The following is a 50,545-nucleotide window of genomic DNA, read 5'->3' on the forward strand; positions in this document are numbered from 1 at the left end:
CAGAACATTGCAGATTGGTTTATGGATCAGATGGCATCATTTCATGGGCCTCATGCACGCCCATGCAACCATGCAAAGAAGATTTTCAATTTTTTGCCAAAATTGGAAGTGTGCAAATATCATTATCTATGGCTATAAATAGAACCTCTCTTGCTCAGAATTGAGGACCTCATGCCCAAGCTTTGATTCAGAAACCTCAAACCCTCACCATTGAAGGATAAGCTTGAAGATTTTTTTTGAAAATCAAGTTTCAAATCTCCAACTGTTTTGAGATTGAAACTCCAAGAGTCCATCCCTTTATTTGATCTATTTCTCTTCCACAAGCATCTGAAGCAAGGCCAAGCATAATTGGAAGCAAGATCGTATCAATCTGAAGCTCCATTGAAGGTGAATTTTCAGATTTTTCATCTCTTCAATTCTCACTCAATTCTCCACTATTGTTGATTTTTGGTTGTCTGAAGTCCTACCAATGTAGTCAAGAAGATTGAGTTACTTTGAGGTCAAATCAAAGCAACTCAGTTCATGATCCTCAAAATTCAACTCCGTGTATCTTCTTATATACTTGGAGTTAGATAAAATTGAGGCCAGATTCGAGCTCCTGAGCATTTTTGCTTCAAATTAGTATACTCATTTTCCATTTTTCTTTGAGTTGAACTTGGACCAGTCCGGTGGTCCTCACCGGAGAAGATGACCGGAGCCAGGGCTCCGGTGGTGTGCTGGCTTATCCAGAACCCTTTGATCGGAGTCATATGTTCTAATCTCAACCATTCAAAGTGATTAACACGTGCGTGGGACATTTGACTAGGAAACATGTGGAAAGCGCGCTCTGATCCATCTGATCTGCCACCTCAATTAATGAGGGAGATCAGATGGTCCAAGTATTTTTGAAATTTTGAATTTTCATTTTAATTGCTTTATTTTCATTAGTTCATATTAATTTCATTATTGATCCAAAAAATATGGGACTTTCACCAAAAAATTTCAAATATTTTCCTCTTTCATTTTCTGAATTAAAATTATTTTTTGGATGAATATTGATATTTTTCATGATTTAATTGTTTTTGTGCATATTTTTAATTGTTTAAAAATACTTCTGACTTTTCAAAAATAGTGACATTTTTTCTCCGAGGTCCTTTGACCTTGTTTGACCTATGATAAATATCTTGGCCATTTATTTGGTGTTTTTGAAGAGGTTTTAGGTTTTTGATAAAACATAATTTAATTTAATGCATTTTTAATTGATTTTTAATTTGTTTAATTGAAAATAAATTGTGTTGAGCCATTTTTATTGACTTGTGAGGTTTGACTATTGTGTTTGGGCCTTTGTCAAGGTTGATTTGACTTTTGTTGGATTAAAATCATTGGATTTAGGGGATTGGTGAAATGTACATTACATCTCCCAAAATGAATGAATGATTTTAATTTGATGAAATTCCTCCCATGACCAATTTGTGTTTGTCTCATTTCCCCTCCCTCTTCATCTTCAATCTCTTTCTATCCCATTCCTCTCATTGGCCAATGACATCTCAATATCCTAAGGCTAATTGGTTCATGAACCAACACAAAAATGGATGAGATTAGGTCCACCCTTTGATTATTTTCTTTTTGTGTGTGGTATTTTTTAGGAGTATGGTTCATTATACCATATCTCTAACATGCATTAACACCAAAATTTTCATTGCCCCGCCTCAGATAATTGTGACTTCTACATAAGTCCAATTACAATTGCTTAACATGGCTCTAAATTTTGACACAAAGGCATAGCATTCTAGTAAGTGGAATTATAAGTCTCCCCCCTTTCATTGTATTGTATGGAAACTTGGCCTTTTTTCCTTCCTTTGGGAGATGTCTTGGTTCAAGGATCTATACTTGTGAATAGAGGGTTGAGTGTTCTCCAAAGAATGACTTAAACAATTGAAAAGCAAAACTTCACTAACTTCTAATCAACTAACATTTGACTAACTTTTCATTTCAAGTCATTTACTTTTGTGCACTTTAAATTCAAGACATTTATCATTTTTCATTATACATATCATTTAACTTGTTTATTTTAATGTCATTTTCACTTTGCTCACTTGAGTCATATCTTGTGATTATATTGTGATTGTATATACTTGTTTTGTATTTTGTTTGTGTTTGTGGTCTTAGGACTTTAAAGTACATAATAAACAACAAAAACCCTAAAAATATTTGTGTGGACTGTTGGATTTGATCTGAGACTTGGACTTAGAATTAGGCAACATTCCCTATGCAAAAGGACTTGGCAAATGCCAACTTTTCTGAAACCAAGTCATTGTGAATTGAACTTTCATCTGATGCAAGTATTGAGATCCCTCTGGGTTCATCTGCTACATGGTCTTGATGCAAATATGACTTTGAACCTGTGTCTAATGCCTTATTCTGAGTCATTCAAGGAGTATGTCATCTGATACATGAGAGCTTAAGAAGAAGACTATGAAGTTGCTTGCTTGGATGTGGCTATCTTTATTTAATTTCTTGCTCTTCATCTTGAATGATTATTGATATTGCTCGACTTTAAAGTCCAAGGGAAAAATGGGTTTCCATATGACATTCTTGTCTATTGGGTTGCATCCCATTGGTAAGATCTTTTCAACTCTTAACTTTTAAATTTTTGCTTAGGATTAGTCTCTTCATCTCCTTCCATTTCTTAAATTTCAAATCTCTTCCCCCTTTCAAAATCTTCTTTGCTTGTGATTTTCAAACTTAGACTTTATTGCAAACTAGAAACTTTGGCCTTATGCCATTGCATTTTTAAACTCTTTTCTTAAACTAAACTTGTAAATGAATCTAATCATATTGACTTAAAAGTTCAAAAAGACAAAAAGAACTAACACTCATTCAAACTCTTTTAGGCCTTTTGTGCCTCTTTTAAACTTAAAATTTTGTTAAAAGAAATTCACTCACTTTGAAATTGATACCACAAACTACGAGGTTTGGATCCCTCATTTTTATATTGGTACGTAGGCACAAGTCCGAAGGTCTTGTCAAACACAAAAATATAATTAATGAATTCTTTTCTCATCCCCACACTCTCTTTATTGAAAACATCTTTTATACCAAAAAACACATAAGCACATAAAAAAGGGCTCCCTAGGAGTACCTAGGACACTTTGGGTGCTAACACCTTCCCTCTGTGTAACCAACCCCCTTACCTGTAATCTCTGGCATTTTATTAGTTTTGATTTGAAAACTTCTTATCTTTAGGTTTTGTTCGTACTTTTCCCTTTTCCTTTGGAAACAATATAAGTGTAGTGGAGACTCTGGTTTTATTGACGTTAAGTTTATCGATAGATTAATGGTCATGAATTTACCGCTACAAAAATTAAGTGGAGACTTTGTTAGGGAGTTGTCCTCAGTGGGTTTAGCCTACTTTTTATGTGTACATAATTGTATATTTGATGTTTGTATATTTGTTTGTGTGATATAATATGCTTATTGTGCTTGGTGATCTCTGAATGGTGAGATAAGTTCTAACCCAAACTTGAGTGCAATTAAGATAGGAAGATGGTATAGTCATGTTCGACTTGTGTGGAGTAGTCCTTAACAAGTTGGCTTGAGACCCATCTACTCAGCGGAAACCCTTTTGGAGTTATGAATGTCACACAAGTTATTTGTGGTTTGGTGTTACTTTCTCTGATTTGGGGTCCGAGAAGCTGAGAACCGTAGAACATTTAACCCAACTTGGCCTATTTAGGATGTAGTGCGGAGACTGTTCAAGTGTAGACTTGATAACAGTTGTTACGCGATACTACACTCAGACGAGTTTCTCTTAAGAATATTATGGGTTGATGAGTCATTCATCCTAACCTGTAATATCCAATAGATGGAATTAAGACTATGGGAACTTTTTTAGAACATGATCTACATGTTTTTATCCTTAGTACGCTCCTTTGGGATGGTTCTTAACCCGACTCCATGCTCATGACTCACAACAAACCTTTGATTCTTGGTTGATCCAATCAAGTCTTGTAAATATCAATGGAACTTGGGTGTTGATAACGTGAAAACCATAATCCACCAAAATGGATGATTGATCTTGACAATGATTTGATTCATCCCTTGACCTTTATTTGTTTTCTTTGTGTGTGATCCCTTACTTGTGATTGTTGCATTCATGCATTCATGCGCATCATAACATTCATCACACAAAAAGTAACTTCAAGGAACTGAGGTTTTATTTGCAAATATTTTCAGACCATGGATTGTGGACGAAGGAACACTAAGAAGTACAGTTTCAAATGTCCTGGCCTGAAAGAGCTAAGGAAGCTATCATCTTTTGTATTAGATCCCTTGGACTTCAAGCAACGTCATGGGAAGCTTCTATATGTGTTATTTGCTGATGTAGTGGAAGGACTCTTGAGTGTATTGGTTCAGTTTTATGATCCTCTCTACTGTTGCTTCACTTTTCCCGATTATCAGCTTATGCCTACGTTAGAGGAGTATGCCCATCTCTTTGGAATACTTGTTTCTAACAAAGTGCCTTTTAATGGATTGGAGGAGACTCCAAGATCTCATATTATAGTTAAAGCTCTTCATCTGAAGAAGTCTGAGGTTGAGGCTCATTGGGTGAAGAAAGGAGGAACGTTGGGGTTGACCTCTGAGTTCCTTATTGGAAAAGTTACTGCCTTTTCTCAATCCGGTAGTGTGGATGCTTTCGAAGCCATCTTTGTGTTGCTCATCTATGGTTTGGCTTTGTTCCCTAACATTGATGATTTTGTTGATGTTAACGCCATTAGAATCTGCTTGATTGGGAATCCTGTGCCTACTTTGTTGGGTGATATGTACTTATCTTTGCATTTAAGAAATTCTAAAGGTGGTGGAACTATTGTGTGTTGTGTTCCTCTTCTATACACATGGTTTATTTCACACTTGCCTCAGACGCCTACCTTTAAGGAGAATAGTAATGTCTACGGTGGTCTCAGAGACTTATGTCTCTCACTAATGATGATATAATTTGGTATGACTCTGCATTGAGTAGTTTGGATATTATTGATAGTTATGGTGAGTTCTCTAATGTGCCTCTCATTGGTACACAAGGAGGAATCAACTACAACACTACTTTGGCTCGTCGTCAACTTGGGTTCCCCTTGAGAGACAAACCTAATAACATTCAGTTAGAAGGTCTTTTCTATCAATAGGGTAAAGATCCCTAACATTTGAAGCAGAGGATGATACATGCTTGGCATAATATGCATAGGAAAGGAATATCCGAGCTTGGTCCGTGCAACTGTGTAGCTTTGGAAGCTTACACTTCTTGGGTGAAGAAGAGAGCTTTGGAGTTGAAGATGTCGTATGCTTGTGAAAGACCTATGTCTATGGTTGTGGTTGAGCCATTAACTCTTCCTAACCAAGGTGTAGAGGAGTTGGAAGACGCACTCTCCAAGATGAAGCAAGAGAAGGATATGTGGAAAGAGTGGTTCCATGCTTTGAGCAGAAAGCATGAGGAGTTGCAGCTTGAGTCTAAGGACAAAGATGGGCTTATTGAACTTCTTGAAGACCGAGTAGTGAAGAGACAGAGAGATCCAGAGGGTATATCTTCCTCTAGTATGCCTCAACCTTCCGGTGCTTGGAAGAAGATTGTTGATCAACTTTTCCTCGAGAAGGCTCAGATGAAGACCTCTTTTGAGTCTGAGATCCGACGCATCCGAAGGAAGTACGCGTCTGCAGCCAGATCATATGACACTGTTATTAGGGGATCCTTAGGATGATTAGTTTCCTTTTCTCTTGTATTTGTATTTTGGTTTCTGAAATTGTACTCAGTGTAATCCTTCCAACTTATATGAATAAAAGAGATTTTTATGGTCAATCAAATTGTTACAATTTTTTGCAAATAAAATAGTATGTTCTTTGAAAATAAAAACAATCAGAGCATTGTATTTCATGCATCATTTGCATAACAGGTTTTTTTTCCGCCTGATGTCTTATTGGTTATTCTTCTATGCTTCAGCTAAGCTGACTCACCGATACAACACTCACGCCAATCAACCTAGAATCATGGAACATTTGGAACAAGAGAACTGAGAACTGAAGGACGAGATTGCTCGTTTAACTGCCATGATGGAGTCTGTGCTAGCTGCTCAAAGTCAATCTTCTCCAACGCCCGCGACTCCTCCTCCTCAGAGAGCTGCCATTTCAGAAGTTGTTACTTCAATTGTGCCTGCCACTCAGTTTGCTCCTACTATGCCTGTCGAATTCCCATGGGGGATGCCGTCAAACTTTATGCCCGAAGGGTTTGCACCTACTTTTGCTTCCATGTCGGCATCTAGCCCGGTCATGTCCATTCCACCTCCAGTTGTTCACACTCGACCCCGTGTTGAGGACACCATCTACCATTCCGAGCCGTCTGAGGGTCCGGATGTTTATGAGAAGATGGATGAGATGAAAGACCAATTCCTTGAGCTGCGAAAGAAGTTAAAGACCTTGAGGGGAAAAGATCTATTTGGTAAAAATGATGTTGAACTATGCTTGGTTCCCAACGTTAAAATCCAGATGAAGTTCAAAGTCCCTGACTTTGAAAAGTATAAGGGAAATACCTGTCCACTTAGCCATCTCGTCATATATGCCAGGAAAATGTCGATGCAAACTCATAATGATCAGTTATTGATTCACTACTTTCAAGACAGCCTGACTGGTGCCTCTCTGAGGTGGTACATGGGATTTGATAGTGCAAGTGTTCACACATTCAATGATTTGGGTAGGGCTTTTGTGAAGCAGTATAACTATAATGTGGACATGGCGCTGGATAGGGACCAGCTGAGGTCGATGTCTCAGAAGGATAAAGAGACATTCAAAGAGTACGCCCAGAGGTGGAGAGAGCTTGCCGCCCAGATTAATCCTTCGTTGGAAGAAAAAGAGATGACCAAGATTTTCCTTAAGACCCTGATTTCGTTTTATTACGAACGCATGATTGCTAGTGCCCCCAATGACTTTACCAAAATGATAAACATGGGAATGAGGTTGGAAGAAGGTGTCCGAGAGGGACGTTTGTATAAAGAAGAGGTATCATCGAGTAAGAAGTATGGTAGCGGGTTCGCTAGAAAAAAGGAAGGCGAAACCAATGCAGTATCAGTTAGGAGGTAGAGGAGGCCTCATGTTAGAAGAAGTCAGCAACCACGTCAACAAAGGCATACCATTCTAGTAAGTGAGATTGTAAGTCTCCCCCCTTTCTTGGTATTGTGTGGAAACTTGGCATTTTTTCCTTCCTTTGGGAGATGTATTGGTTCAAGGATCCATTCTTGTGAATAGAGGGTTGAGTGTTATCCAAAGAATGACTTAAACAATTGAAAAGCAAAACTCCACTAACTTCTAATCAACTAACATTTGACTAACTTTTAATTTCAAGTCATTTACTTTTATGCACTTTAAATTCAAGATATTTATCATTTGTCATTATACATATCATTTTAATGCCATTTTCACTTTGCTCACTTGAGCCGTATCTTGTGATCATATTGTGATTGTATATACTTGCTTTGTATTTTGTTTGTGTATGTGGTCTTAGGACCTTAAAGTACATAGTAAACAACAAAAACCCTAAAAAATATTTGTGTGGATTGTTGGATTTGATCTGAGACTTGGACTTAGAATTAGGCAACATTCCCCATGCAAAAGGACTTGGCCAATGCCAACTTTTCTGAAACCAAGTCATTATGAATTGAACTTTCAAATTATACAAGTATTGAGATCCCTCTGAGTTTATCTTCTACATGGTCTTGATGCAAATGTAACTTTGAACCTGTGTCTAATGCCTTATTCTAAGCCATTCAAGGAGTATGTCATATGATACATGGGAGCTTAAGAAGAAGACTATGAAGTTGCTTGCTTGGATGTGGCTATCTTTATTTGATGTCTTGCTCTTCATCTTGCTTGCTTATTGATATTGCTTGATTTTAAAGTCCAAGGGAAAAGTGGGTTTCTATATGACATTCTTGTCTATTGGATTGCATCCCATTGATCGGATCTTTTCAACTCTTAACTTCTAAATTTTTGCTTAGGATTAGTCTCTTCATCTCCTCCCATTTCTTAAATTTCAAATCTCCCCCCCCCCCCCCCCCCTTTCAAAATCTTCTTTGCTTGTGATTTTCAAACTTAGACTTTATTGCAAACTTGAAACTTTAGCCTTATGTCATTGCATTTTTAAACTCTTTTCTTAAACTAAACTTGTAAATGAATCTAATCATATTGACTTAAAATTTCAAAAAGACAAAAAGAACTAACACTCATTCAAACTCTTTTAGGCCTTTTGTGCCTCTTTTAAACTTAAAATTTTGTTAAAAGCAATTCACTCACTTTGAAATTGATACCACAAACTACGAGGTTTTGATCCCTCATTTTTATGTTGGTATGTAGGCACAAGTTCGAAGGTCTTGTCAAACATAAAAATATAATTAATGAATTCTTTTCTCATCCCCACACTCTCTTTATTGCAAACATCTTTCATACCAAAAAAACACCTACACACATAAAAAAGGGCTCCCTAGGAGTACCTAGGACACTTTGGGTGCTAACATCTTCCTCTGTATAACCAACCCCCTTACCTGTAATCTCTGGCTTTTTATTAGTTTTGATTTGAAAACTTCTTATCTTTGGGTTTTGTTCGTTCTTTTCCCTTTTCCTTTGGAAACAATAAAAGCGCGATGGCGACTCTGGTTTTATTGACGTTAAGTTTATCCATAGCTTAATGGTCATGAATTTATCGCTACACATAGTTTTGGATCGACTTGTGATTTGGTCGATATTTGACCATTATTAAAGGTTATCTCATACATAGCATATGGTTTTCGCTATAAAATCTTTTGATAAGACGAGAATATAAACCTGTAACATTTGAATTCATATTATCCATGGTTAACCTTCTCTACTTTAGGGCGGTTGGGACTCAATAGAGTGAATTAGTCAAGTTTTGGATTTGTTCAATAAAGTAAAAAATACAGAACATCTCAGGTAGCCATAGAAGGGGGTTGACCACCTTATTTCAGGCATAACTTGAGTTTTGTAAGTCGGTTTCAGATGTCGTCAGTTGCGTTGAAAAGCTAACTTGATAGTATTTCTTTTGAAGTAGAGAAATTTGGTTTAGGGGCGCTACAACAACAGCAATTTTCTGGGTTTTATACTAGAGACGTTGTCAATTTCAGTCCTGTGTTGATCATCATGTTTCACACGTAACTTGAGTTTCGTAAGTCCTTTTGGGATGTCATGAGTTATGTTAGAAATAAAGTTCCATGATCTTTCAAAATAAAGTGTGTTAAGATTTTATCATGAGTATATAATATTTCGTGCTATTTTGAATTTAGGCATTTAATTTTAGAGTTTATGTAGGAATTGTAGCAATTAGGCTGAACTGAAACAAATAGAACTGAAGTTTCATAACTCGGCTTGAGGTGCGGTTAAGTGTATTTGAAAGAGGGTTTAAATAATTTTCGAATTGGATAACTTCATAATTTTATCATAAAGTATAAAATGTTTGGCACCATTTTGAAGTCAGGAGAAACATTTTGCCGGATGCGAGTACTCATTCTTATTGTTTGATTAAACTGAGTCGATTGATGTGTTAAATCCTGAAATAAAAATGAAATTCTTAAAATAGACTCTCTAAAATTTCCGGAACATATTCATTTGCTTGATTATGACTCTGTTTGATATTTTAAATAATTATTCGAATATGATATGTGACTAGTAGGAAGCATGATTTTGGGGTTGTTTGATAGTTTAGAGTTGTTATTGTGTAGTCTTGAGTTGTTTAGAGTTGTGAGAGTGTAATTAGTAGTTTTATAGATTTTATAGTTTCCTCTGAGCAACTTTGATAATATTTAGAGTTATGCTGATAAGTTTAAGAGAGGAATTTGTTACCTTAGAGTTGTCAGAGTTACTATTTGAGTAACTTTGATAGGTTTTAGAGTTTTGTTGGTATGCATTGGTGTTAAGGATTATTACCATATTGATAGTCTGAACAAATAATAATAATAGTGAGATACTCTATTTATGAGTATTTGAGACATTTTAAGAATTTTGAGTTTTTGAGACATTTTGAGAATTATGAGTTTTTGAGCCATTTTGAGAATTATAAATTTTTGAGACATTTTGAGCTCCCTGAGTAATTTGAGAAATTGAGAATTTTGGGTGATAACCTAACTTTACCTTTTTGAGGATAAATAATTGAAATTGTTTTAAAAACATATTTTTGAGCATATTAATCTAGAGAGAGATTACAGTGAGGTCTTTATTGGCGATTTGAGCATAGTAATCCAATGAGGGATTATAGTGAGGTTTTTATTGGTGATTTTGAGTATATTAATCCAAATGGATTATAATGATGACATGAGTATGGTGAATTATATGTTCAAGAGTTGAACCTTTTTTATTATGTTTTGAGACTTGTGATTTTGTGATTTTGTGGTGTTGACGATGTTGCATGTTTGTATTGTGTATAATTATGCATTCATTTATTTAGGAGATAGGTGGGACTTAGGTCCAGTGATTACATGGTTCAGATAGGAGCTATGGAAGTCTCACATTCATAGAGGCACACAGTTTAGAGAGGAACCAGAGATATGGGAATATCAGTAGCATACCTCTGATCCCAGTGATTTTGGTACCACATGCATTTAAGAAGGAGTTGGTGGAATTAGCATTATCGCACTGTTACTTATTTTGATTGTGTTTGAGTGTGATTGAGATGATTTATAATTCATTATTACTATCCTGCTTTGCTAAATTTCTCCGTTAACATTTGTTAGATGTATTATCACCTCTTATTTGTTGTTATGGCGTATGTGTTCTTCTGGAGTGCAGATAATCGGGTATAGGAGTAGCCACTTGAGTTAGAGGATGGCGTTGATGCCTCTTTAGCTTTTTCCCTTGGGTCTTAGAGGAGTCGCTCTGATATGTAGCACTGGAGATGGGATGTCATTCACTATTTGTGTTATGCTTTATTTATGTTGGAGTCTTGGTTGTTGATACTTTTATGTCTAACTTGTTTATTTCCAATGCTTGTTTTCACATGAATATTTCGTATTTGATGTTTTAATGCCATTGTGAAGCATGTGTGACACTCGATCATTGATTTTCATTTGAATTATTTTATTAAATTTCGATTCGGGGATTAGGGTGTTACAAGCTAAACCAGCTTTCGACGGCCAATTTCCAGTTGCCGGCGACTTCCTTTGGCGAGGTAAATTTGGTTTCAGACTCTTTTCCACTTGACTTTGCCTCTATTTCACTCTTCTAAATTGAATTTGTGTTTGGCTTGTTTGGATGATATTTGGAGTGAAATTGGTGCATATGTATACTACTCTGAAGGTGATGATGGAATATGCATTAAGGGTGATGAAAATCAAGCAAGGTGAGATGATGGATGATGATGTTGGTGCAAAGGTAGAATAAAAGATGAATATTCTATTAAGAGAATGACGGCTACAAAACATGATTAAAAGTTACAATGATTGACACCCTATTTATAAGCTAAAACTAGGGTTACTACAATAGGATAAAATACTAAAATACCCTCTAACAAACTTAGGGGCTAAGAAAATAATACAATTTAAATATGAATTAAATCTAATAAAATCTAATATCATCCCTTAATTCATATTCCATCAAAACTTGTAACACCAATTCCATCCCTTAATATGAGAAATTGGTCAGTCTTGATAGCTTTCGTCAGAACATCTGCCAACTGCTTCTGAGTGCTGCAGTGTACAACTTCTAACACTCCCCTCTGAACTTGATGTCTCAGAAAATGATACTTGGTCTCAATGTGCTTGCTTCTCCCATGCAACACTGGGTTTCTGGCAAGATTGATTGCAGACTTGTTGTCAATCATCAGCTTCAGAGGTTTGTTTACTTTAATCTTCAGATCCTGCAATAGATTCAGAATCCACACAGCTTGGCATGCAGTAACAGCACCTGCAATGTATTCAGCTTCACAAGTTGACAACGCCACAACAGGTTGCTTCTTGGAACACCAAGAAATGGGACCTCCCAGAAATTTGAATAAGTACCCAGATGTACTTCTTCTGTCAACTCTGTCTCCACACCAATCAGAATCTGAATAACTCAGAAGTTCTGACTCATCCTTTCTTCCAGAAGGAAATAATACTCCATACTTCAGAGTTCCCTTGATATACCTCAGAATCCTGACAGCAGCTTGGTAATGGGACCACTTAGGTTTACTCATGAACCTACTAACCATCCCAACTGAATAGCAAATATCAGGTCTGGTATTGCACAAATACCTCAGAGAACCAACCAACTGTTTGAAGGTTGTAGCGTCCACATCCTTTCCATCAGAGTCAGAATCCAGTTTCTGATTTGTATCAGAAGGTGTGACAGCAATCTTACAATTCTCCAATTCAAATCTCTTCAGAAGTTCTAATTCATACTTGAGCTGATGCAAAATAATACCTTTCTCAGAGTATCTGAACTCCATCCCTAGAAAGTATGTCATTTTGCCTAGATCAGTCATTTCGAATTCATTCATCAGAACTTTCTTGAACTTGGCTATCTCATGTTCTGGACTTCCAGTCAGCAGTATATCATCAACATATAAACATACCAGAGTCATATTTCCTTCAGAAGTATGCTGAACATAGACACCGTACTCCATCTCACATTTCTGAAAGCCTTGCTTCTTGAAAAATGAATCAATCTTCTGATTCCAAGCTCTGGGCGCTTGTTTCAATCCATATAGAGCTTTGTATAATCTGTACACCATCCCTTCCTGATTCTTTTTCACAAATCCAGGAGGTTGTGACACGTAAACTTCTTCTTCTAATGGACCGTTCAGAAATGCAGATTTTACATCTAAATGCATCAGAGGCCAATTCCTATTAGCAGCTATTGCAATCACCATTCTGATTGTTTCATGTCTTGCTACAGGTGCAAACACTTCAGAGTAATCCAACCCAGGTTTCTGTAGAAATCCTCTGGCTACCAACCTTGCTTTATGTTTGCCAATTGAACCATCTGTCTTTAACTTCTGCTTGAAAACCCATCTGACGCTGATGGCTTTCTTATCTTTTGGAAGTTCTGTCAGCTTCCAAGTCTTGTTTCTCTCTATAGCATCAAGTTCTTCTTTCATGGCCTTCAGCCAGAGCTTCTGCTTAAGAGCCTCTTCTGTACTTATGGGTTCAGAGTCTACTAACATGGCACACTGAATAACTTCTCCTTCAGAGTCTACTTCAGTGTCTTGCAGCATGTCAAATTCTGCATATCTTCTGGGAATGTTTCTGATTCTTTGTGGTCTCTGAACTTGTTCAGAGTCTTGAGCTTCAGAGTTTCTAGCTTCAGATGGTTGACTTCCTCCAGAACTTTGACCATCTTCAGGGTCTGGCATATTTCCAGAGTCTGAATTGCCACCAGAATCTGGATCATCAGAGTCTGGATCATCAGAGTCTGAAACATCAGAGTCTGGAACATCAGAGTCTGGAACATCAGATTCTGGATCACTATCAGAGTCAGAATCAACGTCAGAGTTTACTCCAACCTCAGAAATTCGGAACTCTGACCTTTCTTCAGAATTTCTAACATCAGAATCAGATTGAGACTTATCCCAATTCCAAACTTCTGATTCCTTCACAATCACATCTCTGCTGAATTCAATTTTATTGGTTTCTGGACAATAGAGCTTGTATGCACCTGTACTGTGGTACCCTATCAGAATCATCACTTTGCTTCTATCATCCAGCTTCTGTCTTCTGGCTTCTGGAACATGTTTATAGCAAACAGAACCAAACACCTTCAGATGACTAACACTTTGCTTATCTCCAGTCCACTTCTGTATTGGAACTATTTCCTTCAACTTCTTCGTAGGACATCGGTTGAGTACATACGTTGCAGTGGCAACAGCTTCTCCCCAGAGCTTCTGAGGAAGCTTCTTCTCCTTTAGCATGCTTCTCACCATATCAAGCAAAGTGCGGTTTCTTCTTTCAGCAAGACCATTGTGTTGAGGGGTATAAGGAGCAGTAACCTCATGCTCAATTCCATTCTCCTCACAGAACTTCTGGAACTCTTTGGAGTTATACTCACCTCCACCGTCAGTTCTAAGAATCTTCAACTTCTGACCACTCTGATTCTCAGCCTTCATTCTGAACTTCTTGAATTCATCAAACACCTCGTGTTTAAACTTAATAAGGGATACCCATGTCATTCTTGTGAATTCATCAACAAATAACACAAAGTATTTATTCCCTCCAATCGATGCTACTGGAAATGGACCACACACATCAGAATGTACAACTCCCAAGGCATGTTTTGCTCTTGGAGCAGTTTCTGACGCAAATGGCAATCGTGGTTGTTTTCCTTCCATGCAAACTTTGCATGACTTTTCAGGCTTCTTAATTGCAGGAATTCCATGTACCAACTTCTTTGAATTCAGATGTTTTAAGCTTCTGAAATTCAAATGACCAAATCTTCTGTGCCACAGCTCACTCTCCTTCTCAGCACTTGTTGCACTAAGACATTCTGAGTCTGCAGTTCTGACATTCACCTTGAATGTTCTATTCCTTCCCTGTTCTGACTCCATAATCAACTTCTGATTGCAGTCATACAGCTTCAGAAGATTGTCCTTCATGGTAACTGAAAAACCTTTCTCAATTAATTGTCCCACACTCATCAGATTGCTTCTGATGCCAGGTACATACCACACGTTCTGAATCAATGCTGTTTTCCCATTGTTCAGAGTCACTCTGACATTTCCCATACCTTCTGCATTAAGATATTTGTCATCAGCACATCTGATCTTTGTCCTCTTTTCAGAGTCAAAGTCAACCAGCCATTTCTTGTTTCCAGTAAGATGATTTGAGCAGCCAGTGTCCATATACCACCAGTCTATCAGATCCATATTATCAGATTCAGAGGCCATCAATAGCACAGATTCGTCATCAGAACTTCTGGCTATATTTGCTTCTTCTGATTTTCTCTCCTTGTTTGACCAACAGTCTCTAGCAAAGTGACCAAACTTCTTACAGCAGTAACATTGGATTTTCTTCTTGTCATACTTCTCTTTTCCCTTCTGAACATTCTTTTGTCTGTCAGAGGTTGAGCTTTCTGACTTCTGACCACCATCAGATCTTCTCCTGGCTTCTGACTGCTTCTGATACCTCCTATCAGAAGTTGCTTTCAGAGCCTGCTGCTCTACTTCCCTTTCAGAAGTTCTCTCAATCAAACGCAACTCTTGCGCTTCTAGACTGCTCTGCAGCTCTTCAATTCTCATGGTGCTCAGATCTTTGGAATGTTCTATTGCTACCACAATGTAATCAAATTGAGAGGTAAGGGATCTCAATACCTTCTCCATGATTGTTTCTTCAGAAAGAGTTTCTCCACACGCTTTCATCTCATTAGTGATCAGAATCACTCTAGAGATGTATTCAGAAACTTTCTCATTATTCTTCATGTTGAGATTCTCATATTGCTTTCTCAAGGACTGAAGCTTCACCTTCTTCACTGATGCGTCACCACCATAACATCTAACCAGTGTGTCCCACGCAGCCTTTGCTGTCGTTGAATCTGCAATCTTCTCAAACACATTTACATCAACACATTGATGAATGAAGAACAATGCCTTCTGATCCTTCTTCCTTACTTCCTTCTGCGCGTTTTTCTGTTCATCCGTCGCATCTGCTGCTACCGGAACATAACCATCAGTGACAAGATCTAGAACATCTTGAGCACCGAACAGTACACGCATTTGGATCATCCAACGATTCCAGTTTTTACCGTCAAATACTGGAAGTTTGGTGTTCATGTTGCCGTTTCCGTTCATCTTTCTACCTTGCACAGTACACTCAGATTTCTCACACAGTGTTTCCCAACCCACAGAATTAAAATTCTGATCAGATTTTGTTCAAGATTCAACACGAATCTAAGAATCAAAATCAAACACACACAAGACCTCACGTTCACTCGTGTTTCCCGTGTTTCCCTATGAATCCGAACCGGAGCTCTAGATACCAATTGTTGGTGCAAAGGTAGAATAAAAGATGAATATTCTATTAAGAGAATGACGGCTACAAAACATGATTAAAAGTTACAATGATTGACACCCTATTTATAAGCTAAAACTAGGGTTACTACAATAGGATAAAATACTAAAATACCCTCTAACAAACTTAGGGGCTAAGAAAATAATACAATTTAAATATGAATTAAATCTAATAAAATCTAATAGATGACTCAGTTAGAGGTATTATGGTAATGCAAGGTGGAAGGATGTTTTAGTCAAGTTGCTCAGAGTTTCTTTTTTATGAAGAAACTCTTCAATGATGAAGAAATTTTGATAGAATTTTATTGCTTTTGTTGTATGATTTTTTCCCCATTTTCACTTCTTCTACCCCCCTTCTAATACAGTATATTTAGGTTATAAGTGTGTGATGTGAGTGAGTGGAATTATGTTAGAATTAAGGGGGGAAATTGAGTGGATTGAGTCAATTGTTGAATGGTGAGAATTTCTTTGGATATTGTTCCGTGTGAATTTTAAGAGTGAGGGAAATGTGATTGGTGAGAGTGAGGAAAAGTGTGAAGGTGGTGAGGAATACATGTGTGTGTGATCAAGTTTGTTAGGAGATATTTTAAATGTATGGTGATGTATCCTGAAAAGTTTATGAATTGGTTTGCATATGTACGTGAGAGTTGGTGATGTAAAAGTTTCATGTAATATATGTGTATATATGACAATGATAATGTAATGAAAGATTTATAAAATACTTTGATATTTTTGCGAATTCCTTTTTTATCTTTTCCTTTCTTATTCACTTTGCTGACTTTTGTAATTGACTTTTTAATGATGCAAAAGAAAATGCATATGATGAATGAGATGCATGAAATGGATTTTGCATATGAATAAAAATGTAATTAGATTTTTTATTTTATTTTAAATGAAACAAAGTTGACTTTGGTCTTTAATGATCTTTTTTTTGTAAAAATGACACAACATATACAAAACTATATAATGATAAAAATGAAATGGTATGTGAAGACAATTTAAGGTATGCAATGTGGAAAATGGATAATTAATTATAAATGGTAGCAACCTTAAAGGATCTATAACTTAGCACCAAATAAAATTAAAATGCCTAAAGCCAAAATGAAAAATTCTTGGGACAAAATTATGGTATGATAATCCAAGTCTCCATCCATTGGACGCTAATGTCTAGAGATAGAGTTTAGGTTTGATATCCACACGAATAACAATATTGGTGAATGTGACCATTAATATCCATATTCATTGTTGAAGCATAATGTTGTATTGATTAATAGGGAAACAAATCGTCTATTAGGTAATACAACCAATCTTATATTGTTGACTTAAAGATGAGTTGCAATGAGGGTAATATGTGGTAATATATGGGAAACAAATTGTCTATTAGAATAACATATTACTGACCAATAATATGCATCACCTTGATTTATTTATACATGGGGATAAAGATGATGAAATCTAACCCTTACAAGTTTTCTCACTGTTAACACCAAAATATCAATTTATTTTCTGTCATTTCATTTTTGCAAACAAACAAATCTAAACAACCATTTTCTTATAATCATAGAAATTGTTGAACGGTCATTGAAACACAATAAGTCCCCCTAGATATGATAATTTACTTACTTGCTTTGGTTCTTAAAACAAGGATCTATTGGCTCAACTAATATTACATAAGGCAATTTGTGAGACAAATTCGACCGCCATGAAGGAAATCAATTCTCAAAGATGAAGGAAAAGTCTGCATAATTGATTCTCATATGTGTTTGTAATTAGGTGATGTATCATATCCTAAACCTAACGATATCAACATTGTTGGGACAATTTTGAGAGTTAATATATGTCAAAGACGCTAATGAACAAATTATTCCCAAAGCATGTTCGCAAAGCAACGACTATACATTCTGAAGAACATAATCAATGTCTTCAACAACCTAATCATTAATCTGGTGAGGCTTGGGGTTATAATTTATGACAAAGATAAGGAAATTATCTTTTTTGCTCGTTGCCAAGTTCCTATTACCACTTGATGAGTACTCTTACATATGATAAATACACTACAATCTGGATGTGATTACTACTACACTTTTGTTTCATTCTCATAGAAGACGGTGTAGAAGAAAGAACTTAAGGGAACTATTTAAACTATGTTTTGTTCGGTTTAAACTATATTGTATACTTGAGAAACAATGTCGTGTTCGGTTTAAGACTAGAAAGCCAAAAACATAGGAAATTTTAGACTATTTGAACTATGATGTGTAGGGGCCTGCCAAAGAGGTTTCCATGGGTATTTTAGGTCTTTTGTGACTTCCACAAAAGTTTTTTCTTGTAAGATTTGGGTGTATTTATTTAAGCAAAAATCTAAAGTCTTTACCAAATTCATGTTGTGGAAGGAAGATGTAGAGAATCAAACAGATAAGAAAATCAAGTATTTGCAGTCAGATAATGGGAGAGAGTACATTAATTCAAATTTCAAAAGGTTCTATAAATAACATGATATTTAAAGGAATTTCACAATTTGTAACACACCACAACAAAATGGTGTATTATAAAGAATGAATATATCTCTAACTTAAAGGGAAATATGTCTCTCATTAAATGTTGAACTATCAAAAGATTTCTGAGCGGAGGCAGTTAACATGACGTGCAATCTTATAATAGATCACCACGGGCTTCATCAGAGGAGAATGTTTCATATGAGGTATAAATAGGTAATCCAATTGACCTTTAAAACTTAATAATTTTTTGGTTGTCCATATTATGTGCATATATCTAGTGAAGATCGATCCAAACCTGATACAAATTTGAAGAAATGTGTCTTCGCCAAGTTACACAAAAGGTGTGAAGAGATTCAAGTTATGGGATCTGATTAAAAAGAATACGGTAATTAGAAAAGATGTTTTTTATTAGAAGTCAATGGTGAAGCATTGATTTGCAACATATATCCAGCATCTGAAGGAGAAACTTTCACCAAACAAGTGACTCTGGTGGATTTTGATCTGCCACTAGTGAATAATATGCAGTTAGTGCGTCAACTACAAGAGGAACCAAACACTAATATTGAAATTGACCATGGACATGAAATTTCAGGTGGAGTAAATTATTATATTCTTATATGTGATATATAACACTATTCTACCAAACCATAAAAAAGATATGGGTATGAAGACTTGGCAACCTATTCACTTTTCACTAGTTCTAGAGACCATTCCACCTTTCAAATGCTATATCTATCTAGAAAAAAGATAAGTGTATAGGTGCAATGGTTGAAGAAATGAATTGACTTAAGAAATATTAGACATTGGATCTTGTTCAACTTCATAAGGGAAAAAAAGAGTCATGTTATCTAGGGAAAATATAAATGTATAGGTGCAATGGTGGATAAGGTGGAGTCCATGAAGAAATATTAGACATGGGATCTTGTTCAACTTCCTAAGGAGAAAAAGAGTCATTGGTTGTAAGTGTTTGTTCAAGAGAAAACTAACAGTAACAAAAAAATAAGAGAAAAAAATTAAGGCTTGTCTTGTAGTAAAGGGGTACTCACAAAAGAAGTGAATTGACTATAATGATAATTTATCTCTAGTCGTCTGACATACTTCTATCAAGACAATGTTAACCTTGGTAGCCAGTTGAAACATAGATCTAGAGCAGATAGATGTGAAGATAACATTTCTTGACGGTAGTCTAAATGAGCAAGTTTTCATGGAGCAATTAGAGGGGTTTAGTGACACTGGATATGTCAGACTAATTTGTAAATTGAAGAGGTATTTGTATGGTTTAGCAATCTCTAAGGTAATGATACAAGCGCTTTGATTCTTACATACTTCAGAAGCCAAAGAACAGAAGCCACCAAGTCAGAAGAAAGACCCTAAAACAAAAGCAATCAACCATTGCCTAACCACGAGAGAAACAAACTAGAACTCAGACTACAAACATCACCAACATTAGAGCTAAATAGCGAAAACCTAAATCACAACACCCCTCATGAGGAAGACCGACCACAAGAACCTCTATTAGTTAATGCACGTGATATGATTCTGAAGTTATTCATAATTGGATTAAATTTGTTAGAGACTTACACAAAAATTAATTCGAAACAAAAAAAATCTTTTCCTCCACCTTTAATAATCATTATTAATATCATTTTTAAATTTTTATATATTTCTTTCCCAATTTTTTTGGTACGGTTTCTTTTCCAATTCTTATTTATAACGAGAGATAGTAAATGCTAACAATACAATAGTTGTTTTTTATTTAATTTATGATATCATGTGTATATTGATGGATATTGCAATGATAGGCTTTCTCCCATACCTACCCTACCATTCTTCTCCGCATTGCTGTTAGGAAACAGAGGCATCGTGCAGTTGGCCTTTTTTTTAAATATTTTTTTAAAGAATATGTGCTGTTTAATATCTAATCAAAAAACTTTATTGTCCTTACTTACACACATGACAGATTGACGCTAATGTTATCAATCTCAGATACAACAAAACATTATATGTACAATTTTAGCTGGCATAATCCTTGCGGTTATTAATTACATCTTCTTTGAGTACAATATATATGTATATCTCTATATTATTTTAAAAAAAAATTTGTCTCCTAAATATTTTATATTTTATTTTTAATCTTTTTAAAAAAAATCCCTCTAAAATTTTTTATATATATTTTTGGTTCTCCAATAATTTGCGATAATTTTACAATTTAATGGTAAAATTAATAATTATTTTATCGGCGAATTATTATTTAATGACTGAATTAACGATAATATTAATAATAAAAATATTGTTACAAATTTTTAGAAGGATTATTCTTTGATTTTTTTTAAAGGAATTAAAATGTAAAATATAAGATATTTAGAAAGATTACGAATATATTTAATTTTATAAATAATATTAACTTATATAATTTTTTGATCTCTATAAGTTTAAGTGGTTTTAACTTTCGTCCATGTATTTCTTTTTTTTCTCGAAAATAATATCTGAATGTTATAAAAAAATTATTTTAATCCTTAAAATTAAAATTAATCGAAGAATTTGAAAAATATTTATAATTTTTTTTATAAATTTTAACTTTAAATATTAAAATCAAATAAAATTTAACATTTAAGAAGTTTATTAAGAAAAAATAAATACAAAAATAAAAAATAATGTGCTAGGTAGGTAGAGGTAAATTTGTAAGTGTAAACTTTTTTTGAAATCACAAATTTGAAGGATAAATTATTTGAAATCACACAAAACATACTTTGTAAGCGTAAATTAAATTACAGCACTAATTATATATATATATATAGATATATATATATATATATATATATATATATATATATATATATATATATATATATATATATATATAAACTGATTTGAAATTGTTGAGTTATTGATTAAAAAAAAAATCTCAGCTATTAATAATTTACTATTAAAATAAAATTACCTAAAAAACCACCCTTTGGATACAAAAAAAAAATCAACACTAAATAAAAAAAATCTCGTAAACACAATGTTGTAAACATGTAACACTTAATAGAGATCAAACAGGCCATATCCAAGAGCCAAACTCTTTATACTCAATTGAAGAGTATGGTTCCTATACTCTAAAAGTTTGGAAGTTCATAAAAAAAACTCAAAGCCAACAGTACTTCGTAACAATGGAGATTTCTTTCTTTAACAAGAGCGTACACAGAATTCTCATCATGAATTGTATCTCTTTTAAGAAAATATCATAATTATTTAAACTTGTTATATATCATAATCATCTAATGTAACTCAACCAAATGGAAGCAACAAAAGAGAAGATCCAAATGAGTGCGACTTATCAAGTGAATATTCTGCATCCTTACACATTAATGATTCACTATTACATGAAAAAATTAGGTGAGTAACATTGAAGCCCTACTCAATCTGCTCATAGTTTCTACAACTACTCTCGCTTGGTCCCCTAGTCCTAGTTAGTTAGTTGTATATAGTTTTAATAAATAAAAAATGGTAAATATTGTGCAGTTCAATAAAAAAACATGATAATATATTTTTAATAACAAAATAATGTATCGATAAAGAGGTGAATCAAATATATATACCCCAAACCATAAACCACATATCTCTGGACATCATCATCAGGAGATGACATTCTTGTATGATTTGAAATAATATCAAGGTTGAAGGGTTAATCAACTTTCAATTATTATTTTTTAGGTTATAGATTGATACTATTTTTTCTTGTCTCCCAGTACAACCGACCAAATGAAAAGGGAGCTAAACATCAGTCTCTTCATCTATAGAAAAGTATCAACTAAGTTTTAATTTCCATACATTAAACTCCTCTAGATTGACAAAATTATTATTAGTAAGTATGAAAACAACCACGGTCCAATAATCTATAACTATAAAGAACATATATTTATATCTAAAACTTTTAAGTATATATGAGTTACATATCATGTAAATATGTATCATAAATCATAAATCATAAATCATTTCCTAAAACATTTCAAAGTATAAAAATAATGTTACATTGGCACAAGTATTTTACTCTTAAATTATTTATTATTCATTAATACAGTGAACAAATTCTTTTAATTTTGACTTTTCAATATTCTTCTCTTTCTTTAAAATTACTTTAGTTAATAAAGTGTGAAGATTTGTTTAATACAATTGATAGTTTGATTAGTAAATATTCTAATATAAAATAGTATGTTTAAGTCATAAATTTAAAAAAAGTAGGTTTAAGTTATAAAATAAAGTTGATTAATTGAGTGTAAAACATTGATTATTACATTTTATAGTTTGATTTAAATGCATTGACATAAAAATTAGAGTTTTGCATGATAAATAAATTTTAATTAACTGTTGGTTAATATAGTTCATAATTTAGTTAATGATTGCATAAACATAAAGTATATTTTAAAGTTGGTGAATGAAGTATAACATGTTGATAAATATAACTCCTAAATTGATTATTGAGTGTCATGACATAGAAAAAAGGAAAGTCTTGCATGGTTAATCAACTTTTGTGGGTGATTGTTAGTGCGTGAGACACTTTTAACGAGGAGAGAAAGAATTAGAGAATGAGAATAAAGATTGATATTATTGAATTATGATTGTACAAACTAAATTTCAAAATATGTCTATTTATATACAACTAACTTATATACTAAGTAACAAACTCTAAACTTTAATTAACAATTTGGATTTGGGCTACACAACTTGGAGTATATCACAACATACCTCATATAATTCAAGTTGTCGAACATACTAATCATAGTCGATATGAACTATTCCTAATTTCTTTATCAAATTTAGGAATTTGTCGATCTTCAAACCTTTGGTGAGAATGTCGGCTAACTGTGCTTCACTTGAGCAATGTTTTACTTCAAGTTCGCCTCGATTTACCTTTTCCCTTAAGAAATGAAATCTATCTCCGATATGCTTACTCCTTCCATGCAAAACTAGATTCTTCACAAGATTTATGGCTGACTTGTTGTCGATCTGCAACACCAGAGGTTTCTTCACTTCGACCTCAATCTCTTCCACCATAAATCTGATCCAGATTTCTTGACACGCATCATAAGATCCTTCTATATATTCAGCCTCACATGATGACAATGCCACCACAAGTTTCTTTCTCGAGCACCATAAGATTGGGGTACCAAATACTTGAAAGAAATAACCAGTTATACTTCTTCGATCTTCATCATCTTCATACTAATCAGCATCTGAATAGCAAGTAACCATGACTTCTTTACTTTCAGAGTCTCGTCGAAATAGAATTCCATAGTTTATCGATCCTTTTAAGTATCTCAAAATTCTTCTTGCAACCATCATTTGTGACACCCTTGGTTCACTCATGTATTTGCTCACTAATATGACTGAGAAATCTATATTAGATCGATTGTTGCACACATATCTCAGAGATCTGATAATTTGTTTGAACAAAGTTGCATCGACTTTGTCTTCCTCTCCATGCTTCTCTAACTTCAAATTTGGTTCGACAGGAGAAGATGCAAGAGTCGAATCATCCATCATGAATCTCTTGATTATCTCTTTGACATACTTTATTTCATGCCTATGAAATAAGACAACTTTCCCAAATCCGACATTTCAGACTCCCTCATCATCAGCTCTTTGAACTTCAACAAGTTCTTCAAGCTATTTCCAGTAAACAGCAAGTCATCGATATATAAGCAGATGATTTTTTATATCTTGTGCCACAACCTTCTTGAGGCCATATAGCGCTTTGTGCAACTTATACACTTTCCTTGTATCCTCATGTATCATAAACCCAGGAGGTTGTGTGACATAAACTTCTTCGTCTAATGGACTATTCAAAAATGATGATTTCACATCTAAGTGAATTGTTGACCAACCTTGCTTGCATGCCAAGGCTACAACCAATCTGACAGCCTTCAATCTTGCGCAGATGCATATACTTCAGAGTAGTCGACTCTTTCTCTCTAAAGAAATCTTCGAGCTACCAATATCTCCTTATGTCTTACTATCGACCCATCAACATTGTGCTTCATCTTGAACACCCACTCCACTTCGATAGCTTTTATATGTGTCAACAATTCGACTGACTCCCATGTGATGTTTCTTTCTATTGCTTGTAACTCTTTGACCATAACATACTTCCACTTCATATGCATTAAAGTCTAGCTATAGTTGATTGGTTCATCATCTGTAAGTAAAGCAAAATGAACTAATTCTCCATCTAATATGACTTCATCATCACCAATTACTTCGTAGTCTTGAAGTCTTACTGGACAAACTCTAGTTCTTTGAAGCTCTGGCTTGTGCTAGCCATACCCTCTTTGAATTTGACTATGTCATGAATGTCAACAACTTTTTCAACTAGAATATCGATAATTTCTCTGACTTCGACTTCATCGGTTTCTTCGTCGATGCCATAACTCATCAATGGATTGTTAATTGGATCACCAAAGTTCCAATCCCATGAATAATTTTCATAAATAACAATATCCCGACTCATCATGATCTTCTCATTGAATGGATTGAATAACGTGTATGCTCTAATTTTTTAATATCCTACCAGAATCATATGTTCACTTTTATCATCAAGCTTCCTTCTTCTCGCATCAGGAATATACTTGTAACAAATAGAGCCAAAAACCTTCAAATGATTCACTAATGGTTGTGTGTCACTCCACACTTCTTCAAGAACCTTGTTCTTCAGCTTCTTGGTATGGCACTTGTTCAGAATATAAATAGCAGCAGAAAAAAGCTTCATCCTATAAGGATTTTGGCAAATTCTTCGGCTTCAGCATGCATCTCACCATGTCCAATATGGTCAAGTTTCTTCTTTCTGCTATTCCATTATGTTGAGGCGTGTAAGGAGAAGTTACCTCATGATCAATACCATGTTTTGCACAGAATTCTTCAAACATCTTTGATGTATATTCGCCACCTCCGTCTGTTCGCATAACTTTGATCTTCTTTTCACTCTGGTTTTCAACAAGTATTTCGAATCTCTTAAAGATTGCAAATACTTCGTCCTTTCGCTTGACACATAGATCCAAAGTTTTCGACTATACTCATCGACAAATGAGACAAAATACATGTTTCCATCAATGGTATGATCCTCAAATAGGCCACATATATTTGGATGTACTACTTCTAATATGCAGGAGGATCTTATTGGCATAGTCGAAACAAAAGATTTTCTGGATTGCTTTCCGACTAAGAAACCTTAACAAATTTTGTCGGACATCTCAAGAATGGGTATACCAATTACCATATCTTGAGTAATCAGTTGATTGAGTGATCGAAAGTTTAAATGTCCAAACCTCAAATTCCACGACCAACTATGCTTATAGCCGACAATAATTTTTAGACATTGTACTTCAGTCGAACTGATCATGGTCTTGAATGTCCTATTCTTCGACAAAGGAGATTTCAAGACTAAATTATTATGAGTGTCAAACAGTTCCAAGGCTCCATCTTTCATAATCACTGAGAAACCTTTTTCGACCAGTTGTCCAACACTTAGCAGATTGTACTTTATTCCAGGTACATATGATACATCTTTTTTATTTTCCTCTATTGCTCCTTTCAATAACTATGTCGCTAATACCGTCTGCTTGTAACGAGCTACTATCAGCAAGTTTGACCTTGCTCTTCTTCGACAATTTGAAATCTGCTAACCATACTTTTCGATCAGTATGTGATTCGAGCAGCCCGAGTCGATGAACCATATCTTGAAGTCAATATGGTCATATGCAACTACAGCCATAACCATCATATCTCCAGAATCATCTGAATCTTAGCGTGCAAAGTTCACTCCTTCCTTCTTACCTGTTACCGCTCCCTTGTCTTCATTGTACCAATAATTCATAGCCAAGTGACCACATTTTTCACAGTTATAGCATTGCACATATTTTTTCTCTTTGTCTTTCTGATAAAAGTTTCCTTCTCCTCTTTTCGAGGATTCAGAATCCCTTTCATCGACCTTATGCTTTTGAGGGTTCGACCAAGACTCCTTGCTCTGAGTCTTCTCTCCTTTTCCTTTGGACTTGTCGGAACCATCATGCTTCTTCCAAGCTTGAGCCTGCAGTGCTTGTATAGAATCTTGAACCTTTTTCCTTTCAATAATCATAATCTCATGCGTTTCCAACGAGCCAACCAAATCTTCCAGTTTCATGGTTTCAAGATTGTTGGATTCTTGAATAATTATGATAACGTGATCAAAGTGAGAGGTCAACGTACACATTACCTTCTCAACTATCATCTTATCAGTTAGTGTTTCACCATAATCCTTCATGAGATAGACGAGATTTTGCACCATCAAAACATAGCTAGAAATATTTTCATCTTCTCCCACCTGCAACAATTCATACTTTCGTCGCAAAGTCTTCAATTTGATAACTTTGACTTTCTCGCCCCCTTCATAATATTTGACAAGAATATCCCATGTCTCTTTCATCGATTAAGCATGAGAAATCTTGTCGAAATTCGCTGAATCTACCGCCGATTGAATGCAATGCGTGACCTTGTAGTCTTTCTTCTTCACCTTCTTGTTCGAGACTCATTCTCAACAAGCTCAGGGATGCAATTAGTAACGACTTCTAGGATTTCATGAAAGCCGAACAAGGACTTCATATTCTTGCTCCATCGGTTCCAATTTTTGCCGGCAAGAATCGAAAGAGAATTCAGAATGTCATTAGTACCATTCACCTTTGCATCGATTGATTAACAACCCACGATCTCGGAAACACGATCACCAACGTGTAATTCTTGAAAATAGGACCAAGAATCTAACCAGAACTCTATATACCAATTTGTTAGTGCGTGAGACACTTTTAATAAGGAGAGAAAGAATGAGAGAATGAGAATAATGATTGATATTATTGAATTATGATTGTACAAACTGAATTACAAAATATGTCTATTTATATATATAATAAGTAACAAACTTTAAATCCTAATTAATTATGGACTTGGGTTACACAACTTAGATTATATCACATAAATGTTGTGTAAAAGAGTGGTTGATAAAACTCATATTGATTAATGACTCATCAGACATAAAAAAATAGTCTTAAATCATAAAATAAAGATGATTAATAGAATGTAAAATATTAGTTAGTATAATTTATAATTTAATGTTTGAAAATCGTAATGTTATGTGTTTTATTGATTAAGAAAATAGTGAAATTGGTTAGTGCATCTTCATTGGTGCAACTCATCTTTAAATTATTTGTAGGACTCATTAAACAACGTCATTTTGAATCAATTCATTTAATTTTAAATTTAATGGTGTAACTTGAAAGAATTTATATTGGGTTTTATAATTTTATTTCACATATTAATATTTTTTTTTATTTAATTTTATTATAATTTAAAATACTAATTTAAATCTTTTTAATCAATATTAATATGAAATTTTAATAATAAATATATCTCATTATATAATTATAATTATGAAAGTGACATCAGTTAAGAATAAAGAGTTAAAATTATATTAAAAAACTAAAAGTAAAAATTTAATTGATCATTATTTATAAATTAAATTATTAAAATTTAAAAAAATGAATACAAATATTTTTTTTAAGTTAAAATTAATATATTAACATACAAACATTTTTTATTAAGGAGTAAATTTAAGTTATAAAATAAAGTTGATTAACTGAATGTAAAATATTGATTATTACATTTCATAGTTGATTTAAATGCACTGACATATAAAATAAAATTTTGCGTTATAAATCTATTTTTATTAATAGTAATACATTTTATAATTTGGTTAATGATTGCATAAACATAAACATAAATATAACTCCTAAATTGATTATTGAGTGTCATGACATAAAAAAGAAAAAAGGTAAAGTATTGCATGGTTAATCAAGTTTTGTTTTGTTAATGATATGTAAAAGATGGGTTAACATACATAAAAAATAGTCTTAAATAATAAAATAAAGATGATTAATAGAGTGTAATATTGGTTAATAGTATTTATAATTTAATGTTCAAAAATCGTAATGCTATGTATTTTATTGATCAAGAAAATGGTGAAAGTGGTTATGAATTATAAACGCATCTCTAATGGTGCAGTTCTTTTAAGTTATTTGTAGGATCCATCAAACCTTGTCATTTTGAAATAATTCACTCAATTTTAAATTTAATGGTGTAATTTTAAAGAATTTATGTTGGTCTTGTAATTTTATTTCACATATTAATATATATTTTAGTTTTATTTAATTTTATTATAATTTAAAATACTAATTTAAATATTTTTAAATAATATTAATATGAAACTTTTTAATAATAAATATATCACATTATATAGTTGTAATTATCAAAGTGACATTGAGTCTACAATTAAGAATAAAGAGTTAAGATTATATTTTAAAAAGTTAAAAGTAATAATTTTAATTGATCACTATTTATAAATTAAATTATTAAATTTTGAAAAAATTAATACAAATATTCTTAAAAATGAAAATTAATATATTAACAAACAAACCATTACTATTAAAGAAAGAAGTTAATAATTTTAATTTTCTTTTATGCTTACACTATTGTTGCTTCAGACAAAAAAAAAACAATTATTTTTTCAGAAAGCATCATAGTGTCATCATGCTGGCTGAACTTCTATGACAATTTTGTAGAAAAAGTGGCGAATTAGACTAAAATTTTATTATTGGAGTTGTTATAAGTAAAATAAATGGTTAATGATATATATTTTTATAGTTAAAGAAATGACTAAATTAATTAATGGCATAATTTTATATATATTATAAAATAATTCTTTATATTATTTTAGAAAATTATTTTTATTATAAATAATTTTTTATTTTTTAAAAAATTATTAAAAAACACTGTTAATCTTATAAATTCTGTTAAGACTAACATTCCTCAAATATAAAACATATCTAGTACTCTAACAGTAAGACTCATAGTCATATTTATCTTTTAAATAACTCACAACAGAATTTGAAAAACTCCTTTCTCATTGTTTCTCAAATTTTACTCTCACACTTCTTCATCTCATTTGAACCCTTCATATAAGGGATCATCCTCATTCAAGAAGTAAATTGGGAAGAACATCATCTCTATTGCTCACATTAGAGTTTGGTCATTCCTTTACATCAAGAATCAAAATCTTCTCCTTGAAAATCAATGTATGGTAAGCATGAAACCCTTCCCTTTTCTTCTTCTTGTTTACAGTTTTTGTTCCATTTTTCAGGTCTTGCATGTGCTCATCAAAATGTATATGTGTTATAAGTTATTGAGTTTAATACTTTTTATGAGTTGTTGAGTTTGACCATTAAAATATGAATATAAAACTTTGATTTCTTTCACAAAAAAACTTGGATTTCTAACACCCATATATATAAGACTGATGAAATACCATGCCTTTATTTAATTGAAATTATACTTTTTTGAAGATTAATTTTTACATACACAAATTACAATAGACAAAGGTTAATGAGTACTTTAAAACTATTCTAATAAACAGGTGTATCTCTTCTGTCTCATATATAAATAAATATTAATTTTAAAATTTATTTAATAATTAATATATTTAATTTTTATATAAATTAAATACATAGGTTATCTATTATTGAGAAGATATATCTACTTAACTTTTCAATTAATTACTTTGTTTGAAAATTTTGAAAAATAGGCCCATGGCCCATTTAGGCTTGAAAGATCAAGATTTTTGTTCAATTACTCATTTTAGTTTTATGCATATAAAGTTTGATATTAAAACATTTTAATTGAGTATAGTTTGATTTACAAAGTTGTGGAAAAATATGTTTTTAATAACATAACCCCTTCATCTCAAATTATAAGAAAAAATCATTTATATTGTTTTTTTTAACATAAACTATTTATATTTGTTAAAATAATGAATACATGACAATTTAATATATGACTTTGTCTTTTCTTTGGAATAAATTTCACGAGAAAAGATAAAAACAATTTTTCATTAATTGCTTGTTATGAAGAAAAATAAGATGGAGATCAAATTAAATATAACTTGTATTTAATTTTATTAAATACAACAAAAATAGTTCTTGAAAAAGATAAGCTCTTGGAACAATATAAATAGACTAACATTTTATTTTTTATTTATAATTTGAAAAAAAATTAACTTTATTTTTTAAATAGAGGGGTAATTTGTATAAGTATCTCTCATTTTTTGTGACGATTACATTCAAAATAAGTTTTGATCTCCGGGTTGTTCAAGATTCTATTTGAATAGCATGTATCTCAAACAACTTCTATATCCTAAATTTTTAAAATTTATATACTTATAATTTTGATATATATATATATATATATATATATATATATATATATATATATATATATATATATATATATATATATATATATATATATATATATATATATATATATATATATATATATATATATATATATATATATATATATATATATATATATATATATGCAGTAAGTAGTATAATGTTAATTAATATTTTTGTCATTATTATAAATGAAAATTATACTATAAAATATATTAAATAACTGATGTATTTAATTTATATAAAAGTTAAATATATAATTTATTCAATAAATTTTTTAAATGTTATTACAAGATGACAGATATTGGAGCGGAAAGGTCCATCGGACTTTGAATATTATTAATGATGAATAAATTGATACGATGAAATGTTACACTACACTAAAGTAGCCTAATAAATATATATACTATCTTAGAGTAACGGTCCAATCCAATACCCACATAAGCGGGAGGGAATATGATATAAACTTCAAGCTTAGACAAAATACAGCATAAACCTTTAAGTCAAGGGGCTTAGTGAAGATGTCGACCATTTGTTAAGAGGAAGGAACATGCAGCAAACGGAAGAGGTCATGTTGAAGTTTTTCACGAACGATATGACAATTTAGGTCGATATGTTGTGTTGGCTCGTGAAAAGAGGAAGTGTTGGCAATGTGTATAACGGAGGCGTTATCACAATACATAAGGAGTGGTTGAATGAAGGGTATTCAAAGTTCTTGGAGGATGTTGTGGAGCCATTGTAATTCGCAAATCGTCGAGGGCATGTCACGATACTCAGCCTCCGTGGAGCTGCGAGATACTGTCGATTGTTTATTTGATTTCCATGAAATCAGAGAATGACCAAGGTAAATACAGAATCTGGTAACGTGTTTTCTAGTATCGGGGGCAGGTGGCCAATCAGAATCAGAGAATGCCTTAAGTTGCAGAGGAGAAGAAGATGGAAAGAAAAGTCCTTGGGCGGGGGAGTTTTTGAGGTACCTGAGAACACAAAAATCAGCAGCTTGATGAAGATTGGTGGGATGACTCATGTGTTGGCTTAATTATTGAACGACGTAGGCAATATCTGGTCTTGTATTGAGAAGATAAATGAGTTGGCCAACAAGTTTTCAGTAGGAGGTAGGATCCGATATAGGCGTGCCTTCATTGAGTGTGAGTTTTGTTTCTCTAGACATGGGGTAGTGGCTGGTTTATATCCAAGTAAGCATGTTTGAGACAATAAATTCAGCACATACTTTCATTGACAGAGGTTGATGCTTGCCTTGAATTTGGAAATTTCGATGCCGAGAAAATACTTGAGAGTTCCCAGGTCCTTAATATGGAAATGTTGTTGAAGAAGTACTTTGATGTTGTTGATAAACTTGAGATTGTTACACGTAATAACAAGGTTATCAACATAAATCAAAATCATAGTAAAATAATCAATGGACTTTTGAATAAAGAGGGTATGATTTGCAGAACATTGTTGAAAATCATTAGATGTTAAAACATTAGTTAGTTTTGCAAACCATTTATGACTTGATTGTGTTAGTCCATAAAGGAATTTTAACAATTTACAAACTTGATTTGGATGAGTTGGTGTGATGCCTCGAGGTAATGACATATAAACCTCCTCACCCAAATCACCGTAAAGAAAAGCATTATCGATATCTAATTGATGAAAATATAAATTTAAAGATGAAGCAAGGAAAAGAATCAACCTAACAGTAGTGAGTTTTGTAACGGGAGAGTAAGTGTCAAAGAAATCGATACCTTCAATTTGTATGAAATCTTTTGCGACTAATCGGGCTTTATGTCGTTCAATGGTTTCATCAATATTGAATTTGGTTTTGTAAACCCATTTGCAGCCAACTGTTTTCTTACCTGGGTAAGTTTGGTGAATATCCAGGTTTTGTTGGAGGTAAGGGCTTGGATTTCATTATCCATAACCTTGATCCAATGAGGCTGGGTGGCAGCCTGTTTGTAAGATGTGGGGTCATGGGTAGTGGTTATGGCAAAAAGGAACGTGTGACGTGAGGATGAAGTGTTAGAGTATGTGATGAATTTAGAAATGTCATAAGGTATAGGTGTATGAGAGGTGTTGCATACGAAATCAGATAGATATGCAGGCAGTTTAATAGATCATGTAGATTTTCTACGATTATCAAGGGGGTAGAAGGGGGAGGTGAGGTTGAAGGAGATTGAGGTTCATAATTGTTGATGGAATTAGAGGGGGTAGGTATCAAGGGGGTAGAAGGGGGAGGTGAGGTTGAAGGAGATTGAGGTTCATAATTGTTGATGGAATTAGAGGGGGTAGGTATTGTGGTTGGTTCAGGACTAGGAAGGGGTGTGGGATTTGAAGTTGCATGTGTTAAGGTTGGGGTATGTTGGGTTTGAGTGTTGGATAGGAATTCAAAGATGAAAGGGTCAGGATTTTTCAGTTTCAATATGATTGTTGTTGGGATGTTGTAGGGTGGGAATGGTATAAGGGAATATGTTTTCATAAAAGATGCAAAATTTAGAGGTGAATGGGGATCTAGTGTGGAGGTTGAATATCAAGAATCCTTTGAGGTCATTAGGATGTCTAAGGAAGAGGCATTTACGCGTTCTAGGTCAAGTTTGTCCCTGTTTCTGGTTAAGGTTGTGGCATAGGCAAGACATCCAAATGTTTTGATGTGGTCAAAGGATGGTGGTTGTTGGAAGAGTAAGTAATAGGGTGCTTTGTTATCTATTATGGGACTACAAATTCTATTTATCAAATAAGTAGCATGGAAAACAGCATAAGACGAAAAACATTTATTAAGATGAGCATGAAATAAAAGAAATCTAGTGACATTTAAAAGATGTTTGTGTTTTCTCTCAACAACAGAATTCTGTTGAGGAGTTCCAACAAATATTCTTTGATGAATAATGCCTAATGATGCATAAAAATTGGGCATTATGAATTCAGTGCCATTGTCACTACAGATGGTTTTAATGTTGCAATAAAATTGATTATGACAATAAGCAATAAAATGTTTAATGTGTTCTCTAGTTTCAGATTTGTTACGCATCAGAAAAGGCCATGTATAATGAGAGAAATCATCAACAATAGTTAAAAAGTATTGGAAACCATCTAAAGATTGAGTGGAAATGGGTCCCAAATATCCATATGCACTAATTCAAAAATGTGAGAAGAATGTGAATTACTATCAGGAAATGCAAGTCTACATTGTTGGGCAAGATGGCAAGAATGACAAAGCATAGTTTTATTATATTTGATATAAGGAAAAATGTGAGACATAGTGAGTAAAACCTCTTTAGAGGGGTGATCTAGTCGGTGGTGCCACAAATTGAAAACATTATTATTAGAAGTATGGTCATTATTACAAGGTGTATGATTGCTAATGTTATTACAAATGAGATGAGTGAAAGTGGGTGCTTTATGAAGGATGTAAAGATTATTATGTTGAACCACTTGTCCAATCATCGTCTTGGTAGACATATCCTGAATGTGACAAGAGTTGTGTGATAATTGTATAGCATATTTTAAAGTTTGACAGAGTTTTGAAATAGAGATTAAACTAAACTTGAATTCATGTATATAAAGAGTGTTATGCAGTTGAAGATGTGTGTCACGGTTGATAGAGCTAGAAAAATTGGCAGTGATAGTTTCACCATTGGGAAAGTGAATGGTAATGGGATTAATAATTGTAAGGGTGGAAAAACATCGAATGTGGGGACAGACATGACCAGATGCCCCGGAGTCAAGTATCCATAAAGAATAATGCTTTAAATTATTACCTAGATGAGAGATACCTGAGATGACATGGGATGTGTCATTGGAGATGGTGTTATCCGCGTATTTGTTTGCCTTATCTTACCTTGATTGTTGAAGCAAAAGGAGCAGATGTTGGTAGTCTTCTTTGGAGATGTTAGGTAGTTTCTGTATAGAATTGTTGGATTTGACATTAGTAGAGAAATACTGCTTGTTGTTCTTTGTGCGGTAGCCTGGAGGGAATCCATGTTTGAAATAGTAGGTATCCACATTGTGATTAGTCTTTTGACAATTAATGCACATCATGATGGAGTTCGATGAACCTCTGCTTTTACCATGTCCATTTGAATTATGGGGTTGTTGGCATAGAGGACAGTGGATGCAATACTAGATGCTGGAGGTGTGTGGATTCTTGTTGAGAAATCAACGAGTATACGCGGCTAATATTGGAAAGAGGGTCGAGGAGTAAGATCTGAGTTTGAATATTGTGGAAAGAATCTTTCATCCCCTTCAGAAAGCATGTGATGTATTCCATGTGTTTGTATTGGCGAACTGCTTTAGTGAGGTCACATGTGCCGGGTATGGGGCAAGAACATGTGGGAGTGGCTCGGAGATCCACAAGTTCATCCTACAGAATTTTTAAGTCATTGAATATTGAGATAAAGGTATATCACATTGTTTAGCGGAATGTAAATCGCGCAAGAGATCAGAAAACGGAAGTGGTTACTTTTGGTGAACCGTTCACGAAGATCCTACCAAAGATCGAATGCAGAATCAAGATAGATTGTACTTTGGGCGATGTGAGGAGATAAGGTGCAATTGATCCAAGAAACGACCATGCTATTGGCACGATCCCAAAGCTCAACATTGGGATTGGTGGCGGAAGGTCTGATTAGGGTTCCATCAGTGAAGTGGGATTTGTTCTTGGAAGTGAGTGGCGACACATCAATCGACTCCAATGGTGGTAGTTATGGTCATTGAGAGACGAAACGACCAAGATTGAATCGAGGTTCTCACAGGGATGTTTTGGGGATTTTGGTCCTTTGGGTTATGGAGATGTATCATCTTTGTCGGAAGGTGGGTCGGAGGCCATGGGAGTGGGAGTGAAGGTAGAGGATTTTTAAATAGATTGAAGAGGAAAGGCAAAAGCGGTGAATGGAAAAGGATTAGAGTTTAGGTTCTTTTGGTATCTTGATACCATATTACAAGATGACAGATCTTGGAGCAGAAAGGTTCATTGGGATTTGAATATTATTGATGATGAATAAAATGATACAATGAAATGTTACACTACAGTAAAGCAGCCTAATGAAATATATATATATATATATATATATATATATATATATATATATATATATATATATATATATATATTATATATATAATATATATATATATATATATATATATATATATATATATATATATATATATATATATATATATATATATATATATATATATATATACTATGTTAAACTAACGGTACAATCCAATAAATATTTGTTTCACTTTATTTTATTTTTTCTGTCTCATTAAAACAATTGATAATTGTGTAAGAATATCAAATATATGCGCACAGATTCGAATCCATCATAGACTATTTGTTCACCTTTAAAAAGTAGATTTCAACCCCTAGATATATTTGATAAAAAAATTAAATTTTTTGAAGACATTTATTGATTTCTTATTTATTGTTAAATTATGTTGTGAGTTTAACTTAAAAAAGAAATTCAATGTTTTCATGAGTTTTACTATTAAAATACTTCTCAAACCCAAACTGTTCATAACTGAGAATCCAGATTTTAGTCCATTCATTTAAGTCATCCATCCCTATTTGTCAAGTATACTCACTCTTTTTCCCTTGTTAAATATGCTCACAAAACTCCGTCATAGAAGGTTTGAAGAAGAAAAGAAAAATGGTAGCAAAAGTATTGGAACTTCCAAAATCCAATTAAAGCAAAACAAAAACGAAGCGTTTAAGGATAATGAGGTAAATAGATGTTCACTTAAGACTTAAGAGAGTTTAACGACCTCATAAGTTGGTGCTTAATTTTTAAAATTTGATGAAGTTGGAGTTTTAAAATATTTATTATGTTGTCTTTACATATTTTTATAAATGACATTTCTTTCTTATTTTGTCATGTTATATCAAGGAAATAACTTATTCTCTCGGATATGTTATTTAACTTATTTTTTATTTTTAAAAGCAATAAATTATATTTAAGGAGACTACTAAGGGTACTCTATCCCTTTTAAACAGACATCAATTTTTATAGTACAAAATTAGGATAGTTTGAAATATTTCATAGGTTATATTTGAACTTACAATTGGGGCCTCTTACCGACCATAACCACGATATAAGTTTTATGTTAAAAACAACCTCATTGACATCACTAAATTCTTTATTGAAGAGAATAACATTCATTTTCTTCCAAATTCTCCAATAAGTGATCATCCAAAGCACACATGTTTTGCGACTCTACCACTGAGTTGGGACTTAGATTTCAAGAAGTGCTCCATGTTACAATCTTCCACCACAAACCTAGTTCCCAGCCATGAACTGATCATCTACCATATGCATTTAGAACTTTCACATTGAAACAGCAGGTGAGATAAAGTCTCCTCTTGGCTGAAGCATAATGGGAAAACTTTGTTATGTATATTTGGTAGCATCCCTCTTTTGAACAATTGTGTCCTAGTTGACAATTTATTCAAGAAAAGTATCCAGTAAAACAACTTCACTTTTAAAGGAGTTTTAGATTTCCAAATTTTTGTGAGAACCTATTTCAATCTAACATCAGGAACATTAGGGAATTTTTCCTGCAAAAAGTGTTCATAATAGAATTTGACGTTGAATTAATTCTCAGAGCTTATGGACCAAACAAATTCACCTCTCACATTTGTTTTAGGTATCACTTCATCTAGAACTCTTAATTGATATGTTTTTTACTTAACAAATTGGCTAGAAAATTCAACATGCTCTTCCCACCTGAGATTCCACTACCAGACTCCTTGATTCCAACTCCCCATTTCATTTACCCTGCCTGTTGGATTTGATGAAAGGCTATAGGGAATCAAATACAGGATTGCCAAGTTATAATCTCCTAACCATCCTCCTTGCAAAAATGAAGTGTCAACGCCTCTTCCTAGTCTCCATGATAATAAATCTCCAAAAGTTATCTTTCTCTGATCAATAGGGTTTCCCATTTTGATCAAGTTCTTCAACCAGATAAATTACATCTTCTTTATTTTTTTTCCTTAATCCAAATATTCTATTTCAAGTCACCATACTTGTGTTGCAATATTCCCACCCAAATGGAATGTTCTTTTTAAAAAACCTCTAAAGCCATTTACACAACAATTCTATATTAAATTCTTCAATATCCTTCACTTCTATACCACCTTTATTTTGGGATTTGCATACTTTCTCCCAGGTGCCCAACATATGTACTGCTTATCTTATTTACCATTTCAAAGGAAATTTCTTTGGATGATAACTATTTATTTTATCACACCCAATGGGACTCTATAGAAAGAGAGTTGATAGATATGTAGGTAATTAAGGTTCGAGTTGATGAGAGTTACCTTACCACCTATAGATAGAAATCTGATTTTCCAATTGGATAACTTGTTTTTTATTGAGATTAGAGTTGGTTTCCATGCTACAAGTCTTCTAGGTATTATTCCAACTTGAATTCCAAGAAATTTAAAAGGAATTTTATCTATATGACATCTTAGAAGATGAGAAGTTTCCTAGAGGAAGTGTAATCTTAGACGAATCCCATAAAGTTTACTCTTGAACATGATTATTTTTAGGCCAAAGGTAACTCAAATCCTCTAAGAATGGCCTAATTGCCCATAAATTGTCCCAATTACCTTCAGCAACTAAAATAATGCCATTAACAAATTGCAATAAGTTGTATGACAATTGGTTATTAACCCTAAAGCTCTTAAATAAGCCAATCTCTTATGCTTTCCTTACAAACCTTCTAGAACTTCAGACACTATGGAAAAACGGAATAGTAATAGAGGATCACTCTGCCTTACGCGTCTTCTAACCTCATAATCACTCGAAGGGCCACCATTAATGAGCACAAACATACTACTTGTGAAAACCCTTCCCTCCATCCATCTTGACCATTTGGGACCAAATCCTATTTTAGTAAGCATATTCCTCAAAAAGTATCAACACACACAATCAAAAGCTTGAGCAAAGTCAACTTTTAGAATCATGCAGGTCTTTTTATCTCCTTTTGCTAGGTCTATCTATTCCTTTATTACCAACACACAATCTAAAATCTGGCGCCCTAAGACAAAAGCAGTCTGAGTAGGTGACATAACTTTTCCTATCACTTTCTTCAACTTGGTAGCAAGCAACTTAGATATTAGTTTATACATGAAATATATTAGACATATGATCTAAAGTCTTTTAGATCTCGCGGGTTATCTTTTTTTAGAACTATGACAAGAAATGGTGCAATCATACTATTGCAGTGAGAATCGGGTATCAAGCTATTGCATTAACTTGAATCACAAAACATTGAATGTTCACCAACGAACTTTAATTTATCCAAGAGAAAGGGAAAAGATCAAATAAAACTTTAATTGTGCAATATAAAAACAATGCGAAGAGATCTAAGGTTTGGGGGTTGGTTATACTAAGGGAAGGTATTAGCATCCTAAGTATCTATAGTATCCTATAGGAACCTTTTGAAAGTATTTGTGTTATGTTATTGTTTGTTTTCTATTGTTTGGAAATGATTTATTGGGAAGGACCTAAAGGTTTTATTAAGTTTGCTCGCCAAAACTTCGCGGTCATGTGCCTACGTATCCTTATAAGGATGGAATCAGAGCAACCGTAGTTCACCTAACTAAGGGTGAAAGAACACTTGATAGTGATCAAGGTTCCAAAGGGGGGAGTAAGTGTTCATAACAAACACACTTACAAGAGTTACAAACTTTTACTTAAATCTAAGTTGAAAGTGAAAATGACTCTAACAAGGTCAAAAGGGAACTAGGGATTGCTAAACTACCTATGGCATTAAGTCAATAAAGAGTTCTTTCCCTTGGATTTGGGAAAAAAGATAAATAAATTATAAGCAAGATGTTCAAGCATGACATCTACAAAGATAAGCAAATGATAAAGAAAAATGTTCAAGCATGGCATCAAAGGTAAACAAATGGTAAAGAAAGATGTCCAAGCATGACATCAACAAAGATAAGCAAATGAAGAAGATGTTCAAGCATGACATCAACAAAGATAAGCATATGATAAAGAAGATGTTCAAGCATGACATCAAAGGTAAACAAATGGTAAAGAAATATGTTCAAGCATGACATCCACAAAGATAAGTAAATGAAGAAGATGTTCAAGCATGACATCAACAAAGATAAGCACATGATAAAGAAGATTTTCAAGCATGAGATCGACAAAGATAAACAAATGGTAAAGAAGATGTTCAAGCATGACATCAACAAGGAAAAACAAGGTTGAAGAAGATGTTCAAGCATGACATTCACAAAGGTAAACACATGATAAAAAGATGTTCAATCATGACATTTACAAAGATAAGCAAATGAAGAAGATGTCCACACATGACATCAATACAAATATATGGAAGCATGATCATAACAATATCAAGCATGGTATGTAAACACATATGTACAACATGTGAACATGAACAAAGATACAACACCATCAATCAAAGATGTATAAAGTTAACGTGAATATGAATGACATGAATATATCATCATGAAGAAACAAAGATGAATGACATAACAATGCATGAACATGTATATGGATGTCATAATAAGTATGAATGAACATGTATGCATGAAGTAAGATATGTTTTAGACGTAACATTAACTTAATCATGAAAACAAGTTAATGTATTCAATACATGCATGTTAGGATTTAATATGATCACAATCAAAGGTTCAACATCATACAGAAGGTTTGAACATGTAAGCATACAAGTCATACAAAGACATGTTATCACAAGTTTAAGCATTTGCAAACATATAAACAAAGACAAACACAAGGGCATACATGCACACAAAGGTTCAACAAGACATGAAAGAATGACATGTGAATCATGGATCAATGGCAAAGTAAACGCACAAAAGTTCATGGCACAGTAACAAAGTTCAAAGCATATAAACATGTAAACATACATTAAAGTAAGTCAAAATTAGGTCAAAAATCAAGAGGCACAAATTAACAACATCAAACAAAGTTCATATATGATGCACAACATTCATAAAAGTCATGATGATCAATAAAAATTAAAGTATCAACCAAAGAAGGTCATTTGAAACCCTAAAATAATCCTAAAAAGGTACCAACTTTGGATAAGCATAAGTATATGAAAAATAAATCAATCCTAGAATTTCTTTTCACGGTCATAAAATAGACAAAGTTATGAACACATAGCAAAAAGGGTGTCTCAAAAAGGCTTAGGGATCATCAAGTTATGAGCCTTTGAAGTTATGAAAAACAACAAAAATAAATAGGCAAAAAAATGAATAAAATGGGTCTGGGGCGAGGGGGATTTGAACCCTAGACCCTGCACACACACAAAGCCTTAAGACGCACGCTCTAACCAATGGGGTGGTGATACATCCAGTAAATAAAACGCAAATAATTAATTATATAATAAAACAAGTTTCAGAAATTTGAAAAACACGTGCCACCACCATCTTCATCTTCAACCTCAAGCTCAACATTGGTGATTTTCATTTTTGCTCATTTCTCAACCAAATCAAAAAGTGTAAAGACCAAACTTGCTTGAAATTTAACAAGGAATTTAATGGTATAATTTAATTAAACTGAAACTCAAAGAGTAAGAAACATGATCCTCAAAACCAGAAACTAAACCTAGATGTTCAGTCATGCCAAACTTTACATACACACATGATAAATTGCAATTGACTTGGGGTCCACATTTTTGCTTCAGAAACCAAACACTAACAATGCGTGTATGACCGGCTTCCAAAACAAGAAAATATTACCTATTAGAGCAAGGTCCAATGTCTCTTTCACTGGTTCCAGAAATAAACAAACGATCTGGTGAGCTTGCTTGGACCCTAAGGAAGCTGTTTGAATGCTCACTTGTGCTTGAGAACCCCTGGATTCTTCTGACCAAATCAACTTGCAAGTGTGCAAAGTGAGAGTTAGAAAATGATGGTGGGGGTGTTACATTTTTGTTTTAATGGTTTGAACAACTTCTATTTGATGTTTATAAGGTGTTTGGATGGTTGGTTTGAAGAATTTTCAACAGAAATGGAATTTGGAAGTTTGAGGTTTGGAAGTTGCAACGATGGAGTTTTTGGATGCAATTCTTGGTGTGTTTAGTTCTGAGGCTTGACCCTCTATTTATAGAGGATCTAAAGGGCTCAAGTAACTTGTAGAAATTGATCTTAGTTCAATTTGAATGCTGGTTTGGATGTTTGGTTTCTTTTTGCACAAAAATGCATGTTAGCTTCATGATGAAAAGGTGGAGTGAATTAAGGATCTTGGCCAAGCTTTTCTGAAGTCTAGGAGGTTGCTTCTAGCTTTATAGACTAAGTGTGATCAAAGGAAACAATTTAGAGGCTCAATGCAAGAGTTGTTGAAAAGTGATCCTTTATGCAAATGGATATCAAGCTTTATGCAAAATGTTTCAAAAATGGCATGGTGAAATGGATAAAGGCTCAATTCTTTGTGTAATGCATCAAAGACTTGTTTAAATTTCTGATTATAGTGAGATTTGTACACAAAAGGACCTGTAATCAAGGGATTTGCACATTTGAAATGGTTTTCCTCCAGGAATTCATTATGAACATGACTTGAAATTTATGTTTGGAACCCTAACTTCTCATTTTCGAAACTTATAGCTCATGCATGGGAAAAAACGTACTTGTACTTTTTGAAAATCCCAAGACATGATCTACAACTTTCGTGTTTTGAGTTTTTGATGAATCAAAGTGGATCATAATGAAAACTGGCTCCAAAGTTTATTACTTTTTAGGGATCAAAGTTGACTTGAAAATTTTCTAAGTGTTTCAACTTGAGACACCAACTTCATGACCTCATAACTCAAAATCCGTGCACTTTTAGGGAATAAACCCTCTAGTACAAATTTGAAGTATGGAACAAGATATTTCACTTTTGCTTTGGAGAAAATAAAATGGATGCTTGGATTGGAAGTTGTGGCTTTGAGAAGTTTTCCATTTTTGACATGAAATTTGGATACTTAGTGAAATTTTCAATGTCTTCAAGATTGCCCTTTTTGCAAGTAACCTCAATTCTCTTGATTTTTATTTATCAAATTCAACAATTAAACATATCTTAATGAAATTTAACTTGAGAAGTTCATATTTGATCATAAACCTCAATAGTTAAAGGTTTGACTTTGTAGTGTATTGGTTGTGTATCAGATGAATTTGAATTTCTTGATCTTCAATGAATTCAAAATCTTAAGCCAATTAAATATCATGGATGGGATATAAGGATGTACTTGAGTGTGTTGAGTCATGTCTCAAGTCTTGATATCATGTCTTGATCAAAATTCTCAGATGAAAATGAATGTTGCTGAGAAACCCTAATTGGTGAGCCATATGAAAGTGAAGCTTGATGCACTTGTGATTAGGCCACAATGCACTTATTTGTTGATGGAGATAGATCTATTGAGTGTATGATAACTTGATTTATTGATGATCAATCCAAAACTTTGACTAATCAATCCTTTGATCTCTTTGAGGGAAACCCTAATTCACAGATGAAACAAAACCAGACATATCTTGATCTTGAGGTTAGCTATGCATGAATGATGTCTAGGATCCAAATGATTATGAAATCTAGGGGTAAAATTTAGATTTTCACACATAGCTTTTGGCATGATCCATGTTGAGTAAAATTCTAGCACAATATTTGAAATATCCTCACCAATTATGCTTCAACACTTCTTGAAGAAGTCAAAGTTAAATCCATTGGGTCCTAGACTCCTGTCTCCATCACATTCCTGTAATACCTCTTTAATATCCTTCTTGGTGAATTATCTCTCCAACTACGATCTTTCTTCCATTAATAATTTCTTGAATTCAATACCTTCTAGGTTAGGCTTAACAACATTACTTTCTTTGAACCTAGCTTCAAAATGACAATTCACAACTTCTTTAACTTCCACTACACATTCAACCATTCCCGTAGATGTTTAAACCAAAATGATTGAGTTTCTCCAAGCTCTATCCTTGAACAAAGCGTAGAAATACTTTAAATTCTGGTCCCCTTCTTGAATCCATATTTGTCTAGATTTTTGTTTTAATAGGCTTTCCTTAAGGCAAAGTTTATCCCATACAACTTTTTGACACTCTATTCTCTTCTTGAAATCCTCCTTATTCAATGAATGGTTAGGTTTGGATACAAGTTTGTCAGATGAGTTCAGGTTATTTATTGCACCATCTAGATTTAGGTATATCCAGCCAAAAACCTCCTTGTTCTAGGTTCTTAAGCAGTCTCTAAGGTGTTTGAGTTTTTCTTTGACCATAATTTCTTTTTTTACTACTAGATGGATGAGCTCTCACTCCCTCTTGACAAAGGGTGAGAATTTGGCATGTTCAAACCAACACTTATTGAATTTTAAGGGTTTGGTCCCTAATTTAGGTCTCCATATTTAATCCAAACAATACAATGATCAGAAATATCCCTTGGTCCTATTTCTCGAGCCACAATCTTCCATTTATCAACTAGGTCATGGGAAGCTAAGAACTTATCCAGCCTGCTACAAGTTATCCCATTTAATCTGAATCAAGTGAATATATTACCTAGTATTGGGACATCCTTAAGCTCCATAGAATTTATGAACATATTAAATTCCTCCATTTCCCCTAATTTAACATTAAGACTCTTTCATTTCCTCTCCCTAGAGTATCTAATATTGTTAAAATCTCCTACTAGTAACCATTCCCTGGTTCTAAAGTTTGTTTCAGTGAGATAATTTCAGCCCACATACTCATATTAACTGATAAACTACATGAAATATAAATGTTAATAAGATAACAATGGGTACATTTCCATATTGCTTTGATGTCGAGAAATCCTTCCCTTTAAAGTTGTATTATGCAAAAAATACTCCCGACCTTCACATTGTTAAGAGCCATCATGATTGACCTACAAAGTGATTTTTTACCATTCAAAGTTTTGATCTCCCCACAATCCACGCACTAAAAGATCATTCATTTGAGTAGCTTTTGTTTCTTGGACGAAGCACAAGTCGGCATTTCCTTTGCGAAAAACTTGACTAAGACTTTTCCTCTTAAATACACTACCACACCCTCTTATATTAATGGAGGCTATACTAATTAATTCTCTTATGTTTCTTCTTTGAAAGTTGCAATGTGTTACCATCCATGAACTCCATTTCTCTGATAGCTTCTTTGAACATTTCATCTGATTATGTTCCTGATATGCCCGAAACATTGATTGAATTCCAATCTTTCTTTGTGACATCTTTCTCGAAGTTGTTCCTGAATCTCATGTTCCTTTGGAGCACATCTGAGTCAGATGTTGATTCGACGACATAAGATTGAAACACTAGAAAAGCCTTTTGGGGTTTCAATTGGATATGATGAAGTTAGAGATTGAAGACCAGTTTGAATTTATGGTTAGGAAGAATTTGGTTTGAGTCTAGGTTTAGGTCTTGGGGCCAGAAGAGCTGATAAGTACGAATGGTTGAATTAATACTCAATTGAATCCTCTTTGTGCCCTGAGTTAGTTTTCTTTTTATTAGGCCTTCTAGCATCCAAGGCCCAAAGGCCATATGGACTGCAAGATATTGGGTCAAAGCAAACTTCTTATGGGCCCACACACCTACAATTTCCCAACGAATCCAAATGAATAATATAATCTTCTACTTGAAACCCTAACTTCTTTGTTTTCTCTCCCATTGACTTTTGATTATAGCTTGCACCAACATGACTTTGGGACTTGTGAACGTCAAAGTCTACATCATGTGGGGCCCCTCCACTTACACCTGGATCTCTCATTCCCAAAAAATTTCCATCACTTTCAGAACTTCTTTCCTTCCTTCCATCGAAAATTGTCAATGCCTTATTCAAATCAGGATCTTTTCTTGGCTTCCATCTATGTTTTTGCCTTCTCTTACACTCGAACATTCAATACCTTCTTCTTCCCATAGACCTTCCCACACACTTACATCGTTCTATGATGAAGACTCAGTTTCATCCTCAAACTTTGAAGAACTTTTTGCTGATGAGATAACTATTCGATTTGGGTCATAGTTAAATCATGTTAAAATTAGGAAAAACTTGTAATTTAACTTCTTTAAAGATGGTTTCTCTCCTGTTACAGACAATGTTAGATTGGAAATAAAATACTCGGCTCCACATCTAGGGTTCATAGTAGTTTCAGGTCAAAGGGTTGTATACACCACTATCATCCTGAAAATAATTTATGACACTTGCATAATTTTTTATAAAGTATTCTCGTGATAGATCAATCCAGTGTAAATATTACTCTTAATATTCAAATTTATGTGAAGACTTGATAACTCTTTATATATAATTCATGAGATGTGATCATCCGTCTATCCATATAATAGTCTCACTAATTTAATGTTATGTCATTTTTCAATAAAGCTCGACTACAAATACTTTAATAATAATGTCTTTATGTTTAATAAGATCTAATGATTAAGTCACACTTAAGCTGACTAACTATTTTAGGACTTTTTTATTTTAAAAAATTAAGCATAAGAAAGAAATGACTTATTACTATTAATAGATAATTTGATACAGATATCAAATTCTAATAAAACTATTAGTCTCTAAGGCTTACACCAACACCTATAACTCATTATTATCCCCTACCTTTATCTTTTAGAGACATTATGCCTTCCCTCGTGGTAACATCTTTTAATATAGTTTTGGTATAAACTCAAATTCATTTTCTAAAAGATTAATGGACTTCCTTTTAAAGCCAAAAATATATTGAAGATACGTGGCGTTCACGTTCAACTTGCTATTATCTAAGCACAGAATCTATCAAACACATTTTTACTTAATTTAAATTATTTTATCATTTAGTTTCGTGCATTTTTCAATCTATTAGCTCACACACTCAAAAATCCATAGCTAACATTTTCTAGAAAAGTTAAAGAGCTCATATCTTTAAAAACTTTTGCTACATAATTGCTTGGAAGAAAAAAAAACATCACAGTTAATCTTCAACATAGATTATGTGTGGTTGGGAGCATGTTCTGTAGGACCATGGCTTTCCTCTCTAGATTTTTCATAATTGGTTAGAGACATGTATGGTCAATCTCAAGCCTAAAAAGAAAAATATTTTGTACTTAAATATTACACAAAGCTAAAAGAATGAAATAGAAACTCATACATCATTATCAACAACACTCTTAATATGTTCATTTTGACTCAACTTATTGTGAAATTGAGAATGAAATAAATATAGAAAATGACATTTTTGAGATAAGTCCAAACACCCAATATGGGTTGCTACTCCTTTATATAAACTTTGATCTTTACCTTTATTCTCTCTCTCACTCAAAGCTTCTATATTTAGCCTAGTACAAGAATCACATTATTGTGAATCTGATTTGTTTTTCAGCATGTGGGAATCAGAAGGTGTAACACCAAATGGAAGGGAATATGGAGGTGATGTTCTTACCTCAACCAAACATGGTGTTAAGATTGAAGGCTTTTATCAAAGAGCCAACTCTTGGTATGTTAATGTTTTATTCAAACTTCTCAATTAATCAATTATCTTATTATTTTTGCTTTTAGCTTTTGATTTATCCATTTTATGTAAGTTTATTGAACTTTTCATCTCTTTTACATGCAGGTATGTTTCTGCTGATATTCCAAGTGATCTTCATGTCCAAATTGGTGAAGCCAACTTCTACTTGCACAAGGTATCTACCTTTGTTACCTGTTTATCTGCTATTTCTGTATAAGGTTTATTATATACGAATATCGTTAAGAATTTGATTTTGAAACCTGGCTGAAACAATTATTGGTCTGACTTTACTTACCTTCTGGTCGAACTCTTGATTACCAAGGCTACTTTCCGAAATCGGAAGGTTAAGACCGAAAAGTTACTACTGACCTGCGGTGTTTTTGAACTATTTTGTGTTGAATTTGATGAACTTTGCTTTTTGTGAAAGTATCCTTTGCTATCTAGAAGTGGAAAGCTGAACAGAATGCTATATGATTCTCGCGAGCCCGAGTTGAATAAGATAGCCATGGATGATCTACCGGGAGGGCCTGAAGCTTTTGAACTTGCAGCCAAATTCTGCTATGGAGTTGCCATTGATTTGACAGCAAGCAACATTTCTGGCCTAAGATGTGCTTCTGAGTATCTTGAAATGACTGAGGATCTAGAAGAAGGGAATCTTATATTCAAAACCGAAGCTTTTCTTAGCTATGTTGTTTTGTCTTCGTGGAGAGACTCTATCATCGTGTTGAAGAACTCGGAGAAGTTGTCACCGTGGGCAGAAAATCTTCAAATCGTTCGAAGATGCAGCGAGTCTATCGCTTGGAAAGCTTGTGCTAATCCAAAAGGAATAAGGTGGTCGTATACCGGAAGGGCACAGAAAGTTTCAAGCCCGAGTTGGAACGAAATGAAAGACTCGAGCCCGAGTAGGAACCAACTGGTTCCTCCTGATTGGTGGTTTGAAGATGTTTCGATCCTTAGGATTGATCACTTTGTCAGAGTCATTACTGCTATTAAGGTGAAAGGTATGAGATTCGAACTGATCGGCGCTGGGATAATGCATTATGCAACTAAATGGCTACCAGGATTGGCGGCGAACGAGACTTCAATCCAAGGAGAGGAAACAAGCATCAACAGTAGTAGTAGTTTTAGTAGCGGCGGCGATAATGGTAGCTGGAAAGGTGGACTTCATATGATTGTTGCTGGAACTAGAGATGAAACTTCAAGTCTTCAAACTAAGGATCAAAGGATGGTTATTGAAAGTCTCATCAGCATAATTCCGCCGCAGAAAGACAGCGTCTCGTGTAGCTTCCTTCTCAGGCTTCTGAGAATGGCAAACATGTTAAAGGTAGGTTGCGTTAGCGATTGTAATCATAATCATAACTATCTTAAACAATATTCAACTGATTCTATTCTAACAAGTCTCAAACTATCTGTAACAGGTTGCGCACGCATTGATTACTGATTTAGAGAAAAGAGTTGGAATGCAATTCGAGCAAGCTACACTTTCCGATCTTCTAATTCCTTGCTACGATAAAAGCGAGACTAAGTTTGATGTGGATCTTGTTCAGAGGCTTTTGGAGCATTTTCTTATTCAAGAACAAACTGAAGGTTGTAGTCCAAGTAGACAAACCTTTTCTGATCACAAGCATGTTGGAAGTAACTTGAATGCCAAGGCAAGAGTGGCAAGACTTGTGGACAGTTATCTTACAGAGGTATCTAGAGATAGGAACCTTTCATTGACAAAGTTTCAGGTTCTCGCCGAAGCTTTACCTGAATCGGCTCGAGTTTCTGATGATGGACTATACCGAGCTATCGATTCATATCTCAAGGTAATTAATCGCGATTCCAAGAGTAAAGTGGAACGATTTTTCTAGTATTTCTCAAATGTGAACAAATACACTTTTTAGATTCTATAATTAATGATCACTTTTCAGGCACATCCTACGCTAACCGAGCACGAAAGGAAACGGCTCTGTCGCGTAATGGATTGTCAAAAACTCTCCATCGACGCGTGCATGCACGCTGCTCAAAACGAAAGGCTTCCGTTAAGGGTAGTAGTGCAAGTTCTATTCTCTGAGCAAATCAAGATAAGCAATGCACTAGCCAACAACAGTTCTCTAAAAAGCGGCGGTGGAGGCGGAGGCGGAGGCGTTGAATCTCAGTACCAACCAATGGTAACAAACAGGAAGACGCTTCTCGAAGGGACGCCGCAATCGTTCCAAGAAGGATGGACAACAGCTAAGAAAGACATTAACACACTAAAGTTTGAACTCGAGAGTGTTAAAACAAAGTACTTGGAGCTTCAACATGATATGGAAAATCTGCAGAAGAATTTTGATAAAGTGATGAAGCAAAAACACACATCAGCTTGGACTAGTGGGTGGAAGAAACTGAGCAAACTCACAAAAATCACAAATGGAGAGAATCATGATATTGGTAATCACATTCCAACTTCTGAAGAACAGATAAAAAAGAATGCTAGAAGGTGGAGAAACTCAATATCTTGAGACACATCAAATTCTCAATTGCTTCAGAGTTGTTGTTTGGACTTTTTTGTTCTTTTCTTTGTCAGAATTCATTTCTTTTCTACTTTTGGACAGCATTTGAGCTTCCTCTAGTTTTATTATTTTTTATGTGAATTCAATGAAATTCAAATAACATGTAATTTGTGATAAAGTTTAATCATAATTTTCTTGTGTGTAATCATAATTTTATGTGAGTTCAACAAAAAAAAAAGTTCATGTAACATGATTTGACAAGTTTGAACAGTCACTAGCAATGATTGTTGGATTATTACTTATACTGTTCATTCCAGAAGCAGTGTCACTGGAATGTAGTATCATGTTCATATCAATCTCGATGCAGAATTATTGTTGATAGTTGTATTTTTTGTCTGCCAATGAGAAGACATGGATTTGTAAGTTGCAAAGTGTGTTTATCACATGCAACTTTAACATGAAACCTCCAAAAACATCTTAACCAAACACTTTTTTTATTTTTGTTTTATTGTTGCTTTATTCTTTTGTTACTTATTGGTGTTATAACACATTTATGGACCCTACACATTAACAATATTCAAAATTTAAATTCAAGGGAATAATATTTAGAATTTTTTTCCATTCTGTTATGTAGTAAAAGCAGAGATTGATATAGATCAAACGGTCATGAGTTATGATGTGGTGGAGTGAAGTTCATGCACCGTGGAATAGGGATAGGCATGTAAGGTTAACACTTCAACATTCAAAAGTAATACTAGTACATCTTTATATGTATTAACAACGG

The 50,545-nt window shown here is 33.7% G+C and overlaps 1 protein-coding gene across 5 annotated transcripts; it reads left to right on the top strand.

Moving 5' to 3' along the window:
- The first annotated feature begins 29,439 nt into the window (after positions 1-29,439).
- LOC127106338 (root phototropism protein 3) lies at positions 29,440-49,973 on the top strand. 5 transcript variants are annotated; one of them, XM_051043642.1, is made up of 7 exons: positions 29,440-29,641; positions 36,423-36,519; positions 47,156-47,269; positions 47,390-47,459; positions 47,712-48,608; positions 48,703-49,092; positions 49,198-49,973. In XM_051043642.1, the coding sequence occupies exons 2-7, from the start codon at positions 36,515-36,517 to the stop codon at positions 49,768-49,770; spliced, it is 2,049 nt and encodes a 682-aa protein (XP_050899599.1). In that variant the 5' UTR covers positions 29,440-29,641; positions 36,423-36,514; the 3' UTR covers positions 49,771-49,973. The 5 variants fall into 5 exon arrangements, with proteins under 5 accessions (XP_050899599.1, XP_050899600.1, XP_050899601.1 ...); XM_051043643.1 differs by having other exon boundaries at positions 36,426-36,519; XM_051043644.1 differs by having other exon boundaries at positions 29,440-29,636.
- Positions 49,974-50,545: the final 572 nt, after the last annotated feature.

The sequence above is a fragment of the Lathyrus oleraceus genome, chromosome 7, assembly GCF_024323335.1.
Source record: "Lathyrus oleraceus cultivar Zhongwan6 chromosome 7, CAAS_Psat_ZW6_1.0, whole genome shotgun sequence".
NCBI classification, from domain to species: Eukaryota; Viridiplantae; Streptophyta; class Magnoliopsida; order Fabales; family Fabaceae; genus Lathyrus; species Lathyrus oleraceus.

What these genes read in the sequence shown, in the direction of transcription:
- LOC127106338 (XM_051043642.1), top strand. An exon ending in TATCAAAGAGCCAACTCTTG is followed by an intron (nt 47,270 to 47,389) that starts GTATGTTAATGT and finishes TTTTACATGCAG; the next exon opens with GTATGTTTCTGCTGATATTC. An exon ending in CCAACTTCTACTTGCACAAG is followed by an intron (nt 47,460 to 47,711) that starts GTATCTACCTTT and finishes TTTTTGTGAAAG; the next exon opens with TATCCTTTGCTATCTAGAAG.